Source organism: Chamaea fasciata, unplaced genomic scaffold (genome assembly GCF_029207755.1).
Source record: "Chamaea fasciata isolate MVZ Bird 193981 ecotype frontalis unplaced genomic scaffold, bChaFas1.0.hap1 SCAF_1, whole genome shotgun sequence".
NCBI classification, from domain to species: Eukaryota; Metazoa; Chordata; class Aves; order Passeriformes; family Sylviidae; genus Chamaea; species Chamaea fasciata.
In genome coordinates, this window is record NW_027094086.1 from 85,079,021 (window position 1) to 85,151,109 (window position 72,089).

A 72,089-nucleotide genomic window follows, 5' to 3' on the forward strand; every position below is an offset into this window, starting at 1 on the left:
CCACTCTCACATTGCCGGCTAATCCTAGGAAAGACTTCTGGATGTTACCTTATTCTGGAGAAAGGTGTTGCAGAATACTAACAACACATGCAGTTTGGTACACTGCAAACTTCATGGTTTCTTTTTTTCTCTTCTCAGAATCAGCAGGTCTCAGGGTTCTGCTACTAAGCTGCTGAACCAGTGCAGCCAAGCCATAGCCAAGATAGCCACTGGTCTTACATTAAATAGAAAATCCAAACGAAACAAAAACACACACAGTGGTTTAATTATATACAACCACATTCAAGTGGCACCACAACTGTTCAAACTAGAAACTAAACCTGAGGGGAAAAACCCATACACACTTTTCTTTCCTCCAGGAGTCAAGATTCACTTGGCCACACAGTATTACAAAGATATTACAAAGGCCACAAAGTATTACAAAGTAAAAGAAGTGGTCAGGAGGACTCAAACCAGCTGCCCTTCCTTATCAGCAAATCTTTTAAGTAATTGCAAAGGAATTTGTATAACAAAGGCTTTTGGAAAAGAAATCTAGAACAGAAAGTAAGCGATAACTATCATTGATCGGCCTTTGGACATCTCAAAACTTAATTATGTATTTTGGTTTATTCACACAGAAAGTAGCATATTTAAGATTTACTTCGAGAGTCATTTCTCTTAGGCCCTAAGAGAATATTAGATATTCAACCATTCTTAGAGTGCTGATGACACTGTCAAACACACAAATATTTTACCATCTACTCTGCCTGTATCTCTTAAAGATACTCCAGAAAATTAAAGCATCTTTGAGTTTCACACAGGAGCAAGAAGTGTCTAAGGCAACACAATAAAATGAAGATATTTCAGAACTTACTAGTTCAGAAAAACCAATTGAGGTACTTAATAGCATATTATATCGTAGGGAAGTCAGGAAGAGCCTTTGCTCAAACTGTAAAACGAGACTCACTTATCTAATTTTTGGCTTACTGTAGGGCAGTAGAGATTTTTAGGAAGCAGACTATAGCTAGGCCAGACATGTAGACACATTTGTATCAAGGAAAAGTAATTTCAAACTTGGTAGCGTGAGTAAGTGTATCTGAGGACCACTACTGTAATGCCAACAATCTGGATAATGCATTCTTCAAAATCAGCAGTAGACTAAAATGTTCTCCATTTGGAAACAGGGCGTGTTTCTGGATGTTCACCTTAGCTGCCTTCCATTAACATTTTCCTCCTAAACTGAGAGATTCCTTTCAATTTGTTTGATTAAGGATGTGTTTACTATCATAGATCCAACACAGTACCTGCATTAACTTCAGCCATATTTTATAGTAGATGACATTATTTCTCAGACTTCTGTTGGTCCGAGTATTTTGAACACACTGATTTAACAGAGGACTCTGGACTCAGAAATTCGCTGCTCATCATGCAAGAAACGAAGATCTCTTAATCAAATCTAATAAAAGTTTGCCTGCAGGTCAGTAGACCCCTGGAGAGGGCACAGCTTAAGTCTGCCCAGCAGCTACCTCAGCTTCTCTGCATCCATCAGGCTCTAAAACAGCAGGAAGGTCAGTCTACTGGCCAAATCTAAACTCTTTATAAACACCAAGTCTAAAGGCAGGCACCACAAGCACAGCATCCATCAGCGTGAGATCCAGCAGCAGGGGCTTTTCTCCCCAGCTGAGAGATCTGCCTGATCATGGACAACCACAATCAGCTGCCCAGTAAAGATTTAGCTGGAGAGGCATTACAAGGCATCAGATTTTCCCTCAGGATCACTTCTAACCTGTTTTCACCTGACTGCTCCTTCAGCCACTCTTGATCACTTGCAGTCAGCATTTTCACCTCCTCTTTAGAGCTCTTCCAGGAGCGAATGGTCTTCTTTCATTCCTGCCTTACACCTTCTTTCAGGAGAAAAGCCCCATGCTTGAGTGTCCTGTCTCTTCTCTCAACAGCTTCCTTCCTGAGCTGTGAACACATAGACCTCTGCCAAGGCTTTTAATAACCTTTTTCTTTTCTACCCAATAGATTTTTCTTCAGCCTATTCACAGACAGCACAGTCTGATCTGAGCCTGCTGCACACACAAAAGAGTATCAGCCTGGAATTTGCTCTTCTCCTTGGAAGTTTTGGGTTCGAGTCACAGGCAAAAGACAAAATAGCTCTTGAAATGGATGGTTGCTTATAAATACAGCCATAAAGCTCATAAAGATACATGGCACCACAAAAATAGTCCATCCCAGCTCCCAGCTTTCATTGTGCTTTTGTGTAACATTGCCACCCCCTGCAGAGAATGGAAGAAGTCTTGGGTGATCAGAAATTCTACCCTAATGGGAGAGCTCCAGAAAAGCCAGTAGAATCGTATCAGAATTAAGCCATTGCAGAATTTAAGTCAATGAACATTTCCATGTACCTTTCTTCTTTCCTTAACCTGGTGTTTCTAGAGATAGATGGCACTCCTTGGATTGTACCAAAAAAAAACCCCAAACAACCAAAATCCAGCCACCCCAACCCCCCCAAAAATTCCAACAACAAAAATAGCCAGCCAAACTGTCTGCAATTTCTGCTATGGGAAGCCTTTATATTAAGTTGAAGAGTTTAGTCTTCTTTATGTTAAATCAAAAATAAATAAATCTGAATTAAAATGATATGTACTCCCAAGAAGAGAGGACAAGATATGTCAGGGTAAGCAAAGTCATCTCAGCTAGCAAAGATGTGTCTCAGAAATGCCTGCTCTCCAGTGAAATACAACAATTCACTGCACAGGCAGATACATGTCAAAGTCTGCTGAGAGATTATAAAATCAGGCTAGAAATTAGTTCATCCTAAACATCTGTGTACAGATGAAAGACCTCTCACTCATCCTGAGGGAAAACCTGTATGCCCGCTTCTCATTCTAAGAGAATTAACCGTTCTGCTCTTGCAAGGTGACTCAGCTCACCTTGCCAGGCCACAGTCTGGGTAGGAAAAGGCATTGATCTGCTGTGGTTCCTCAAACTTCTCTGAAGCAGTTCCTGGGAAACTTGACAGGCTCATTTCCCAGGAATATCCACTAGGTATCTGCTTACCTTGGCACAGGGACAGAGAAACAGCAATATAAAATGTCAGATAGAGCTTGTCAGGGCTTGTCAACTTGGGAAGGATTTCACTATTTCTCTTGGGCACAAATGCTCTGCACCTCCAAGAGGCTAATTTTAATGGAGTGAGCATCACTTGGGAGAAGGGGAGATAAGACATTTGCCATTGTTATTTACTTAAGAAAACTCTTCAAATAGTTGACGCTTTTACAGCTTGGCTGTGGGGAAAATTAGGTTCCTTAACTTGGGAGGAGTCAAAAAGAAAAGCTGTGTTAGGAGGGAATGCACACAAAAAGGCAGGGAGACTCATGCATGTCTGGTGAACACCACCTTTCCAGGAATTGCTTGGCTCACTAAAGCAATCAGTGTCACCTCATGGCAGTCTAGTCTCCATTTGGTTCTGGTTGGGTAAGTTTCCATAACATCAAATGGCAGCTGGCATTATCTGGCACTTTGGCTGGTCAGAAAAGTGAATAAAAACATGAGGAGACAGGACAGGCTCCCCCCTTAGAAGTCCAGTCCACTGTATTTAACTTGATTCTGCACCTTAGACAATAGCTGACAAAAAAAATTCAGAGACCTGATTTTTAGTACGGCTTGTACTGAGATCATACGAAAGCTTAGCTTTTAGAAAGTCAGAGAGAAACATCACCGATATATCCACAAGGGATAGATTCTTTTTGCCAATTGTAAAGAAGGTAGCTAATTAGAAAATCAAGGAATTAAATCAACTATGAGTTTATTTTTTGAGATTACCAAAACAACAGATGGTACACAGCCAAAGCACAGTACTTCTTTTGAATATAGCCTTCAGTTTTGCATTTCTAAGATGTTACTCTATGAAGACTAAAGAGATTTGAAAATCAGGATTTAAAGTAGACTCTCAATTATGACCAGTCAAGACAAGATGTTGTATTGCACCAAGAGAAAATCAGAAAGAAGTATTTTAAGAAGAATTTATTGCGATGTTCAGGAATGCCAAGTAGGAGCCAGGGCTCCATCAAACACTGGCCTCTTGTCTCAAACATGGTCTCTGCATATTGTCAATATAGACCTCTTTTTCAGCTTTCAGACCACATCCTATATCACTTATTGCTAATTAATCCCTGAGGGGTTTAGGTATTTAATATTGCAACATGAGAAGACGTCTTAGAAGCAAAGAAACCTAAATCAAAGGCACCTAGGCTTTAGCCAAAGAATTAATCACAAAGGGCCAGACTGCCTCTGGAAGCAGAGCTCTGCTCTGTGCAGGAGAAAATGGGCATCACCTCCAGATACATTGGAAATCTCAAGTCCAAGTCTGGAATGAGCAGAAACAGCCCAGGAGGTGCTTTAATTTCTGACATTAGCCTGAACTCCTGCAAGGATACTGTGGGTGAAGGATCAACCAAACCCACAGCATTCACAAACTCACGGCAAGAAAACCAGTGGGAAATGGTTCCGGGATTTTGCCAAAAGCAGTTTTCAGGTTAGAAGAAGGTTTACAACCAATCACTTGTAACTGAAAACTAATCCATGGTCTCCATGACCTTTATGTTTGATAGAGGTATAAATGTGTCAGCAAATGCTTGCAAAAAAGATGCCACAACAGAATGATTTGACTGGTAGAACTTCCCTGTAAACGAAAAACAATGTGTAATTTTGCCTCTCTGCAAGGTGTTACTGCCCTGACAACAACCCTCTGTGTCTACGAAACAGCTTTAAAGGGGTGGGCAAGGCATTAGTGGGTAGCCCAAGTTTGCCTCCATGGAGAAAGGCATCATATTGCCTTTGGACTCCTGAACTGCCCCAGGAGCTCTGCTTGGGCTTCTTGAGCAGGGGTTGAGAGGATGCAAAGACATGTCCCTTATGCTCTGTGTGAGGAGGCAGCCTCCCTGCCTGGAGCTCTGACATGACGAAAAGCAGCTCCCACTATTCAGGGCAGCTACAGTGTTTGCATTCATAGTCCCAGATTCGTAGCTGGGGTACAGATGGCATTATCTACTCCTCTTTGGTTTCCTACAGAAGTAAGTACACATTTAAACAGCATGAGAATGAGGGCCTGTCATGCTATGGTTTGTTTGAAATTGTCATTATCTCTAAAGCACATGTCACAATGTCAAGATTGAAATAAATGTATCAGCACTTTACCCAGCTGACAGAACATGACACCATCTGAGGAGGTTGACAGAAAAAGGTAAGACTGAAAAGTGTTCCAGGATGGAGTAGGGGAAATGTAACAGCAGCACACAAAACCTTGGGAATGCTAGGTTTGCCTTGTGTTCCTATTCCCATGGGATGATGTGGAACAGCTCATTTGCAAGGTAAAGGGTACCCACACCTCTTGTCATTACTACTTGGGGGTACATTACTACAAGGTGCATGAGGCTCCCTTTGACTACAGTCGCTAGTAGTTATAGAGCATGACCAGATTTCTCTTAAGCACTACAGTGGTCTCTATCTAGGATCAGTTTCCATGGGTAAAGCCCGTGTCAGATGACATTCTAGATTTACAGCAGAGATCACCATTTGCCTTGCCAACTCTAAGAGCCTAATGACAAACTCTGAAGTTGGAAACTATTTTAATGGGAGCACACAAGCACAGGAAGTAGTAAAATTTTTCCAAAATATCCAGTGGGGCAGAGCTCTCTCTCGTGCCTGTGGATGCTAGCAAAAAATGACCACATTTTAGTTAATAATTACCAGGTGCACCAGGCCACCAGATCACTCTGACCTGGACAAAAACACAGGCTATTACCACAGTGTCAGGCAGCTGCTCCATCTGCTGGATTAAGCCTACAGCTGAAGAGGCTTAGCTCTACCCATGTCTTGTGTATGTGTTTGTCTGTGTCAGTCAGTCAGTGAATTGGAGCTATGAATAATTTTAGCAGCACCCAGGGAGGTCATGAGTGCTATGGAGGTCCTAGTGGTGTGGGTGAGTTGAGTCATTGGAGTAAGGAATAAAAATGGTAAGGCCATGGGCATGCTGGCCAGTCTCCAGTTATTCTCTGATGAGACAGGCTCTTGAAAGATAATTTGCAAAGTGATGTGACTGAAGTCAAACCATAAATGAAGTTTTCTAAAATATACAAACAGATAAGCATTGATGCTGCTGTTTCTGGGTTTCTAGGGTACACAGAATGTCAAGTGACTAATGATGCATCCAGAAAGCCTTGCAACAAAGGAGATCAGTATTTGCTGAAACAGAGCACATTATGGAGTTTCGCTTTTGACAGAACTGAATGCCAGTGTGTTCAATCTTCCACACTGATAGATCCAGTCAGCTCGGAGAAAAAAATTCTGCATCACTCGACACCGTGTATGGTCATTTTTGTCAGGGTGAAACAGGAGGATTTTTTAAAAATGTACTCACTTTGCGCAGCTTTAAATGCCTACACAGAGATGCACAATAAAAAGCATTAGCAGCAATTGAAAGCTAAAAAAAAAAATTAAAAAAAAAAAAGAAAAAAAAAAGAGGTTTAGGAAACGACAGGATACCTTTCATTAAAGTGACCATCTTTCTGGATACTGGATAGGATATTTCAGATTATTTGCACAGTGAAGATTTGGTTTAATTTGTGTCTTTTCTTCCCAAGGCAGATCACATTCATTCTTATACAACCTAAAAAAATCCCAAAGTGCAGTGAAAATGAAGGCTGGGACAAGTAATGAAAGTAATGAAAACTATGTTAGAGTACAGTGCACCTGTACAGAGTCTCAATCCTCCATCAATTGAGGCAAACTAATTTATAAAAAAAGCCAGCGTAGAAGACAGCTACTAATGCACTAAGATGTACAGCCATGTAATAGTTATGAAAATACTTGTTTTGGAGGAGGATCTTATTTTGGGAGCCAAGGACCAACAGATTGCTACTTTTTTCCCAGATGTGATGGAGAGATTTTGTGTGATACTGGCTTAGCTGTCATTTGCCCATCTCTGTGATGGTTATTGTAAGGAAAATCTCTGTATCACAGCAATGTCACTTTGATCCTGGAAATGTTTCAGCATAAACAGAAACATTCATTATTCTTAAATAAAATTATTTACAGAACCTGCAAACTAAACTATTGTCTGTATCTACCAGAAGTATTTTCGTACTCTGAGAGATGTCACTAAAAGAAATCTCAAGATATGGAAGAAGAAAGTGTGGTCTTCCTAAAAATTCCTGGGACAGGAACTACCTTTTGGATCCTGGATACCTGTGCAGCTGTTTCATCTGCTGCTTTCCCAGTTTGGTGGGATCTGCTGAGAACAATCATCTCCTGTCCTCATTTGTGTTCTTTGGGTTAGAAGCTGGAACAAAAGACTAATGGTAGGGCTGGATCTTTCCTCTCTGTTTTGATGGTTTGAAAACACAACCGCTCACTAGCCACAAGGGGCCTATACTGGCTGCCTCCACTTGCATCCTCATTCCTAAACCCTGAATCATGGTGGGAGCACCGAGATTAGCCAAAGGACTGCATGAGATGACTCATGCAGCATATATGCCTGCAGGGGTTCACAGCCATGCACCCCTTTCCCTCACCGTTCTTACCCTTATCCTTCTGCCCCAGTCCTCCCTCATGTTTTTAGTATTTCTTTGTCATATCTGGTCCAAGCAGACCACAAATGCTGATATTCTACATGTGTGTCTCTGGCCTGCAGCACATCACGTGATAATAGATAATTGTAAGAATCTCACTGTAGGATAGCCCTTTCTTGGCAAGGAAAAACCCTTCCAAACCTAACTAGTCAAGTGTAGTTTGGAGTACTACACAACCAGGAATACAAGTTAAATAAAAATACTCAGTATTGTGTTAAACGTCCTAGCATATTTTACTCCTACTGCTGCCATGCAATGACTGGCAGAGATGTCTATCAGAAGGTATTTGAGAGACAGCTACATCAAAACACAAGGGTGACACATGCACAGAGCCTTTTATGATATAAATAGAATGTCATTAAAATTCTTTGTTACATGCAATGATGAACACACTAGTTCAGATTATTAACTTTGCAGTACCACCAGTGGTACAGGAGAAAAACCCAGGGCATTTCCCCTAAAAATACCAGATGCTGACAGTGTTCTGTAGCCAGGGATTGTTTTGTACTTGTGTGTTTCACAGTTAAAATAAGAAGATGATAAAGGACTACCTTTTGAGGCTTGCAAGCTCATAATGAGCTTGGTTCTGTAGTGAGAGTTAGTGGAGCTTGATGTCTTCTTTGAACAAACAGTCTCTGTGCAATGTGTACACAGCTCAGGGAATCTACTGAGGGTGAACTGGGAGTACATCACACTGCTTCCCACCCCTGATTACTGACTCCTCAGAAACTGACACCCATCCCATCATACATTAATTTAGGAAGAAGGCCCAGGCCAACAGACTGGTAATATGGGCATGGTGTCTTTTACTTACTGTAGTGAAGTTAATCCTGCTCATTGAAATTGTTTAACTGTAAAAGACACCCAACCAACCACCAAAACAATGAAACCAAAAAAAGGCCAGAAGCCCCTAAACCCTTGCACCATAGACTGACTGAATGTGAGCTGTCCAGATTCTCACTTACTCCTTCCCTGACTCAACAGAAATTAATCTTTATGTTGAGTCCATCACAAAGCTCTCTGCCAAGAGGACTGTCAAAAGTGACAGATAGCACTGATCAGTATCTGATCTGTGTTCATGATCTAAAAGAGATTATGGCATTTTGTGCTAGCTGAGGCGATGGCAAACTCAGCTTCAGGTGCACAGACAGTGCTGTAGAGCCCAAGCCTGAGGTATGGAAGTCAGGCCCATGGAGCCACATTTTGGTTCCTCCCAAGCACAGGGCTAGGTGCAGGGTCAGAGCAAGTCTGGGTCTGGTACACAGGCCAGTCTCAGCTGGAGCCTGCCCTAGAAGCTTGTAGCTTGTGGGGTAGGTTGGGTTGCTCTTTGCAAACAGATGATTTTGTGCCCATTAAACCACACCTTGTTTACACCTGAACATGGAAGTGAACAGCTGTTCCCATTACCATCAATGTTCAAGATGAAATTTTGAATCCTACCCATTTGGATGCCTAAGGGGATGCTATCTGAGCCATAGTCTCCAAAGATGCTACAAATTGTAGCAAACTGTGTGATCTGTGCTCTCACTGCCACTACCTTAAAATATTTGCTGACATTTTCTGCCCATACGCAGCAGGAGCACTGAGGACATTTTTCTCTTCCACATCACTGACTCAAAGCTTTCTTTGAAATCCTGTTATCTTTCCAAGGAAACTATACCACACCACAGTATGTGTGTGACACAACCTACACAACCTCAGTCAGGGGACAAGTGGAATAATATAATGCATACCCTGGCTGCTATTTCTTAAGATAGGTTCTAAAAATCATTAATACTGATTCGTGCCCAGAGGAAGTCTGATAGAGAGTAGACATGCTCACAGAAACAAATTTCTGTCAGAAGGAGCTGGTGCACACAATGCAGAATTTATACACTTCACAGGATAACTAGATCCAGAAGCATCTTTCCAGATGGCAAAGATAAGTAATAATTGCTCTACCAGAGCCTGCTGAAAATTAGGTTCCACGTTGATATGTTTTTAGGAAACTGGAAGCAACATAATGTAACTACACTGTACTAGCAGTTTGTGTCACTTGGTTAGAAGCATTCTTGATTTGGTTTTAGGAAGATCTTTGTGCCTTTCCAACGATAGCAAAAGAAATTATGCTCTGCTGACACACACTGACCTTCTTGCAAAGCAGGTCTATGTGTGAAGCTCCAAACAGTTGTTGATGTTTCTCCTCAGGTGCTGCTGTGCAGCTCTTCACCTGATTCACTGTGAAACCTCCCAGCCCCAAGGGCTGGTTTACATAAAATAGTTCCAGCCAGTTTAACTACAGTCAGTTATTGAACTGGATCAGTCAATCCCTCAGAAGCTCCTTTGGGGACACAGTTGTAATAATTTATATCAGTTATGACTTAGAGCAAATTTACCTTTTGGTTGGTAAGATGTCCTATCAATTTAAAACTTTGTTTCGGGTTCATAAACTACCAAGCTAAAACATAATTGCTATCAGCCAAAACACTGTGTTTCCAAGTGTTGTTTTCTATCACTGATTACAGTTAAGTCAGTTCAACTATTTGTACAGATCAGCCCAAAGTCCCCTGATCCAATTACATGGGGTTTGGTTTCAAATGTTGGGCAATGCACAAGTGAATGATCTGTTTGTTACTGTGGTAAACAAAAGGGTAAGGCAACCAGTACCTGACCCTGTTTTTAAAACAACTTAACATGCAGAAAATGTGTAGAGGAATCAGAGTGAAATGGCAGCAGTAAAGAATTTGATGCACAGATTGCCTTGCAGTCCATCATCCCACAGCTCCTCAAAAACCCCCAGTGTTAAGTCCAGAGCATTTACCAAGTGTTGGGTTTCATGTACATATTTCTCTCCTGTGGTTGTCCCAGACACTAATTGTGCCTTGTCTGTGTGGTGTGGCTACTCTTATGATACACAAGGGAATAGGTTCATATTTCCAGAAGCTTGGAGCTGGCGTTGCTGAAAAGAAGTTGAGACAAAAGAAGTAGTTCAGTTAAATGCTAATGCTCCTGATAGGGTGATCATCCCACTAGTAAAACTAGTTTTACTTCTAACCACCAACTTCAGATTAATTAGCTAGAAAACCTAGTTAAATAAGACAATAGAATTAATTTTAATAAAATTAAATAACATTAAAGAAAAAAATATTTCCTCTAGGATGGGAGAGGAGCACCAGGGAAGACAGTCCCTATGCTCTTGCCTGATGGTTTTACCAGTGCAAAAACACGTGGTATCAAACCCTTTTGCTTATCTCTCTATCTATTGTTTAATCACACCATCATCAGCAGGAAGCAGCCTGGAATTCACTGTCAAACCAGTTTGGGGAGGAGGGTGCCCTTAGGTTGGGCTGGGGTGCATGGGACAGGCAAGCTTGTGCTGCCAGGGTGCCAGAGCAGAGCTGCTGGCACATCTCAGCTCCTGACCCTGCACAGCTGCTTGCCAGGGTCGGGGCAGAGAGCCAAAGAGATTTTCGAGCTGCTTTCCCTCACTGCTCTGTTCTTAGCTATCAGAGGGAGAAAGCAAGAAGGAGGGGGTTGAAGTAGTCTGAGTGAGGGCATGGTGCTGCACCGAGCAGGGGGCAGTCTGCAGTCTCAGGAGAGGCTGATGTTCGCAAGAGAGCAGAATAGCTTCTCAAGAGGTGAATAGCTCTGCTCACACTTTCTATCACGCTTAAATTGCATCTGCCCCAGGCCAGCACTGCTGTGCAAGGTGAATTGTCCTCCTGTTGTCCACTGCAACCTGCTCTGCATCACCCTATGAAGGTTCTTAGGCTTTTTCTACACCTCATGGGGCACTGGGCTGGGTTTGACAGCTTCTTGGAGGGAGTTTGTATACTGCACTTCTGTTGTATTTCAGCTCAGTGAACATGTAAATTCTTTCTCAATTTCATCACCAGTGGAGGATATTTTCCGTTTGATGGACAAAGGTTTTTAAAGTCCTCTACTATTTTGGGAGGGCACCAGCTGCCACAGCTACATGCCAGGCTATGTCAAATTATTTTGTTTCAGATATGTTTCTTCACAGAGTTGAAGTTAGCTTCAATTTTTCCTGGATTAACTTCTTTTTCTGGGTTCCCTTTGAACAGTCTATGCTGTCTAGGCAGAGAATTCAGTTTCATTGTTTTCTTTCTAGTGTATTAGTACTGCTTGGAACAATCATTTCACGAGTGCAACCGATGCAAATTCAACAAACTGGCTTTTGTTGTTCTTTAGCTTTTAGTATGCCACTTAGCAACAATAAGTGGTCTATAAAGTTTAAGAGTAAAACCATCCTCACTGTCTCTTACACAATGTCAGCCTGCACTGCTGGAGCCTGCATTGCATCTTACCTGATGCAAGGCAGTAAAGAAAGAGATGCTAAAGCTAAACCCACTCATTTCTCAGGGCATCTGCTCCTGCACTGCACATCTCCACACTCTTGTAGATGCACTGTAGAAGGCCTGATGGATGGTCCCATGCTCACCCACACTGGCCATCAAATGCCTTTCAAAAATCACTTCAGGCACAAACAAGGGGGGCCCTCATTTTGCATGCTCATTGTCATGTCCTCAGCAGGAACATGCAAGATGTCTCAGGGTTGAAGCCAGCCTTGTTTTAGCTTTGCAACCATTTCTTCTTCTGTCTGTGACTCTTGCCAAACCTTATTAACACTCAATCCCCAAGAATGAGCCTCCATGCTCTCTCACTCTCTAACTATACATGGCATGCCCTCTCACATCCAAACCCCACCATGTTGGTAAGCAAATGCACTGACACCCAGGCCAGTCTTATACAGCTTTGCAGAGACTTCCTGCACCCGTGCTGAGAGCAGCCTGCTTCTCCTCTGCAGCCCAAATCTGCTGGACGAAGAAGAACCCAGGTGTCAGATCTCTCTGATGTTAAGACTAGGCTGAGAATGGCCCTTTTATAGCAGGAGAATAAATAAGTTATACTTCAGGGGCAGGTGAAACACAGCCTCGCTGTTCCTGTCATGCCTTCTGCCCGCCCTGAAGGCAATTCCTATGAAAGCTGCCTTTGCCAGATTTGCACAGCTGTGCTAGCTCTTCTGAAACAGGGAGTCTTCCTAGAGCACTTCTGCAGCCCCTTTCTAACCACTGCACCCACATGAACAGCATTCCCTGAATGAACTGGGCAGGTAAGAACAGAAGAAAGAATAAAAAATAAATCTGTAAGTGACGCACTTGCAGGTAAATGTACAATAAAAATGACAAGTTCTATGTCAAAGTCCATGGTGTGGATTTACTTTGAGGCAGCACAAAGAGAGAAAGAATTATTTTTCTTCCAAAAGCCCAAATGCAAAGAAATCTTGGGCTTGTAGAAGGATTCTTTGAAAGGACAAGGTGCTCAAGAAACAGGAGGAAAGCCACCAAGCAAGGATAATAAAACTTATTCTATTTTGGAGACATAGACAGCAGTTCTTCCTGATACACCAATACAGCATTTAACCAGCACTGAACACTTCTTGCCACAGCTTTGTAGCCTATTTCATAAGTCTGCCATCATCCACAGGACGCTTTTCTTTACCTCTTGAACAGAAAAACAAGACCCAACTACTAAATGGTTCAGTATCCTGCTTTGCTTGGGACCCATTTGTTAGGTCCAAACACTACAAAGCACCAAGAAACAGACACCAGAGAGCTACCTCCCAGGGGACCAGCATAGAGATGGACAGTGGGAGATGCCACTGAAAGATTGTTCCACCCTGAGGGCAGCAGTGGTGGAGGATGTAGATAATGCCAGATGGCACAGGATAAAGTATAGCGTCTTCCCTTACAGCACAGTGCTTTGAATTGTGCCTTCAAGATAGTGCACACCCACAGCAGCCTGTTAGCAGCACTACAGGATTGCCAAAAGGCTATTTCAGGCCCAGTGGCTCTTTATACAATGGTTGGTTTCTGCCAGAGCCTGACACAGCTGGGGGAATGTGGCTATAGACAATATGATCCACTCTGCTTGTTTGGTTATCTGCCTCCCCAACAAATGCAGTTTTGAGACATGACTTCTCATGGCCTGGTTTTCAAACCAAGATTGCATTAGGAAACACATCAAATGAAAAATGGGTGGACTTCTGCTGACACAACTTTTGTTTATAAGTCTGTAAAATATTGTAAATGACTGGCAATCCAAACCCAGCAGGTTTGATGGGGTTTTTGATTCAAAAGATCTTGTTTTATTGTCTGTATTAAATAGGAGGTTCAAATAATGTAAACAAAAAGAAAATTGCCATCTTAGGTGGTCACAGCATCACACCCTTGCAGTAGACTTGGTTCTGGATCTGTTCTCTTCTAGCAAAAAGTCATTACATTCAACCCAAAGGAGAAAGCATTATTCCTCACCTAAGATCAGTCTCAGCTGCCACCCAGTGGAACTAGTAATCTCTGCATTATACCAGCGGCTCCTACTGCTGCCTCATCACTCTTGTCTACAAGATTTTAGTGGCCAACAATAAAATTGGATTTGTCTGCAGTGTTTTCCTACCCACAGATTCATGTCGCACTTCAGAGAAATATCACCATTTTCATTTCTCACAAGAGAAACTGAGGCACAAGAGCTAAATTATCTTCCTGGTCATGCTGCAGGCCAGTAACAAAGTTGGGGATAGACCATGCCTTTCATGATGATGTCCTAAACATGGCTAGCGGCTGATCCAAAGAAGATCCTGTGGGTTCATGATCTGAAGCAGAGGCAATAGTGCCAAGAAGGGGGAAGAGACAAAAACATGGTGGAAGCTGGAGGTGGGATTGAACCTGTCACTTTTAACTTGGACAGCCAATTTCCTTCTCTTTGTGGTCTTCTGTGTTTGCTTAAACTAAAATGAGCAGGCAGTGTGGTTTAAGAGATGTCTGCAGGGATTTTGCAAGCTGTCACGAGTTATCTTTCACTCTAGGAGAGCATGCCTCGGTTACTGCAACACAAACCTCGGCATATGGCAGGATGTAGAGGTGAAAGACAGAGCTGTCTGTACAGCTAGAGGTGCAGCTCCTGGAAACAAATGGTCAGCCAGAAAGCCAGAGGTACAGTGAACGAAGAGGATGTGCTACACAGAGGCAGGCACAGCCCTAACAGAAACACAGACAGAAATTGTACTTGTGTTGGACTATGACCACCTTACATGCAAGGGGAACACAACACCTATCACGTCTTGAGGGAGCCCTAGTGTCCAACAATTCCTCATCTGCCCGTCCAAGATTAACATCAGCTTTAAGCCTCCATGAGTTATTTCAGTGAAAGAAAATTAGGAATAGCTGGAATGTTTCTTCCCCAGCCTGGGCAGGGCACACAGCTCTGAGCTGCAGCTCTGTCATAGCAGGGACAAAAGCTGGTAAATGCCATACCCTGGGGTGTATGGAAATCCCCTAGGAATAGATAGTGGCAGAAAGAGGATATTTATTTCTAAAGACAAAGTGTATGCATGTATATACATACATATATATACTTTTCCATATATATGTGTGTGTATATACATATGTATGTTGCTTGAAAGATTACAAACGATGTCATATTTGCAAGAGACAGATTCTGAAAAAGCAACTGCAGCCCAACCTTCTATGACCTAAATTACAGTGTCAGGATAAACATACAAACAAGTTGTTTTTCAGGAGAGGAATGCTTTGTGCCTTCTGCTATGCCCCTGAAGAGCACTCAGCAGAAGATAGTCATCAGCAAAAAGAACTTTTCTATAAGCTTATATTTTTCTCCTTAAATAGCTGGGTTTGAAAAGCACATCTCCGAGGCATCCAGATCTAGGTAGCACATAGCACAAAGAAATGACCATTGGGACTTAAGGAATTAAGGGGAGACTGCTCAGCAGCCAGCAACTCAGGCTATTCCTAGTCAAATGAGAGGCTTACTTTTCAACTCATTTTCCAATTTGCTCTGCCTCTTTTACAAGGAAAGGTGAAGCAAACACAGAGCAGCAGGTGACCCCACAGGTTCAGCTGTTCCCCAAAGTCACTGAAGACCAACTGTAGTTTCACAATATTTTCACTTTGCTACTGAAAGCTCACATCACTGAAAGCCTACTTCAAACCAAGAGCCAACAGTGACCCAGTGCCACAGAGTAATCCCAAATTGCAGTAGCATTATCTCTATTTGACGGCATCATCTTGCAATGACAAAAACTCCCCTTGCTAGATTTATCAAGTGGATACTACTTCAGAAGATTTCATTTTCAAGCTTTATATCTTCAAGATAAAAGATGACCTACTTAACTTTTCATCATACCTCTGGAAGAAAAGATACTTCCTAGTGCTGTGTGAGAATTTTAAAACAGTTTCCATAAAATAGCAAATCCCTGAATGGAATGTGAGCAGCAACAAGCCTCCCTTGGTATTACCAACATAACCTCATGCACCACAGCATCAAAACCACAGCTGGGGCAAATCAGTGGCTGACTGACTTCAGTGATCAGAGACCAAATGATGTTGATGAGGAAGACGAAGGGAATGAGCTGTGGCCTGAAGCACATTCAGCCTCATGCAGGCAGATCTAGGTACAGACAAGTCCAAGCAGAGCAACTCTGTGAAAGTGCCAAGGTTCAGTGTATGGGGAAACAACCTGGGGGAAAAAGGAAATTGTGTAAATAGAAACCTTATTTACCCAACTATCTGTGTTATTTCATCTGTTGCTCTGGTTTCACTGTAAATTAAATCCAGAGAATGTATTCTGCCAGCCAATCATGTAATGCTGGACAGCATGTCCAGGCACACAAGCTGCTAAATTGCCATCAGCCTTCAATCTGGAGCCATATAAGACACACAGCTGGGCTGATGGGTTTGTCCTCTCTCTAAACAGGCCTTGACAGGTAAGATATCATCATGCCCTGACTAGACAGCTGGACATGTAGACAGCAGACTGCATGTATGTATTTCATTTGGCCCAAGAAATCCACAAGATCAAGCCTCTTCAGTATGAGGGGATACCTCCTGTTCAGCTTGGTGTATTGGAAAGACTTGCTGCAACACCTGCGGTGGCTGTTGTTAAAAATGCTTATTCCCAAACCAGAACTGAAGGATCAGGACACCTCAAGAAAACTACCCTTCTATCCTCTGGCCAGGACACTGGGCTTTGTTAGCAAAACCCACTTTGAGGGTGTTCCTTTTGGATCTGCAGGTCTGATCTGCTCCATGCAGCAAGAAGAACATGCTACTCGGGTCTCAGGGATACTCCCCACCCCTCAACCTATCTTCCCATTCACACCTGGATCCTGGTGAGCTCCTTACACTGGTGCTTGCTGAGGGTACTCCAAACACAGACAGTCCAAACTTAAAAATACAGGGTTAGTGAGCAGAAGGAGAATGAGGTTTCAAAATTGATTTTCTATAACAGCTTGAAGTTAGTTCAAATAAAGCTACTTCAAGTCTCAAGCAATTACAGTTCTCCCCAGACTGCTGTCAACCAGAAAGCTCACCTCTACAGCACTGCCACATCCTTATTTTCGTTCTGCGTCAACCACATTATAATGAATACTATAGGTGAAGGTCAAGCTCATTTTAGGAGCTTTTTCTTTACAAATACCCTTTTCTTCCCCTAAAATATTAATAACCTTTTCATCATACTCAGACCCTAGATATATGATCATTTTTTATAGCCATAAAAAGTTAGAAGCTTCTGTTTTCAAGACTTTTCTTCCTCACAGTCTAGAAACATGTTTGAAATGGCAAAAGACTATCCCAGTAAGTATGAGCATATGGCTCAGCTGTGTCTCTATGCACTGATCTTTGAACGAGAGCCATAGGTAACGTTGTTAAATATGTCAATGAAGCCTTTTCTAAGGCAACAAAGCAGTGAAACACAACTCACACAGAATAAATATATCTAAGTTTTAAAAAATAAGAAGATACCACAGACATCTAAACTTCTCCATAAAGATCAACCCAGTTCAAAACCACTGTAATTTTGAAGTATCTGCCTTCGGTCTTCTCCATCATCTTGCAAGACACCCAAAATTGGCAGTTTAACATACCCATCAGAAATGCAGCTTCATCATAATAAGAGAAGCGATCTATTGATTGAAAGGTGATTTTCAATTAACCTATGTCCAAAAGATCCAAGTGGCCTCAGGGACTACAGCAGCAGCCCTTCTGGACACAGTCTGTAGCTGTGGACATGATCTATGAGGATTTAAATTCTGAGCAGAGCATTGTTCAAAAGCACTCCCTGGACAATAGCCTATGACAATTTATCTATACTTTCTTCTATTGTTAACCTGCCATTTAGCAGGGAACAGCAAACAAGAACAGCTAAATTGGAAGGGACAGCTGAGAAAGTATTTAGAACATTCAGAAGTGGGTGTCAGGAAATGACAGTTTCAGTGTTTGTTTGTAGCATTTTGCTTAACACAAAAGAGTCATTCTGAGGATACAGAAAATGTCAGAGTTGTTCTTTGGAAACTCATATTCCAAAAGATACATCAGTATTTTGAAGTTTTTATGATGTCCTGGCCAAGAGGAAGGACTGACTTGTATTAGCTTTAGTACAATATGATGGTTTCTGCCTCCAAGAGGCTTAATGAGTCATTAAATTATTGAACAGACAGGCTACCAAGAAAACCAAAATAAACCCCACAACAACAAAAACCCAAACCACAGAGAAAGGGACTTATTTGGTTTTGCTTTTGAGAATCAGTGTAATAAATGAAAAATATCTTGTCAACATTAGTAGCAAATGCCAACTCTTTTGCCTGCATGAATTAAAATTGCTGGCAAGATTAAGGGAGAAAACTGTTTCTAAAGAGCTGTTCTGGCTTGATCCAATGGCTACAGGAGGGTGGCTTATCTCTGGAATCTACTGGGATTTCTTTGCATTTCTGGGGAAAGAGGATGGCATTTTCTTGTAGCGCTCCTATGCCTTCCCTATAAAGTGTTTGTCTGCTGAATGCAAACCAGAATACAAGATCACCATCCCTATGACCACCTTCAGGGCAGCTCCTTTGGGGGACAAGCAATTGGTCACAGACTCCAGTATACAGAGATTGCCACTGACTTTTCTGCCTGGAGAGCTGGAAGCAAACTTCCCAGGACACATCTCCTTTTTTGCTTACTTTTGCGTCATCCTGAGGCCATCTTGCTTACTGGAGGTTGTAAACACCTTTTCACCACTCAGTTTGACACTGATGTTCATTGTTGTTCAAATTACTTTCAACATGAAAGTTCTAGTCCTGCTCAGAGTAAAAAGGCATTTTCTGCAAGCATTTCCTCATGACCATAACCTGCCATCCCAAATCAGCTATTGCAGGGGCACACCAGAATTTGGAGTACACCAGTAATCAACATAGAAGTATGACCTACTGCAAAGCCTCTGACTGAATAATGCTCACAAAAATACCTGTGTCTGGTAGATGGTGGGGAGAATAATGTCACATTTGTCACTGAAACAGCTGGAAGGAATAGGATGATTTCATTGATTACTTCAATCAATGAGATGGTTGCTTTTCCTCCTACAACTCCCATTACATTCACAGCCTCCTAAAGCTATCACAAAGACCAATTCCTTTCATAATAACAACATTACCAATCTAAACCAATAAAGATCCATCAGCCAGCAGAAAACTACAGAAACAGGCTTGTTTCTAGATCAAAGGTTACAATTTATTCTCCAAATTTGTTTATTAAATTCCAGGCTAACTCCTGCGTGAAGTGCCCTAGTGCACACTGCTATCACTTCAAGTAAGATCACAAACAACCTCAGCAAAAGCAATACCTTTGAAAAATTCCATCAGGCCCATGCCTTGATATGCCTCATGTTTGAAAAAACATGTGAAGTTAATGAAAAGCAAGAAGCAGCCAAGAAACAAACAGGGACAGAGTTAACAAAATGAGCTGATTTTAGTCCTGGCCCAGAAATTGCATCCAAATTTTCAGAATCTTCATTTAAAGTGTAAAGCTTCTTCAGCATATGGAAACATTGGTGAATATTCAAATATACATGTATATATACACAAAAATATACACATACATGCATGTACATATATTTACTCAAATATTTATATGTGACTTTACAAGCATTTAATTTCTTTAATCACACTAGAAAAGGACAATCCTAAACAAAATTTCCCTAATAACAGCATTACACCACTAAGAATGACATGGTGGACTTTTTCCAGACTGCCATATTGTAATCGTGATGGTATAATCGCAAACAAGAACAACGTGTAATCACAATATTGAGTACATCACCTAAAATGTTCAAAACTATATTTCATAAATAGGTGAGATAATGTATTAGCTAGAAAAGGGGAACATCTAAGCAAGAGCCCTGGCTACTCTCTCAGCATGGGCACAGAAACAAAGTTGGAGAGCAAGCTAGAGTGGGGAATACAGTTACTGGAAAAATGGATACCTGCAGCAAGGAAGTGATGTTAGTGTTTATTTTATATTTATTTAATATGCTACTGTCCTGAAAAGCCATGTGTCAAATCAGATTCGGAATTTCCCACTCTCACATGTGATGAAAGAATGACCACTTAAAAGACCAGCTTTACATTTTTCCTACAAGGCAGCCACAGTAGGCTCAAAGACTCCAACCTAAGAAATGCAGACTGCAATTCTATTATTTAGTAGATTTTAATAAAAGGCTCTGTCTAGCATGAATGTGGAAGGCATTCATATTTATGCCCAGCTGAAAGAGGGCTGTTTGTCAGTTCATGCCATTCCTCTACTGAACACCTTAATTTCCCTAGTCACTTCAGCTCATATTTCTTTTCTTTAAATTTAGCTGCCTTTCTTGCTGTGACCTATTTTCTAGAGAACATATACTCAGCTAATGCTGGTAGATCAAATCAAAACTGTATCTCTGATTCCTTTGAACAGAGATACATCCTTTTCATTTGAAACATAACACATCAGGGCTTTTTCTGGCATTTATTTCTAATTGGAAATGCTAGATCTGTTTAGCCAGACTGGTTTAAGCCTACCTTAAACAGAGAATTAGTTATTCTTATAACAACACCAAAAGCTCATTATTTTCCTCAAAACAGGCTGGAGCATCTCCACTAGTAATTGAATTGGTCTCTCTTACACAATAGTCACATGATCCTGAATACTCAATAAAAGCCAGATGGGAATAGCTCTGCAGATCTGATTTTTGACACATATGAACCCCTGCTTTACCTCTGTGGATTTGCTTGCTGCTTCTGAAGCCTCACCAAATGTAGCAACTTAAATGATAAAGCTGAAGCCAGAGGGAGAAATGCCTTTGCGATTTTTCCAATCAGCTCAGCACCAGACAGGCTTAGCTCTGCTTCAGCACCTGCTTTCAGCTCAAAGTCTTTTGACCCTTTGACCTACTGCAATAGATTATTTGCCTTCATTGCCCAGCGGTGGCCTATAGCCTACACAAAATGTATCCATCTGTGTGAATCCTGGGATGACCAGGAGCTCTCCCCATCAGGCAGCCCCAGCAGAGCACTTTGAGGTGAGGCCCATGAGCTGTGCTCACTGCAGGAGAGCTGCTGAGCACCCATGGGAGCTCCAGGAGCAGGTTCCAACCATCCTGCACAGGGACAAGGTGCTGCTGCCTGGAGCAGGGGTGTGCAGAGGAGGCAGCCTGATCCACAGCAGCAGCAGGATCCTGGGAGAAGCTCACAGCCAGATGAGGTAACAGAATGTCTTCTTGCAGGGGTTCAGCAGCAGCTGGATCTTTCTTCCTGCTGAAGCCAACTTCTCTCAAGAAAGGCAATCTTGCCTCTCAGCTATGTCTTAGAGCTTGTCTTCTCTTCACAAGCTCCCTGTTAAGTGGTCTGATTCACACCTGTGGGGATCCCCAACTTCCAGAACACATGCATTCTCCCCAGCTCCCGTGGCCGGGAGGCTGTGCATCAGAAATGGAGTTCTGGGATGCATTTTGGCAGGGGAGTGGGGGCAAGTTTCTGTCTAGCAAAGTCAGACCTTCATATCTCCTGCTGTTGAGCTGCATCCTTGGCCATATGTTGCCACATGGTACAGATACTTAATGGCTCTAATGGAGCAGTCTTTTCTCATTAGTTAGTAACTGCTCCTTGAGCCTGTGTTCAACCTGCCTTTAGAAGGCCTGTCTCTACTACTTCTCCAAAAGACTGTTTTTTATGGGTTGTTCAGAAGTCTTGATCTCCACATACTTGTATTTATTTTAAAAACATCTCTTTCCTTTCCCCTGCAAAAGGGCATTGGTGTCAGACTGAACTGCACACATTAGAAGATGAAGTTATTTCACAGACAAAGAAATCAGAGCAAACCTAACTACTAAAAAAGGCTCCATTAAATCTTTTGTCATGGGCCATCTGAAGCTTTTCTCACATAAATGGGCATCTTTCCACTTGCTGCACTAAGAGCTAGATCAAGACCTTGGCTTTTGTCCAAGACCTGTGTTTCAGGGGAGAAAGCAAGCCAGAAGAAAGGAAGAAAAGTGAAAGGAATTCTTCACATCACCCCACTGATAACCAAACTCCCTACAGCAGAATTAACAGACTTAAGCAAGTCAACAGCTCCAGTGCAGTCAGGCCTGTGGCCCAGTTTAAAGAAGTAGCCACTGCTACTGCTGTTTGCATGACATTTCAGTCCAGTGAAATGCTTCTCCAAGCTGCTTTTGGAAAAGCAGATGTGAGCTCCTCACTCAGATATTGCTGGATTTCTACCCTGCTCATATTAATTAAAAGGAGAATAACTCTCATTACAGATCCTAATTAGCACTAGATTCAGAGAGGGTATCATACATGTGACGTTTAATGAGCATGTGGCAGATGTTACTCATCTCATTTAACACACAGCTGGCAGAACTTCTTCTTACAGAGTACTGTGGTGAAAAAGAATCGGCTACAATAAACTGCTTTGCAGAAGTGTTTCTGGCTTGCTGTGGTTTTTTTTGTTTGGTTTTTTTTGGGGTGGTTTTTTTTTTTTTTGCACCCTCCACCACCAATTCCTGAAGGTCCAGCTTAATTTTTGTGGAACTAGAAGAACCCCATATTTTTCCATAACTGCTGCATGATTATGAAAGAAGGCAAAGCTTCAAGAGGTTATTTTCATCAAGTAAAAGGGATAGAATACCACAGAGCCAGCCAAATGCTAGTTGACAGAGGCACACACACAGTTGCTACTGCATATCTCAAAATTCTCTCCAAATTCGGTGTGGCTACAGTTGTGCCCTATGACTGCCAGCAGCATTAAAAAGTGACACCATAGGCATATCTGTAAGGTGACTAGGAACACCAATAAGTATCAATCATAAATTCTCCCCATCAAGGGGCTGCTGCCCTGTCAGAAGAACCTTGTGTCTGGCACGTGGCTGTTGTGGCAGCCGAGCATCAGCAGCAGGCTCTGCCTGGCTGAAACCCATCCATCGTGGCAAGCAGTCCCTCAACTCTTCAGCACTGGCAGCAGTACAAGAGCATGCTATTAAATATGAATGTCTTACAGTGTTAAGCTGCCACTCTCTATAAATAGCAAGGCATTCATTTTAATCATTTTATTGGAATATGGAAGACTGGAAATATCTTGCTTTGGGATTTGAATATTTATTGCCATTTGCAATGTTCTACTCCTTGGTAAGCTCCCCTAAATGGTTAGCTGCTGCTTCTATCACAAACTCACTTTATTTTTCTCAAGTACTGCAGAAATCTACTGTAGAAGCTGCAAATAAAAAGACATCTGCAACTTGGGCTTTATAAGAAAAATACATTTTAAAAATGGGGTGGGTTTTTGTGTGTATTTAGCCAAAGGGCTCATTTTTTACTGTAGTTAACTGCAGGATTTGTAACAATTAATGAAAAAAAAAAACCAAATTAGAATAAATCCTTTGATAGTCCTGCCTGGAACATCAGTTAGTCCCCTGAGTATTTTTATCAGCATCTACAAGATGTGGCTGCACTCACCTTGAAAACTGTGTTGATGTTTGCTCAGATAAGCGATTCTGCATTAAAGTGGCAAAGAATTATGGTTAAAATCTGTGGAGGAAGAGAGCAAGAGAAGCCACCAAGTTTAATTTCTAATGCAGGATTTTGATTTCTTTGTTGCTTTTTCTCCCCCACTTCTCTTCTCTACAGTCAGGGTTTGCAGGAGACCCTTAACCAAAGTTACCTAATAGGCAATCACTACTCGAGTATAAAGTTTTTGTAGAGGGTGGCTCAGTTACGTCCTAGCTCCTCCCACCAGGCTACAAGTGTGTGCAGAGGCTCTGTACTGACCTTTCTAGAAAGACATGCTAATTCACCCTCTGCATTTGTGGTGAAGGCTTCCTCAAATTTTGTAGCAGCGAGTTCTTCAGAGACAGTCATGGGACAAGGCTGGCTTCAGGTTTACAACAAACTTTGTTTCAATGCAGCTACTTCATAAGAAGGTTTTTTGTGCATGCCCTGAAACCCTGTAGATGTGCCCAGCATTATTCTTCGGTTCAACCAAGTGCTCTGCAGAGCTGCTCGGAAGCACAAGTATTTGACAATGCTGCCAAAGAGTGCAAAGGCAAGGAGAGAGCCACTGCTCCTGTTTTTTCCTCCATTTTATCTGGAGGAAAGAAAAAATGGAAGTGTACAACTAAATAAGAAAGAAAAAAACCATTTTCCTTCTTACACAAGAAAATTGCACAACTTGGTTTAGTAGCGTATTTTGCAACACAGCCTGTTTCCTGCCCTTGAATGCTCAAGGGACCACAGAAAACAGAGTGCTTTCAGCCATCTAAGAAGACTTAATGGTAAAGGAGAACACTACACTTCACAGTAAGACAAGGGGTTTAAGAATAAAAATCTCTTTTTCCAATTACATATCGGCTTCTAACTGGAGCAGAATGACCATTATGGATACAAAGCACATTTACCCTATCCCAGATGCAATGGTTTTTCTATTTGCTCTCTGCAGATTTCCCACTCCAAGAGCAGCCCTATCCTTGTAACCATGGAAACCACTCATGGCAAATTCCCTCAAAATGCAAAAGCAGAAGGATGGAAAGGAACAAATATTTTAAGAAGGTTGCACATGAAGAGGAAGACAGGATCCTGTCTTCCTCTTGATAAAACCACAGTATCCTCTTGCTGGAGGGCTTGCCATTGGATTGGTGACCTTCCTCACTGGACATCTGGCATTAGACAAAGTGCTCTGTTTCACCTTTAGCATTGCTGTTGTACTCTGTGGAGACTTGCACAGTGTCAAAGCTTTTCTGAAGATCTGGCAGACCAAAGGACACAACAGTGAATTTTCATGGCAGTATATGATAACCTTGCATCACACCTAGGACAGATGCACTTCGAATTTAAAATAGTAACTTAGACTTTTGGCTTCAAAAATAAAAAATAAAGGTATGAGTAAAATCACAGGAAAGGTAGTTATATCTGAGGAGACCATGGTCCACCCAGCTCAGTTTTCTGCCTTCAACAGCGTCTGTAAAGGAGGCAAAAAACGAGCTCCACTCGGAAGGCACTTTCACACTAATACTCTGCCCAACCTTAAGGGACTCCCTGAGCCAGTTGTGGGTTATCTAGATAGTAAGACTCAAAGAAGCTCTATTCTAAATACTTTTCCAGTCTCCTTTCCAAACCATCCTTTGGCAGGCAGTACCACAAGCCTCATTCACTCCACAGGAACAGCCACCTCCTGTTTGCATTGAGCCTGCCTCCTACAAGTGTCACTTGATGGGCCACAGTTCTCATGCAAGAAGAAATAAGAAGTCAATCTCTATTCCCCTCTTCTGTGTCGCTCATGATTTTGTAGATCTCTATCACACCATCCATCCATCCTTAGAAAGGGAAAATGTAAATTTCAGCCTGCTTAACTGCTTCTTGAAAGAGATCATCTCATACCTTTGCTCAAATGAATTACCTTTCTTCAGACTTCCTCCAGCTGTGATACATTCAAGATTAGAGGACCAGAACTGCCTGTGGGGAGCAATCCTTGGAGTCAGACTTTTTTTTTATCCCTGTTCTCTTTCCACGAAGTAATATTATTTAATCTTTTATTCCATTGCTACTGAGTACTAGCTGATGGTTTCACGGAACTGTTACAGACCCACAGTTTCACTCTTACATAAGAATAACAAAGTGTTAGCTCAGAATATTATATGTGAAGTTAGGATTAATTTTACCCAGGAGGTACATTTACATGCACTGAATTTCACCTGCTACTTTACTATCCATCTCTCAAATTCAGGAGATAATTCTTCAGTCTACCCTTGAGCTCCTTCAGAACACTTGGGTGATTAGTACCAGCTCTGGCAATCTCCTAATTTTCATGTTGTTCATTTGTATCTCAACCTGTTCCAGAATCACTTCAAATTTTAGACTGAGCCTTTGCTGAATCACTGTTAAAAAGAATGGCATGGGGAATCTCCCCAGCTGCTTCTACAGTAAGCAGACACAAATAATTATCATCTCTGCAGCAGCCTTATCCGCATGGCTAACAGATGGCCCTACCAACCTTCTGGTGAAAGATTTGTTCTTGGTGTTAGGTCCTGAAGCCTCTCCTCCTCCTTCCAAGTGCTCAAGGCTGGCTCTGAGATGGTGCAACTGTGTGACCTGACTGCTGGGAGCAGCCTTGCTGAGGCTCTTGGCACCTTCCAGTGTATTAAGCTCAAGCCCTTGCTCTTGGTCCCTGCCCAAGTTATGGTGTAGATGGCCCTGAGCCCACCCTTGCCTGTCACAAACCCAAATCTGACCCAATAATTTCACTTCCCAACCCTACACCTCCTTGTCACAGCAGACTCGTGTGTCCAGCTGGACTCCTGGGTGCCCCTGGTCACCATCCCCCAGCTCACTCTGCTCTCTCTGCCTGGGACCCACTGTGAGGGCACTGTCCTACCCACTTGGCTTCACCTTCACTCCTGCCTCCCCATCCCCCATGCAGCAGCCTCAGCCCCATTACTGCTTGGCAGACGGGCTGGAAGGACAACCAAGTCGTTTTCCTATCTGATTCTCATATTTGTGTTATATTATCATCATAAAGTTCAAACCCATGATGACCAAAACTGAGGAATGGCTTTGGAAAATGTGGAGTGGAGGAACAAAAGGATGTCCAGTTTATTCTGGTGTGAGCAGAGGAGGCTCAGCTGCTGTATACACCACACACAATCCCTGTGCGTGACCCCGATCTGGTTCTTTAATTGCTCCCTGTCGGTTCCTCTTGCTCTTAAAAGGGATTAAACTTTTCTCCTGAGAACAAAAGAATGCTCCTTCCTTCCTCCCTCCGTGTAACAAATGTTAACAGCAACAGCCCTGACTAGAGCTAGGAAAACTTGGAAGGTTGCCATTAACTTTAGCAAGTCAAGAAGGAGGTTTCATTTACAGAGCAGGAACAAGATGAGCTTTTCTGTAGAAAATCTGCAGAAAAGATAGTGGTCCTACTCTGTGTTCAACATGCATAAACACATTAGCGTGTGGCTGGGCATCAGATATCCCTAAGCCTTGTCAAGATACACTGAAAAACTTGAAGAAAACAGCTTTTAATGCTGAAGCACCTAAAATTTACTCATGAATATAATACATTATATTGTGTCAATGTATCCAGCTTGTAGCCTCAGCTAGCACATCTTCCTTTTTTAAAAATCTGTATTTTGGCAACAATTTTACTATGTCAGTCTACAAAGGGGGTGGCATATAGTCTTCCACTGACTATGCTTAAGAAAATTCTCTTCTACAATACTAATTACTAAACAGCCTTCAAAAAGAATGCTAATGCAGTATTGATAACTCTGTGTTGACATACATAGAGAAGTACAAAAAGTTAAAAAATAAAAGTCAATATAAGCTCTATAGTCATGTCTCAGCAAGATATAAGTGAACAGCAAGGGGAGCAGAAGTAGGAAGAGCACCTCAAAGACAGGTTTTCAAAACACCAGGCTTAATTGGCATAAAACCCATCCATGAGATTAAAATATCACTTCTCCTGATTGTATTTAAGAAAACTAATGCAGTTTTATGGTGCTCTGCATTTTAAATTTTGTTTTTCTCCCTTCTAGCCTTCCTCTCTCTTTTGTTGCAGCCTTCTTGGTGGTAAAGTGACAAGAGAGGAGCAGGGAGAAAAATAGCGATACAAACATCAGGAGGATAGAAAAGAAATTTCAGAATATGTCTTCTTACAATGAAACTGTTCAGGATAAAATCTGCCCTAAAAAAAGCCTTGCCATAATGGCATGTATAGAAATATATGGAAAACCAGGCCTGGAGGCTGAAACAATATTTGTGGCTTGTTTTGTTTTAAAACAAATATGTTGGTAATAATTTTAGGAACACAATAAGTCTTATGAAGGAAGACTGTATCTAAAAGTTTCACCTTTTCTCCCTCCCATCCACATAATTTTCCATTAATATAACCTAACCCTCTACAACTTTTGGCTCTTAAAGTTGTCATGTCTACTGATGTGTAGCTCAGTTGACTAAAATATTTATCTTAAATCAGATGCCGGTGCCATCTCTAAGGTTAAACAGCACTGGTATTAACAGGGTAAAATGAAAATAAACATGGTAATTGTCTCATTTTCCGCTTTTAATGTTCATCCTACATTTGGATGTCCTGACTTGGCTTTTGAACAGGGAATTTTATACAGCATCAACCCAGAGGATGGGAAAGGTTATTGATAATAACAATTACAATGGATCACAAGAAACTCCTCAGCTTTGAATATTAAATGGAATAAAGACTTGGAGTCCTGGTCTAAAAGGTTCCCAGAAAGGGCTTCTTTCACGTAAATGCCTCAGATTACATAAACCTAGGACACTGGCCATAGTCAAAGGAAGAGGGCCTAAGGAGACAGTATTTTTCATTGCAAACTATCCTTTCTCCCAGGTCCTTGCCATTCAAAAGGTTTAAATTGTTGTGCTGGATCTAAAGAGAGAGATACAAAATCGTTACCTTAAATCTGCAGGCTAGGGTATGAAAGGTAATGCATTCACATTGGGTGAGTAGCAGATCCTGCCACAGCACTTGTGCTGACACTAATTTAGAGGTGAGTTATTTGGGAATAGCTTGGTGTATAAGTACCACACGGGACTGTGCAGAGCAGAGTCATCTCCAGTCCTAATCTAAACAGAAATCCAATTTTGCCACTTCTTGAAGTTTGGCAACAACCAGGTGGGAAGGTGCTTTTTCCCACCTGGGGAAATCACTCCTGTGCTCTAGACAGCTCACTGCAGGCTTTAATTGTACATTTAACTGTACGACTGTTAATTGTTTAACACTTCTTCCAGATGTGTGCTGCACACATCTGCTTTAACCAAGAATTCGACACCCACGAGTGCTGTAGGTGTCTGTGCGTCTCATTTGCAGCCATGCCCTCTGCTGCAGTTGGAAGCAGTGGGCAGCTATTTTTAGCACAGCAGTCCCATAGGATGTGTGTTAGGTTGGAGGCTGCTTCAGCGACTGGAATGATAACAGGACTGTACACAGGGAGCATAATTTCCCTCTTCAGGCTAATTAAGTGTGTTAGGGGAGGCTTCCAAGTGAGAGCATCTAACTGCATATAAAATGAAAGATACTCATCTTCCTTTGCAGCTATTAATGAATCACCATTTAAATGCCTAATAAACTTGCACATTAAATTCTAATAGCATCCTGCTTCCTTCATTAACCTGAACCACTCTATTGGTGAAAAAATCCTGTGCTTCTACCAGGCATTACAGTGCCTAATACTCCTTGATCAGGCTAAAACCCTGAGTCTGGATCTGCAGTCTCAGAGCTGCCTAAAGTGGTAATTCCAGCTTTTCTATTTATCACGTCCATGTTACTGCTCTGCACCTCTCCTCTGACTCAGTGAGATATACAATTCTCTGCCCTGCTGCATCTTCATAAAAATCCTGTCTGGCACTGTAGCCCTATGGAAAACAATGTCTGTTTTCCACTTAAATGCCTCAGATGTCTTAAGCTAAAGCCCTGTAGGTTCTCAATACATTGCCACAGTACCTGTTACTGTATCCCTTGACGGGCATTCTTACTCCTGTTGTGCTGGTATCTGCTTAAGCCCATTAGCAGCCAGCCTTTTTTCCCCTCAGTCATGCATTCAATCACCCATCCTCCACAGCTGGCCTGCCACCTTCATCATTCCTCAGGTTGTTAAGCACGAAGGAGACAAATTGAATTACAATTCTTCTCACAGCTCAGAAGCTGCAGTTCTGCACATTCCAGTACAGATTGGGGAAATGTCCCTGTTTGTCTCCTCATCTTGAGGAATAGAACTGCCAGACCTCTTAACCTGTCCACAACTAAATCCAAGGATGTTATGATATTAAGTAGAAAGGAGATAAAAACTGGTCATTCTGAGAAACTTACTGCTTGCCCGTTTAACATGCCCAGTACCAGGGATTGTGCAGGCTCCATGGTAATGCCACACCTATCAAACCCCTGACCTCTGTGAGTCTCCTGCAAGGGAACACCTCCACTCTTCCTCTGGCAATGATCATATTCGCTACCTAGAACCACAGGTTATATGACCAATATAGGTTCAAATTTGTAATTATTATAATGTCAGCTTGTTTATTAGATTAGATATCTACTAACTCAACAGAGAGAGGGTGCCAACAAGTCATTTCAAGTGAACTGCCCATCGCTTTCTCAAAATGGTTGGAATCAGAGAAGAAACTCAAGGAAATCCCCCAGCCACCAAAACCTATAACTTGATTATTTCTGGAAGTTACATGTGAGTAGATGTTATTTTATTCTAAAACCCAGGGCAACATTAATTTATCATAAATATCAAGGTCACATCAGTGTTTTCTAGCAGCTGAGTCACCAAGCAGTTATACTTTCCAGAACAAGGTAACTATACTCTTAAATCATGTGTAACACAAAGACTATATCCCCAGGCATGTAGTCTCTGTGCACATTTCTGGAAAGTATTTCTATAAAACAGGAAAAAATCACGCTAGCATCAGGAAACACTTGTCAAGATGAGGCTTACCATAAGAAGAAAACCAGGGGAACTCTCTGTCAATGAAGCAGGGTGATCATCAGTCCCCCAAGTGAGCATCAGGCATGACACAGCTCAAATCAGGAGGCAGCCCAGGGCATCCTCACAACAACCCAGGAGCAGGACTAGAGGCGGCCACTCTTGTGGTCCACCTTAAAAATGCTGAAGGTCCTGGGTGGAGCTGAAGAAGAGCCCCTGGCTGGAGGGTATGGGTGAGATCCCAGGTGAAGTGGATGGTCAGGGCAATCCCAGCTTGTGAGGGCCCTTATGGCCATCACCTGCAGCCATCTGCATTTTTAATCCTATACATATGAGCGTGAAGCATGCAGAGTAAGGTGCATGTGGGAATAACTGAAACAGAAGCTGAATCCCTAAACCATTGACATGAGCTGTGCAGTGTTTTAAAGTGGAAACCACAATCAATTTTGTTATCGCAAAATGTCTGTTTCCAGGAAGTTCAGTATATTCACTTTATACAAAGGCACCTGATCAGATCACAGACATCTCCTTCTTTTGACAAAATCAGTCCGGCTGGTAACATTCTTTGCAGGATACCAGATGAGGACCAATATGATTCAGCACCTGGACACTGCCAGACGAGAGCTCTCTGACAAAGATGAATTATTTCAGCTTCAAGACTGAAACTACCCCTGAAGATCTCCTCTGTTTGCATTACAATCCTTCGTTTATTTCTCATTCCCTCTCCTTCCAAGCCATCCCTGTGCCTCCTGCCCTCCCTTTGACATACACTCACTGCTTGTTTTCCTATCTGAAGGTCACTTGGAGATGGCTTGGATGCACCATGTGCTACCACTGTGCTCAACCACTGAAGCCAGCTCCCATAAGACAAAGGGAAACTTGGCAAAATTTGTGACATTTCTCTTCTGAAATGAGCCCATGCTCATTCAAAAGTCATGGAATCTGTTCAACTTAATTTTAATGGCTGCTAGGGAAAATAATGGGCAATGGGTGTTTTGCTGGTGGTGGTGCTCATGGTGGTATTTTTCCATTTTACATAACAAAGTTGGCTTCTGGTACATGCAATTATTTCTGTTTCCAGCCTGTCCAGTACAAGGTGATACAGCTAAAAAAGATTACTTGCAGATGGTTTCCAAACTGAACAGCAATGCTAAATGGAGCTAACTTACTAATGGAAATTATCAAAGCTGCTTGGAACCCTCAGAATGCTGGAGGAATTTTAACAGAGATTTGTAGTGAGGACCCGTGCCTCCAAGGAATTGAAAGCTTCCTGTGAGTTGCCAGGGGATCCAAAGTTAGCTCAGTATCTCACAGACCTTACAAACACACGTGCTGCAACTGTGGCCAAGTGTTGATTTTTGCTAGGTTCTGTCAGAAACAGTTGTGCCAGAGGGACATGCAAGGCCAACAGATGCTGTAAAACATTTTAGTGAAGAATCTTTTAGGTTTTGAAGTTCACTGGAAAATACACACACAGAGCTGGTGCCAGGATGCTTTTAATCAAGTTCCTTGTTCACATTTGGGTTTTCTTCTCACCAGTATATCAGCTGTCATTTCTATCTAAAAGTTTCTGAAAATTGTTTAGAAGAATTTCAGGATGAAAAGAAGGATGCTTAAAGGCATCTCCACAGCCCAGGCCAGGACTGGGCTCTAATCCAGTACTTTCTGGCAGAAGTGGCCACTTGTGTGGCTGAGAAATTATTTCCTACCAGCCAGTTCTTCAGTTCAGTCATGTAGGTAGCCTTACAGGACAACAGAAAATTAACTTTATTACTCTGAAAATTTAGACAAGGCATCTTCAGAAAATAAGGAGCTTTTCTCTAAATCCTTGCCTGATCAGGTTCCCTTAACAGCAGTCTGTGAAGAATGACATCCCAAACCTCTGCAGCAACTCCAATCCTGCAGTGCAAGGCATCTGCATGCTAGATGTCCTGCTAAGACAGAAACTAAACACTGCAAAATTCTGTCTCAGCCAACTCTTGGTTTCCATCTTCCCTTCTGTGATACCAAAGTTCAAGCTGTTCTTTCTCTCAGCAGAGCATGGTGGGGTTATATGCATTAACTGTGAGAAACAGAGGCAGGATAACAAGGTCTGAGAAAGCCCAGGGAAGTCTGAATTCATGCAGCTCAATTGTAAATGCATCCCACCAATTTTCACTGCTGCTTTTAGGTAAATAGGAATTCTCCATTTCTTAGATCTAGACATATTATGTTTATTACTTTGGTATTTTGCCCTTACCTAAATCCCCCAATGTATGTATTAATAACAGAGTTAATTAGAATGAGAATGGGTTTAGAGCAAGAAGAAATTATCTGACAGCACTGATAATGGGAATGGTCTGTGTGCTATAAAACTTGAGAACTGCACTTCAGGGTGTGAATATTTCCACAAGAAAGCAATTACATTGATGAAAGCTGATCAGTTAAATAGCCTAAATAATTTGTGTATGTATGGGGAAGGGAGTTTAGAGATAGCTGACTGGAGCATGAAATGATATTACAGGAAGCAATTAGAAAAAGTTCTTTTCCCCTTTTTTATTTTAGAGTTTGATACTGAGCTACAGATTATTGCTGCTACAAAGAATGGACTTGGAATCCAAGAGTGGATTTTAAAAAATTTGATGTAACCAAAAAAAAAAAAAGACTGATGGACAAAACATAGCCTAGTGGGATACACTTTGTCTTCCTTAACTCTCCTAAGATTTGGCAACACTATAATGTCAGCATATTTCACGACTCTAGAAATAAAACCCAAATGATTTTGTCATCGCTGCTCCTGCCAAGAGACACATACCTCCTGCTCCTTCCCTAGATACCAGCACACTTCAGCTCTATTCTGCTCAGGCAGCTCATTGCAAGGACTGGTACACATGATCCCCACGATGTGTGCCAAGAGCAGAAGCCAAAGTTGCAGAGAAAACACAGACCAGCTTTTCAAGGACAAGCCTTACATAGGAAGTCTCTTGGCACTGTGTGGAGAGGATTTTGGGGGTAAAATTCTTGTGCTACTCACTTCCTTTAGAATCATCAATAGGTTAAGTAAAGAATAATGATGCTAAATTTTTTACATTTCTGGAGGACCACACACAGCACCCATCTGGATTGGCAGCACTTTGCATCCCCTGAGACACTTCTCACAGGGCTCTGCAGACCTAGGCATGGGGGATTTTACCAGCTGTAGTGCGTGCACAAGGGAGAGGTCCAGTTAAGAAATCTAAACCATGGAATTTTATTTCAGCTGCATTTTCCTTAAATGATGATGAAAGACTGGTGTGCATTTTGTTTGTTTGTTTTTTCTTTTATACAATAATACAGCAAGAATTGAATTCTGCACCATTTCATGTCCCTAGAATACCAGGGTACCTGGCCAAAATAAATGTACTTCCAAAACATGCACAACAAAAAACCTGACCATCCAGCATCTGGGCCCCACTGGCACCCACAGGTCTGGCTGTCCCTACTGTCCCTTGGGTTTTTGCCACTTACTCAAGGCCCAGGATCCCATGTCAGTCCCCCCAACCCATCAGTGCCTGCCCCAGCAACAGCACAGCTGGGCTGCTCTCCTGTTCCCCAGAGCAGAGCCACATCCTGGCCTGCCCTTGGCACAACCTCATCTTTGGGGAGGTGCCTGATGCCACCCTGGTGCCTGGCATCCACCCCCTGGCAGAGTGATGGGACAGGCCCCATCTGCCCAGCTCTGCCCTGCCAGCCCCATGGAAGCCCCTACTCCACCGACCCTCACAGGGCCCTGATATTCAGCTTGAAAAGCTGGAAATGCACATGGCTTAGCTGGCTTTCGTTTGAGGAATGTGACTGTACATTTTAAAAATTAGCAATATATATCTATTTATTTTTAATTAATGCAATTTAAAGTGCTTTAAAAGATAAGTATTTACCATGTGGTCAATAATTCATAAGAAAATTCAAATGAATTAGGGGACAACATTGCATCAAAAGCCAATGACACTGCTTTCCAAAATATCAGTCAAGGAAAACTCAGTGATAGGGAGATGAAGCAGAATTATCCAAAGCAACATGGGAGGCTGACAGCAAGGTCAGGAATGGAAATAAAATATTCCAATATCCAATCCAACACACATGTCTACCAGATGCCATTTCTACTTCACCACACTTAAACTTCACCACGGTTAACTAAGAACACTAGGAGAAGAATTAAAACTAACGAGAGTAAAACAAATAAAATGGAAAATCTTCCCAATTCTAATTCAAGAGGCTGCTCAAAATGTCTTTGAGTGAGTGATAATACATTCCTTTCTACTACAGAAGTTTACCTTGTAAGAATCTGCTTCATCTTCAAAAACAATAATGGCCAAATTTGATTTCACTGATGAGAGTGAAAATACAGAAATCCTCCACTAAGCTCAGTGACATTAAACCACATACACCTAGACCCAAGATCAACAGCTAGGCAGAGGTTTCATGTGGACACATACCATGTCTACAGTATGAGTAACATGGAGCACAGAAATTGCTGTTACTCATCATGTTTCAAAAACTACGGGGAAAAGAAAAAGGACTTGACATGGGAAAGTGGGAAAGTGTACGCAAAACAAGACAAAAAAAAAAAAAAAAGAAGGCACTGTTTGAGGCTGCAGAAGTGTACTGAAGGTGAGTTATATTTATTTCATTAAAATATACTTTAAAAACATACTGTGTAAAAGAATTAGGATTCTCAATAATTTATTATTTACATTAACAAATTCTGTTTGACTGTTATTCTATAGATAGAAATGAAAAGTCTGCGGAAGTGAGTTGTATCAGCTTCTTCAGGACCAAGCAAGCCTCTTTTCCAAGAAACATGTCCAAAAATGCATTTCTTTCCATTTCAGTCCCTTCAAATTAATATTCGCAAACAGATGGCAAAAAGCTCAATGAGAGGTCACGTTGGTGAGTGTTGAACACTCGCAGTGAGAGCTTGGAATTCAGGGTGCTCTGCAAGGGAGAGACCCCGAGGAGACTTTAACATTGCACTACTCAATAGCAAAGAGGCTGCAGGATCCAATCCTACTCTTGCTCCCACTGTCCTATCTCTGCTGAAATCCATGGTATTACACAACAAGGAGGCCTGCACCTGACCCCTCCAGGCAGATCTCAGAAAGCTGGACAACTCCTTGAGACAGGGTGGCAGTGGAGAGACTGTTTCTCCTACCACTGTAGGCACACTGCAGCTTATCATTCTTTCTCAGTCCAAACACAACATAAATCTCAGTGTCTTCCTTCCCATCCTCTGGGAAGAAATATGCATAGGGAATTATCTCTCTGATGTAAACAAATGTAAGCACCATTCACATATGCTGCTCCACATGAAAAGAAAAAATATAATCAAAGTGCCTGCCATAGCCTGGACCCTTCTTGTGGAGCAGCTCAGCTTTCCCATCGACTTTCCAGACTTCTGAATTCATTCAGGTACCAAACATCATGCACAGTTCCTTGCAATGCTAGTTGCTGCCTGCTTTACTATTCCAGGAGAGAGAGGTCGCCCTTCCAGTGATTATACAAAAGCCCATGATTAAAAGAAGTAAAGCTGTCAGCTCATGTGTTCTGTTTCCTGGAGGCACTCAATGGTATTTCTGACATCTCGTGTAAGGCACCAATCATCTGGTAGCCGAGCAAAAAGCCACCCACGAGATCTCCATTAAGCAACTGCAGAGGGAACTGACAAAGTTCAGCTGGTTTTCTTGTCTTCTTGCTTACAAAGCATAAAAAGTGTGGTCACGCCATCTGAGGAAGTTTCTGGTGGTATCCTAAAAGGGGAACTCAACTTGCACCACAAGGAGCACGGGTGACTTGTGCCTGCTACAGCACAAGTTTCTGACAGCTGCGTCAGGGTGGCAATTCCCACAGACACAGAAATTTCCTTGGTCCCCAGGAAGCTTCTGCTACCTTGCTTTCACAGAAGGTGAGTTTGTTGCCAGCAGCAAAGCAGACACCTCCTTACAAGATGTCTCCATTACCACACAACAGAGGACCACACTTTTAAAACCAGCTTTGTGGTGCTCTTGCTGCAGCTTCCCTGCTGTTGGTCTTGTCTGCGCAGCCTTATTCACAGAGATGCAATGCCAGAGATAGCAGAACCTATGGATGAAGAGGTTGACTGGATGCTGGCTGACTGCTCTTCTGAGCAGCCTCAGTCCAGAATGTCAGTCTCAAATGGGACCAGGTGGTAGTATGTCAAATTGGTGACATAAGCTGTTGGATCATCACTGTCTTCCAGCTCTGAGGTAAAGTCACTAACACTTTCGAACCTAAGGAGAGATGAAAAAAAAAAAACACCAAAAGGCATTAAGTCATTTAGAAAATCAAAGGAATTGGAAAAAAAAGTACTAAGGGAGTGGGAGAAGCACTTGGAGCTGATTCCATCCACACCTCCCTCTCCTGTACTCATGTGATTATGACTAAACCACGGGCCAACGAGAACCACAGTGTATGCAAGAAAGTAATCTTGTCACCCTTGACTTTCAAAGCTACTAGTGAGGAAGGAAGGAAGGAAACAGCAAGTGAGTCTTGGAAGAGTGAATCACGCAGTTGAAGTCCACATCCTTTTATTTTGTTCCCACAGCATGCGTCAACAACACCAAATGCCTCAGTTCTCACATAAAAGTGAAAAAGAAACTGCCTTTGTTTCCCATCTGAACTTGGACTCTCAGCCTTTCACTTCACAGGCACCTTCTCTGGGTCTGGCTTTTGTAAGAGGCCAAGTGTCTAACATAGGTAGGAAAAGAATTACAACAGGGTCCTTCCTCCAGAGTCAAGCTGTCCTTCCCATGGTACAATATTTAGATTTTGACAATAAAAAAGAATCTCCAAATACAAAAAAGTTTCCCAAATTTAGTTTCACTTGTTTTGGTATTTTCCTCCCCACTTCCCAACACCTGTTTCACAACCTGAACTTTTGCAAGAATTACCTACTGTTTCATACCTACTCTCAACCAGAAGGCATCGAGCTGTTAAAACCCACACTTCTCTCAGTTACATACATTCCATTCCAAGAAGGCTTGAATTTCTGCGGTAAGAAACTTTATCTTCTTCCTGAATAGCCTAGCAGTTAAAGGCAGTCACTGCAGGCCAAGGACTAAATTTCACCTCCGTTCTAAAAGGAGTTTGAAGAACTGTAAAGTTTCTTTTTCTCAAACTCTCTCTTTAATATTTTGAAAGAAAATTCATTCACTATGACAAAGTGAGAAAGAAAAAGAAGTAGAAACTGAAAAATTGCACAAGATGGAAAAAGAAATTCTAACCTAGCTCTCACTTTTAGCATTTGTCTCTAACACCTTTATCAGCCTAGCTGGCCTACTGCAGCACTCTGAATGTCAGATAAACACATGAACTTTAAAATAATTAATATTTAAAACTGCATCTCATCTACACATGAACTAGTTAGACTCTAGATAAGTGAAACAACTGCAGACATCCCTCTAACCTCACCCTAGAGGATGACCTAAGAGTTAAGTCTTTCAGAGGACCTGAAGAAGAGTGGTAGGGTAGACAAACAGACAAGGCTCCCACTCCCATCTCTTCCCAAAACTTTATTTAGAAGTATCATGGGTTATTGGATAGCCTGGTCTATACCTCCTGCAATGTATGGCCACAGTTCTGTCTTTTCCATACTCCTTCCTGGTCCTTCTCATCTCTTCTTTTTAAACTACGAGAACCAAAATAGAGAACCTTTTTTTTTGAGCAGAAACTCATGGATTTTCTCCCACTGTACTGTTGCTCTTCACTTTAAATGAAAGAGCAGTGAGACTGAACTTTGAATGTTTATTACCCTCATTCCTCTAGTCCCTCCAGGCTGTTTACTTGCCTACATGTGTGGGAATGTCTGCACAAGGGAGTTGACTTGGTTTGTTGCTAACACTTCACAGGTCACGTTGTGCTGTCTTATGGACTGCAAGTGATCCAGAAACAACAGATTATGAAATACTAGTGGGGCAGATAGAGCGAAGAAAGCAGAAGAGGAGTCAAGAAGGCTATTCAGATTCTCTTCTTTCTCTTATCACCAAAAAGTGACATTATTACATCTGAAAGGCTACACAGATTTTGTCGTTCCCCAGTCCCACTGATAGGTTACTACAAGCAGAATGTGAGGTGCAAAGCAGTAGAAGTCAGATCCTGTGGTTAAGCAGAAAGCTTTCCTTGCCACCAAAAAGGAAGTGTGTGTGTACAGCAGTCTGCAAAGCACTGCTCCAGAGTGCTCACACAAAACCAAACTCAATAAACCAGGACAATTTACCACAGTCAGCAGCTGTGTATGACACTAGTAGCCAATGCTTTTGTGCTGTTACCAACAGGTCTTTCTCTCAAAATAAATTCTGCAACTCTACTGTGGACCTTCAGATTCCTAAATGCCTGAACTGCTGCCCTTAATTTTTTTTCCTCCAAGTACCTTGACAGACACACTGTCTTTTGACAGAGCCTACTTCTTGTGTTGCAAGACAAAATTCTTTATCATTTTAACCTCTGCTAACGCAATAGGTTTGCTAGTCAGATTCACCAGGAAGAAGAGGGAACAACATAGAAGCTTATGGTTTGGACAGGCTTGCTAGCTAAAAAACTGGTGGTTGGGCTCAAAGAGTGAGGGGTGGTGAATGGAGTCAAATCTATTTGGTAGCATTTCACAAGTAGTGTTTTCCTGGGCTCAGTTTTAGGCCCAGTCCTGTTGAATATCTTTCTTGATGGACTGAACGTGGGAATCAAGTGCAACCTCTGTCAGTTTGCAGATGACACCAAGCTGAGAGGGAGTGCCAATGTGCTGGAAGATAGAAAGGGATCTAGACAGGCTGGGAGGGATGTTTATTACCTTCAGAGGGATCTGGACAGACTGGATTGATTGGCTGAAGCCAATTTTATGAGCTTCAACAAGACCAGGTGCCGGGTCCTGCACTTGCGTCACAGGTGACTCCACGCAGAGCTACAGGCCAAGGGCAGAGTGGCTGTAAAACTGCCTGGCAAAAAAGGACTTAGGGGTGTTGGTCAGCAGTGGCTGAACAGGAGTCAGCATGTGCCCAGGTGGCCAAGAAGGCCAATGGCATACCGGCCTGTATCTGAAATAGTGACTAGCAGGACCAGGGCAAGGATTGTCCCCATGTATTCAGCACTGGTGAGGCCACACTTCAAATCCTGTGTCCAGTTCTGGGCCACTCACAGCAAGAAGGATATTGAGGTGCTGGAGCCTGTCTGGAGAAGGGCAACAGAGCTGGTGAGGGGTCTGGAGCACAAGTCTGATGAGGAGCAGCTGAGAGGGCTGAGGTTTTTAAGCCCTGAGAAAAGGAGGCTCAGGGGAGACCTTATCACTCCCTACAACTGCCTGAAAGGAGGGTAGCCAGGTGCAGGATTGGACTCTTCTCCAGCTAACAAGTGACAGCACAAGAAGTAAGGGCCTCAGGTTCTACTGGGGAAAGTTTAGATTAGATATTAGGAAAAATTTCTTGACTGAAAGGGTTATCACACATTGGAACAAGTTGCCCAGGGAAGTGGTAGAGTCACCACCACTGGAAGTACTTAAAAGATGTACGTGTCACAGAATCATAGAATGGTTTGGTTTGGAAGGGACCTTAAAGATCATCTAGTTCCAAACCCCCTGCCATGGGCAGGGACACCGTCCACTAGGTCAGTTTACTCAGAGCCCCATCCAGCCTGGCTCTGAATGCCTACAGGGATGGGGAATCCACAATCTGGGGAACTTGTTCCAGTATCTCACAATCCCTGTCTAAAAATTTTCTTCCTAATAGCTAATCTAAACCTACTCACCTTCAGCTTAAGGTCAACCCCCTTATCCTATCACATGCCCCCATGAAAATTCCCTCTACATCTCTTGCAGGCCTCCTTCAGGTACTGGAGTGAATTTGCCAAAAAAGCAGCTTATCTAATACCACAGACTCTACAGCTGGCCTAGAAGACAGAAGTGCAATCAGTCTTTGCAGAGAAAGATACCTCTGTAACAAAACCAAAGCATAAGTTCAAATGCATTTATTTACCACCTTATTCTTCCAAAAGGACTACAGACTACTCTCCAAAAACCACACACAAAAGGACTAGTTACACCACATGGATGCTAAGCACACTGGCTTCACCACAGTAGTGGTGTATGCCATAGCACGGTGTACTGCCAATTAAAATCAGAGAGAAAATGAAGGAAGCAGAAAAAACCTATTTCAGAACAACAGAGTAAGCAACTCCAACTTGGAAAAGTGCTGTAATTTCTTTTGCAACAAGAAGCTGATGGGCAGGTAACCCAGGCTACCCAGCTAACCAGTACAGGGAATGAGGAATTCCTGCTGAAGCTTCAAGCACTTCTTCCCAAAAAATACAGGTTTGCTCTGCAAAATGTCTCACTCAAGTCCATCAGCAGCCAAAACCCAGAGTCATAAAGTGTTTAATGCAGCTGAAAGGAAAAAATTCCCATCTGAGGATATCAAGTCCATGAGGAATTAGCTCTGATTTCAGGGTAGAACACACCATAAATCCAATTTGACTGAGACTGAAAGGGAACAGTATAGGATTTGAAAGATTTTAAAGTTTCCTTTCTGGGCTAATAACACACATTTAAACCAACAGTATAGAAAATCTCTGCTTTTGAAAAAGGTTCAATTTTTACAAAACAGCTGTGCTACACTGGTTCCATTATCTCCTGGCTATTATGTCTTGGCCATAAAATACAGCTGCAGGATGGGAAAATTCAGCACCGTATAAAACCCACATTCGAAATTTATTAACTTCTTGACTCTTGACTTCACATCCTTTGGAAAGTTAAACTAAGCCAGGCTGCAAAAAGTCAGGCTGTTACCCTAGATTCATTTCTTCCACCACAGTTTATGGGAAACTACACCTAGTTTTTATCACATTACTATTTTCTGACCTTAACAGTCTCTGATTTCAATGGGATGAGAGTTAGATGATTGTAGATTCTGATCCCAGGCTGGTAAGTTTTGCTTGAGCTGGAGCACAGTTTTAAAATCAAAACTAGCTATAAATATTTTTTAATGATTTTTTAAAAAATAATCAAAGTAAGGCAGGAAAAGACTTTCTTTGGTAATTTTCTCCTATATTTTGTCACTCTCAGTACAAAGAGTGATCCACTGTGAACTATAACAATTTTAATTTCCAGGTATTGGCCTTACAGAATCACCTCTCGTGTGCCATTTCAGCTTCATTATTACAAGCTTATGAGCTTAAATGTCGTTAGCAAGGTCAAGGTTTAAAACACTAAATGATAAGTTAATAAAAAGACTTCAAGAATTTACACTAGAGCCAGACACACTTTTCAGCCTGACAAAATGTTGCCAAGCTCTAAACCTTGTTACAGACTGGCATTTCAAATACAACAAGACAGATCACTGCATTCAAAGATAAAGGCTCTGTAAGTCTTCCAGTATTCTCTTTCCTTCATTTAACTGACTGGTCTAATGAAAAAGTAGGTCAACATTTCTCATCAGAAATATTTAAATGGTTCACTACCTGAAGCTCATTCAAATATCAATGACCTGGTATGACAGAAATCTGTAGGAACATATTTCCATCAATACCCATCTGTGAATACAGTCATTCACGTAAGGCCTACATGAATCATGGAATCACAGAATAGTTGGGGTTGGAATGGACCTCTGGAGATCATTCACTCCAACCCTCTGACAAGGCAGGGTCACCCAGAGCAGGTGACACAGGAACGTGTCCAGGTGGGTTTGGAATGCCTCCAGAGAGGGAAACTCCACAACCTCCCTGGGCAGCCTGTTCCAGTGCTCTGCCACCCTCAACATAAAGAAGTTCTTCCTCGTGTTGAGATGGAACTGCTTGTGCTTTAGTTTATGGCCATAGAAGCCCTCCTGGTTACAGGTTTCTGAACCCAGAATACCCACATGCATTAGGATGCAGAACTTTCCAATGAAACCAGTCCAACTTGCCTTTTCCCTAAGGATACACACATACTGCACCAAGTCCCAGCTGAGCAGCTGTTGACCTTTGTTCAATTACTTTCAGGGATGTGTTCCCCTTTGAGGACAGTGTTTTGCTTCCCAAACATTCTACTACCCTTTGTAGCAGGATAGGCCATTTGTTAGGCTGTTTGATTTTCCAAGTTTGGGCTCAAACCAGCTCTCATCACAGTCACAAGAGAAAGAAATAATTCTGTTCTCCATTCGCAGCATCTCTACGGCAACCTCAGTTCTTTTTTCATACACAGAGGATTGATCACTTTGGGGTCAATCATTCCCCAATTTTAGCCACATTAACAGGAAATTGCTGTGAAGTGTTAGCAATCGGGCCCAGTAACCTTTAACAAGTCAGCATGACAGTTGTATCAGTCTGGCTCTTAGACAGACAATAACATTCTGCTAGGGGGGTGGAAAAGCTCCAGTGAAGGTGACAGTGAAGGTGACAGCATTGCTCTTGCTCAAATTCCACTTACAAATGTTCTGCTGAATCTACATCCAGGTGCTTCTCTTTTCCATTAGGTATACTGTGGTCAATGACTATTGTTTCAGTGTTGGCTAAACAGAATCCATTTGATCGCATGATTTCTGTTGGGAGAAGAAAGACAAAATTTTTTAAAAAAGCTGGAAAACAACTGTGTGTCACATGTAATTGACATGGCTATCAACTGAGATGTGTGCATGACATTGAAAATCTGCACAGGAAAACAGGAATGAAGAGTTGGTTTCACAGTTTCTTGCATCTGCAAACTGACAGTGCTCAAGCAATTTTATTCACCTATTCAATTCATGACACAGAGCATCTGAAGCAACTACCACTAGCAAATCATAACTGTATTTTTCTTAGACAGTCTTAGGCTTAAGCAGAAATAAAAAAAGGCATTAAAAGGGAAATGAAAAGTGACCTGACAAGCTGATTCAACCACCAACTCCAAGCTGTGTAAAGAAATACCATGTTTTACACTGCCCTTGATACTGCTTTTTTTTTCCTAACTGTGTTAGAAGCCTCCAATACAGAATATCTAAAGTTTACAACTAATTCCACTGACTTGCTACCATGGGGAGAATTGATAACTAAAGAACAGTATTTGAGAAGTTAATCCACATCTATGCTCTTTGGAAAGTCAAACTAGGCAAGTCACAAGAATTTCCTCTGGTCACACAATTTTAGATGAAGCTAGGACTACACAAAATAAACACACATTTCAAAAGAAATCAGCACTGAGTTAAGTAGGATAATTTGATCTGCCTCAAGACACCATGACCCTGTGTTACAGTCTTGCATTATCAGCACAACAAAAAATATTAGTCTGTGTCAGAAAATACGGTAGGCAGAAGACACACCAACAAATTTCAGCTATATATACAGTTCAAGCAATGAACAGGAGATGAGACAGGAGAGAGGAGGTAATTTTTGTTAACATTACATGCTTCTGCATTAAGGTAAAGCCAAAACTCCCTTCCATATTTTACTTGAGAGTCATCTTCGACTTTCATTCTGTATTTTACTGAAACTCATTTTAGCAGAATACATTTGGGGGCTGCAAAAACACTGAACCCCAGCAGAATCACAGTTCATATGACTCACTTTGAGGCAGCATTGTATGATTGTAAAGTAAGATTTACACCATGAATTCAAATTCAGCTTTTGAATCAGAGGGTGGCCCTTTCTCTTTTCTCCATCACCTACCACACTGAGCAGGACCATGCAGGGGACAGTTTGTTTTTTAAGAGAGAACAAAACATTTTTGCCTGCTTTTCCAAGACTGTGAACCAGGTAGAAAGCTACACTCTGACTAAAACAGGACTGTCAGTATTTTCCTTGTGTCCTTGACTTGACCTAAGAGTTACAGCATTTCACTGCTGCACGAACTGCTTTACCCATTATCATTTACTGCCATCTACTGACAGCACTGCCAGACACTGAACCATTTCCATTGTGCAACATCCAGATGAGGCAAATATCAATTAACATCAAATTTCCACCTATGTTCTTAGTAATAATGACAGCAATCACTTGAATGATAAAATCTAATTACCACAAGATGCTTTTGGATAGCTGCATAGGTAGGAGAATCTTCCTTCAGTTAATGAAGTATGATTAGGTATGATTGTCACTACCAACAATAATTTAGAATTAAAACATGCTATTATTCAGCTGAGATAGTTTTGTTTGTACCAAAGAAAATTGATACCAGTTCCTTGCCAGAAACTATAAACTTTGGAGGACTATGTAGTATTTCATTTCAATTAACTGTAAATAAGCTCCTCTGGTGACACAAAACCAGGAGATGCCATTAGCCTCAAACAAAGTGTTCCAGTATAGAAATACAAAACCAGGCACACCAGAAGCTCACAGATCTTTTGACAACGGTCACTAGCAGATGAAGAGAGGAAAGGCTAAAAGAATAGGCCAGGACAGGCTCTCCACTTTACCCACTAGCAATCTGTGGTTTAGGGACTTCTTTTGTCTTCACCTGTGACAGGTTTCAATGTACTTTTCCTCCACTTCCCTGTCTAACTCCCGTTTGAAGTCACTTCTGCTTTCAGTTTCACCATATCCTATGACAGTGAGTTCCACTCCTTAACTATGCTTTGTATGGAATCAAAACAATATTATAACCTTTCTTTTGTTTGTTTAAAGCCTGTTGTCTCTCAATGATATTGGATAACCTATAGCTCTTGTTTCATAAGAAGTACAGGGTAATTTACCTCCTTCTATTCACAGCTTTGTAGACTTCCTCATACCAGTCTGTCATCTCTTCTCCCAGGTGAAGTTTCCTTCTTTAATTAACCCCCTACTTAGAGAAGCTGTTGAACAACTTGACTCCTAACCCTTTATTTGCATAATTTTAAATTCTATTATATCATGAGATGAAGAAATCAAAATTCTGCATATTGTATTCAAGATGAGGTTATGCTCCTCTTCTCCATTTCTCCCTCCTTTCCTAATAATACCTAATCTACTAATAATAATATCTTGTAATATAATATATTAATAATTTATAATATTCTCACTGATATATAATATATCTCACATAATATTCTCACTGATATATAATATATCTCACTGCCAAGCCCATTGCTTGGCACCAAGCTTACATTTTAACTGTACTGTATCAATAGCCTGAAAATATCTTCTGCATTTTCCTCACATTCACTGCTTTGCATTTGTCAGCCTCCCATTTCACCTGCCACTTTATTGCCTGAATGCACGCTGCACAGTACATCAAGGAAGATTATATGTTCTATATCACAAAGCATTACTGAGAAGTACATTTTGAATTGTTGATAGAGAAATAATAATGGGAACAACAAATGAAGTAATTTTCATTCTTCAATTTTTGTGTCAACTGCAGGAAGTTAACAATTCTTACCTGATATTTTAACTGGACTTTGAAAGCTTGGCTGAATTTTATGGACATTGTCATTTTTTAGAACTTGGTCCAAAGGAGATCTCTCAAAGAATGTGAGGACAACTTCAGACCTTGAATACTTAAAAAGAGAGAAAGAAAAACAGACATCCATTTTTAACCAGTAGTTTGATTTGTCCCTCTTCTCCATTTCCACCCTTTCATAGTATGACAGAAAGACTTATTACAAGTGACAGCTTGGAGGCATCATTACACAGTTCTGGCATCAGCATTTCTCCAAGTTACTCAATAAATTGCTGCTTCTTTCAGAGTTTGGCAAAGTCCATCACATTCTAATCTGCATGAGAGTGCATGTCACCATGAAGGAGGAGTCAAGCTGGACTAAATTGGAACTTGGCTTACTCACCTTCCAGGGCATGTTTATAATAGTCTTCAGAAGCTTTTCCACTTCATTAAGTCTGGCTTCTATATCATGGGCTTCTTTTATTGTGATGAGCCCTAGAAACAAAGTAAACACATCATAAGCATAAACAAAAGCACACTTACACACACTTTAGCAGCCAGAAGCAGCCCTTCAGGAAGATGTGGAGCAACCTCAAACATGCCTTCCAGAAATGTATTTTAAACCAACTGATGATAAAGCGTGCACCCCAGACTGAGGTGGGTGTAGTTTACAAGCAGAGTTGCAAGCCTGACACAAACTCAGCTGTTTATGACCATATGTAGGAATTGCAAGACAAGCAGAAGTAGAACCACCTACTCCCTCACCCACAGTTTCACTACACAGCATTCCCAGCAGTGATAGTTAAATAGACCACTTTCTGCTTCCAAGAACCATTATTCATCCTTTTTATTCCTGTAAATAAAAAGCAAAAGAAAACCCAAGAAAACCAAAAGACACGTCCTACAGATGAGCAGGGAAAAAAACAAACACAAGCCAAACAAAAGGCATTGAGAGCAGTTTTGTTTTTTCTCTGACTGTAAGCCTCAGTGAGTGGTCCAAAGAAAATTTCTCAGTATCATGTTTTTCAAGTGCAAGATAATTGTTGGGATTTTTTTGCATCTATTCAGTCACCGAATTATCACAGTGCTGCAGAAGGGATTAAGACAGAATTTTTACTGCCCAATATCCAGAAGGATGCATTAAAATGCAATATTGAATTGCTCGGTATGGTGATCTTAAAAACTGATACCATATTTTGTATGTTTAACCTGCGGGACATCTGTAAATTTCCCCTCCTCTAGCAGACTGAAGGAAATACAGCACAGGTTAGATGCATGTACAAGGCATATGAAGAAGTAAACCCCAAAATCTCAAATCTCTCTAGTGGGTCATTTATTGCTGATACTTGCAACCTACTTTATCTAATCAAATCATCATTTAACTTCTGCATTTGTGCATCTTTTCCAAGGAGCAGGATACACTCACAAAAAAGAAATACCTAAGAGAAATTATTAAATATAACAAGCCACAATAAACAAACAAATGAAAAACCAAACAAAAACTGGAACAGGAAAAGACACAATAAATCAGAAACATCAAAACTAAAAATCTGCACAGCAGTCTGTGAGAAAGCACTTCAATACACTACAATTCTGTTAAAGTAAGTGTGTCTCCATCTTCCTATTTAAAAGACAAACGTAGAGCCATCAAACATGCAGAGTGTGGGAACAGTATCCACAAACAGTTTCAGTCTGCACCAGTCCTTCTTGTTTGCTACCAATGAGATACAATCCCACAGAAACTTTCCAGACAAAAGTGTGACTTGGAAACTGTCAGCTCTCCTCCAGTTACAGCTCTAAATAAAACAGAGATTGTCTCCAAAGCAACCGGGTTTACTTGACAGCTGTCCCACAAAAGTCCCCTGCTTGTCTAAGCCTTTCTCTTGCTCAACACTCTTTCATTTGGCCTGTTTGTTCAGCATGGTACACCCCAGTACAACTTGCCCGCTCTCCTGATAGCAGAGCCATGCATACCAGCAGGCACATAAGGGAGGTGGTGTGTGTCTTGCTTTGGCTGCTGTACACTACAGTCAGGTAGCTTTGCTTGGAAGTTCTCTGAAAGGCTGTAAATGTGAATAAACTCATCTGCATGGTCCACAGATTGCATACTAGCTGGGCTGTGCTTGGCATTACAGACCTGAATTGCAGACCAGCATCCTTCATCGTCCTAACTACGGGGTGCAGGCCTGGGTGGATCTGCTTCGCCCCTCCACAAATATTTTCCCATCCCACATTTGGATCAAGTTCAAATTTTTCAATGAAAGGGCTTTCATCTTCCCTAAAAGAAAGAAAAAGCTGCCAATGGCCCTACAGTTCAGACATCCATCCGTGATGTTAGAAACACGCTGCTGGGCCTGCTGCACATCCGAGAAAACAGAGCCAGCCACCCTGGTGCCAGCTGCCATGGGGTGCCTCCACTTCTCCTGCTGGTCTTGATCCACTCTGCATAAACACTGATACAGGCAGAGCAGAGACTGCCCAGCTGCGGCTCCCACCTCCTTGCTGATCCACCAGGGATTCAGCATTCAAATGCACACTCTCTAATCTGCCCTTGATCTCAAACCTGGCTCCTTCCCAGATAAGCATGGAACAAGTATTTTACCACGAAGATGGATGCTTTCAAACAAATGAAGATATTCAGAATAGGAGGGGGAGAAAAAACCAAAAAAACCAAAACCACCTCGGCAACAACCCTGAGCATTCATCCCATAAAGAAAACCAGCCAAGCGATCAGGATTTCTCTCATTAGTAATCAGGGAAAGCATCTGCAGCTCCACATGGCCTTTTTATGCTTCACCAAGAAGTCAGACAAGGCTGTCAGCCTGTTGCACTGTCACAGATCGCCCTGTGGGAGGTTTTACAGCTTCTTGCATTCACAAGGAATTTCCAGCCCTGGTATATTATCTTCTTCCACCTCTTGGAAAGACACCAGCCATGCAAACCCACACTCCAACTTGGAAACTGGCACAGAAGACTTGTAACATCTCACACCATAGAAACTGTTTCTTACTGAAGTTTTCAGTAATATCAAAACCAAAAAGCAGACAGTGTAGGAAGGAGAGTGCTACATCTGCTTGGACGGCTTCCTATATATGTGCTTAATGATTGCAGATGCGCAGCTTTGGGGCTTAAGGCTGCTGACCTTAAATGAATTCCCCATACAGGGAGTTCAATTTGGCCAGGCTAAAGCCTTTCCTTTCATACATCTGCAACCCAAACAAACAGAAACCACTTGACTGGCCTTAATATATACATGTATTTAAACCTGTAATTTCTTCTGCAATTGTCATGAAGTTTGTAAAGCCTTCATTCATCTTAATTCTACAAGTCTCTGTTTTTAAAAGTTAACAGATGCTCTTGTGGTTTTCAGTTAGTCATAGATCATGATCCCACAACCTGAGAGACTGCTCCCAACCCTAAAGCCATGTTAACCAGAGTGAGGCACTGCCTGCCCAAGCAGCCAGGAGGAGTGGACGTCCTGGTCCTTCCTTTCCACCCCTTTCAGCACTCTCTAACTGGCTGCTGGCATCAACCACAGCACCTATGTGCATGAGGAACTCTGGGGTTTCGCAAGGTAAAGTCTCTGGTGTCAACATCACCTTAAGGTGCTCCCACCCTCCCCTGCACCTCACTTCCTCTCCCACACCACAACACAGAGCTGCTTCTGCTTTGCCAGCACAATTAGGTGAGCAGCAGGGAATACCTCAAACCACTCCTGTCAAAGGCTTCACCTCAGGAAACCCCAGACTCCACTGAAGAAGCAAGAGACTGCAGGCGAGGATGCCCCATCCAAGCTCCTTTCTCACCCATGCACTATATCAGGTTTGAGCAGGAATGAGAATTTGTGCAAAGAAGGGTCACAGAAGCGCACCCAAGTTCCCAGACCTATTTTTCACTTTGTGGGGCTTTCTCTTTTGCTTGTCTTCTTTCTCCTGTTCATAAGATTTGTTGAGGTAGAAAGAAAGAAAAAAAAACCAAAAAAAAAGCCAGAGACTGATGTAAGATCTCCAGATGCTGGAAACGCCTGAACAAACAGACACAGAGACATGCCAGCTGACACTGCAGACAGAGCCCAGAATCCCCACCATACATTAATCCTGATACAAATGAACCAAAATGTGGATGCATCTGGAATGTGTGGAACCCCCTGGTCACATATGAAGCATCCATACAGCAGTTACATGTCCTGGGGCTGTTCTCTCTGCCCATGGGCCATAAATACGTGTCTAGCCTATGTTTCTATCTGAGGCTTTTACTACCCAAGAACCCTTACTCTGTTTGTTATAAAATAAAAATGAGACACCAGTAAAGCAACCAGTATCCTGGAACCAGTTGTGCTTTCTTCACTTTTTCAGTCATGCAACAGAGCTGAACTCAGAGCTGGGAAATTTGTTAGTGAGGTCATGGTGAAAAGCTGTTCTTATGCCTTTTTCTCAGCTCTGGCCCTTGTCTGGACTGCTAATGGAAAACATGCACAAACTCTTCCCAGGAAAACTTTGCTCTCTGTCTCGTTACCTGTACTGTACTTGGATAACTGGCTATTATTTCAAGTGATTTAAATGCTAAATAAACACCTATGTTTATAGGGTTTGAGGTGTAGTCCCGCTGTCTCCTTTTTCTTTGCCACAAACACCGCTGTCAAATACCACAAACTTCTAAGACCCCTTCACCCTGCACACAGGGAAGCCAACAGGCTGGGTGACAGGAGGGATGACACTGCCTAACTCAGCGTGGCACTCACCTGTGCCTGGGAGATTGCTTTATTTTTATTACACAGTCAGTGACCTCACTCAATCCTTTTGACATTTTCTCTGCCCCTTTCCAGACCGAGAGCCCCAGGCAGAGCCCTTAAGACTGAAAAGCTTTCAGTCTGAGAGCAAGCGTAGGTAGGAACTCCACGCAGAGCAGCATGTGTCTGGAAAAGTGTGGCACAAGCAGCACCAGAAGCCTGCAGCCTTCTTCCTGCCCTGGGTCCCTGGTGCCGGGGCAGCTGCAGGAGGCTGGGAGAGCAAGCCAGCAGCTGTGTACCTGGCACGCTGGCTCACAGCGTGGGAGAGGGGCCCAGAGCTGCACACAGGCAGGAAACGAGCTCAGCAGCAGAGAAGAACGATCTGAGAGCCAATTCCTGATGTAAACACATAAGCCTCGGTAGGGCTGTCCCATCACTGCTATGTGAGCCACCAAATCTGCAACTAATGACATTCTGAAAACCACAGATAATGCACCCCATGTTTCCCCCACAGGAAGCAGGACAGGAATTGCAGCATGTGCTTCATGGCTCATAATGAAATCACAGAGCATTCCTGACAGTCAAGAGTACACAATAAGCATTGTCTCAAAAAACCTCTAGTGCTTTCAAAGGAAGAATAAGTTCATGCCCAAGTCAAGTATGTATCTGTAATATCATGTCAATGATGACACACAGAAGCCTGTTTTTCTGGAGTTGTGTTGCTATGTACAAGTCACTATGTATATACATGATACTAGACTGTGGGCAAACCCTGTCTCTCCAATCTGAAGGACTACACTTCATGTTTGTGGTCAGGACAGAAGGAAAGAATGTCCAAGACATACCCTATTTTCTCAAAATCAGTGCTATACATACAGGAAGCTGAGCAAGAGCAGAAGCCAAGGTGTAAATACATGCAAGATGGAATGCCAATTGTCCTAAATGCTGTGTGTTTCAGTATGCACATGAAGATTAAAGTTGTATTGAGCCCCTCTCATCTAATTCTCTCTCCGTTCCCTACAGGTAGACTGTGGAGTAGATATCAAAGGGAAAAAAACAAGCAACAAATAAATCCAGAGAGAAATCCTACTGTGTTCTGCAAATCTACACTGCAAGAAAGATTTGAGGCTAACAGATTTAAATCATGAGTCCATCCCTCTCTCTTTGCATAAGATCCCAAGCAGCAGTTAGGGATTTCATATCTTTAGGGAAGACATATAAGTTGCCTTGTTTGGGAGACTGCTATTTTTCTCCCTCTCCTGACCAGACTTCAGTGGGAGATGTGCCCCTTTCCCCAGTTACAGTCTTCATTACTACTGCAGTGCTAAAACTTTTTGATCCTTTTCCCTCATTCCTCCTTTCTCTCAAATATGTTCTAAGCCCTGTGCACACACACAACCCAGGATGTCGATGGAGCAATAGAAGGAAGGTCCTAGTCATTAGAAAATATTGTTAAATAAAAGAGTCCAATTTGATTCATCCAAAGAAGGGCCAGGTCCAAAGTCAGCTCAGGCTGCTAGGGACCATATCCAGTTGACTTCTAAATGGATCCACAGACAGATATTCCACAGAAACATGCAGAAACTGATCAGGGCTGAAAGATGACAGACAACTCAGCCCCATTTTTTCTGCTGCTTTGCTCCTTTGCACTGCTTCCTACTTCCTCCCTGTGCTGGACTGGGTCTTCTCAATACCATTGCAGCTGTCATTTTCCCCTGCTTCGTGGCTACCACACCTCACTACTCCTAGCAGCTGCCCAGGTAGGACCCCTCCTCACGACAAACATATATTCGCACAACCTTGCCACCTGGGAACTACGGCATTAGCCACCTCAGACTGGATTCTGAAAAGGCCAAACCAGCTCCCATTAACAGCTGCCTCCTCTCTGATGAAGGAGAGGAGGATAAAAGATTGCTAGAAGGGCAAATGAATACTCAGGGGTATGTAAAGGCAGAAAATGAGAAAAAACCCAGCAAGAGGGGAAAGCTCGTTACACACACCTTTTCTTCAATAACTGCAGAAAAAAACACCACAGGGATCCCTTAAGCCCAAAGACTTGATAAGATCCAGAGGAGGGCAGATAATTACAGGCAATCAGGGATGTCAGATCTTCAATTACTAGAGACCAGGACTGTCACTTTTCTGTTCTCTGCCTGTTATTTATGCTGTCTTCTGAAGCATCTGGTTCTCATCACCAGAGACAGGGTCCTACAGCACTGGTCTGACTTAAGTCTGGCAGCTCTAGCAACTTATCTTTGATGCCTCTTGCCTAATTCTACAACCCCTCTCTCAGAGCAGACACACTTGCCTGTTCCCCTTGCGGAAAAGTTCATCCACCTCATGTGAGAAAAGTCACTACAGCCTTTACAAAGGATTTGCTATTGATGCAATATCACTGACAAGATCCATCTTGGTGGCATTACTGAGGGAGCAACTAAAAGGACACAGCAGAGCTGAAAAGAGGGGTGGGTGTAGAGAGGTGGACTTTTGACATTTATCACATTGTGCTGCCCTTCTTAAACTTGATGATGAGGACCAAAAAATTTTTAAAAAGGTATCAGTACACAAAATGCATGTGAGTTACTCCATATTTTCAAAAGTTCCACTAGGTAGTAGCAAACATATTGAAGATACTGAGATAAATCTGTTTGAGGGAGAAAGCTTTCGAAACCCTGTCCACACCTTTCTTCTTTTGCAGTTCATTTGAAGCAGATGCAGGATGGGGAGAAGTCTGTCCAAACAATTGTCTGACTGAAATCCCCAGAGCAAAATTGACTGTGACCCTGGCACACTCGAACACCCACGCAAAGAAAAGGCAAATTAAAGAAGAGGCAAATTAAAAGCTGAGAAACCCAGACCCTCAAGATGATGGGTTTTCCACATATTGTATTATTAGTTATGGGATCTCCCAGGATCTCTGGAATGGACAAGACACTTTTTGGTGGCAGAACACAGCAGACAGGCTTTCCCCATGGAGTTGCCTGTCTTGATGCCTGATGAACCACAAGAAAGGACAGAATGTCAAAGAAGCATGAGACAGGAGTGAACAACGCAGTCAAAACCTGATGAAAAATGCAAGCTCCTACAACCCTAAGTGCTGATTTCTTATCAGGTGAGAGCTGTCATGAAAAACACACCTCATTTCCATTCCTTTCCACCAAAAACTTCCCTGACACATTGCCTTGGTTCACCACAAAAATGTAACTTGTGTCTAGCTTAGTAACAACACAGTCAGCTTCATTTATCTCCATCATTACAAATGAACCATGAAATTCAGCTGATAAAAAAACAAACCCAGAAGCCACAAACTTAATTTTGGTTATACAGTTCTGCTAGAGTCTGATAACCAAGAGCTGCATCTTTTGTCTGCCAGACATAAGCTCTGAGCAAGCTCCACTAATGAACTGTTGACAATGTCAACAATGAAAAGAGCACAATAGATGCAGTGTATTTATCTGTATTGTCACAGCACCGAGAAACAGCTGCTGTCTGTGGAAACCACTATGCTGCTCCTGTAGAGCTCCCTCTTCTCATAAATCACACCCCCAGATGGTCTTGTAAACAACAACAGCAACGCTCTACTGCAGCACACAGAAAACTAAGTTATGAATGCGGCATTTACAAGCAAACATTCCTGGGCTGGCTCTTTGGGAACTGCCTTCTGTGTTGTGCACTTCCAATGGCAGCCCTGGTGGAGCTTCCCACTGCACAGCCACTTGGACAAGGATCACCTGCTTCCTGCAGGAGGATGCCACCCCAGGGGCAGGCACAATGCTTGGAGCTGGAGCTCAGCCTAGTCCCTGTGAGGGACCGCTTAGGTCTGCTGCAGGTGAAGTGACTGCTTCTATGCTATGAGGCAAAATAAAGGTGCAAGGTTTCTATAGGAAATCTCCACCAGTACAAGAAAACTTCTATGGATGGACAGAGGTTGAGCACCTGCAAGGTGGAAGGGAACAGAGAAGTTCTGCAGAGCCATAACCATGGGTGGCAGCACACTGGTGAGAGAAACCTGGAGGCAAAGAAAAGGAACAGAAAGCAGCTCATGGAAAGCAACTTGGAGAAGCAGAGAGGAAATAACAGAAAGGAGAGCAAGGGGAAAAAAGACCACAACAAAGCAGAATGAGTCAGATGAGGCACAGAAAGGAGGAAAATGAGAACTTTGGGAAGAGGGGCCCATCTAGCAATAAAATTAATCTGTCAGAGAGTTTCTGATTTGGCAGAGTATCAGAGCAGGATCAGGCACTACACATACCTACAATATGAACAGTTACTCTGGAAGAGCACCTGAGCCTCTGTTCTGACAGCAAAGGTAACAAACAAGTGCAGAGGAGGATTACCAGAAACCACCCTACGACTCCAAAGGCACAACAAATCCCTGTTTTGAAAGGCTGCTAATGTGCTCTTTTGGCTTCCTTAAGGGGCTGATTCTGCCCGCACTGCAGTCAGAGGCTAGGGAGGTGTGTGACTGCTGACTGCATTGAGCCTGGCTTAGGTTCTAGAATAAATCTTAGATGAGACCTCCTCACAAGTGGTATTTAGAGAAAATGGGGGGGGGGGGGGGGGGGGGGGGGGGGGGGGGGGGCGGGGGTGGGAAGGGAGAGTTCTTTTCCAGATTTATACCTCAGTTTTGGTGTCTATTTGGTCTGTTGCAACCATTTCTATTTCCATCAATTTTAAGTCAGCTTCGAAGTCCATAGCTCTGCCTTTCTCAGGAAAACTGATTAAATTCAAAAGTAGACTTTGTACAGAGAAACAGACAGTTTAGTAACATTCAGCTGTGCTCCTTGCAGGAGTGAATGAACCTGTGTTTTCCTGTGATCCTCTTTTGTACATTTGCCTAGAGCAAGGGACAGGGAGATTTCAAAGACAAATAAAACACTAGCAAGTTACTAGTAATATCAGAGTTAATGATACTTAGTCACTCTGCAGGTATGCACATATCTAACCTTGTTTACCAGCTTCCTAGTCAAGATGCCTTGTGTTGCTGAATGTCCTTGGCCTTTAGCATCATTGTACGCTCCAGATGCAGAGAGTGCACTCTGCCACGTGTTCTTGTTAGTTACCAAAGACAAGACCAAACCGTGGGAATGCCCTACTCCCCGCTGGGATCTCCCCATCTCTCATATCAAAGAAAGGGTAAGATGAACAGCCACTGCAGACAGCTACACCTCCCATCCTCTCCTCTGCAATCTCAAAGCACTCAGCAACTCCTACAAATAAGGAAGGGAGAGCATTGTGGAAGTCAGTCCGTGAGGATGAGGGGTCAAGAAAGGAATTGAGAGGATGGTTTCCTTGTGCTGAGCAAGAAAAGGAGCACACTCCTGCACAGCATGAACTCTCTGCTGAAGCCAGCAATAAAGGTAACAACCAACTCTTTCAAAAGTTGCTGACGTTTTTAAAATAACCACAAGCTTCATTCAAAAAGTTAATAACATCAAAAGCTCAAGCTTCCACTCTCAGTTGTACCCCTTAAATGTAACACGTTGCAGCTTGACGGAGCTGTAGGATAATGCCAGTCCTTTTAATGCTCCTTAGGCAAATCTGTGGGGACTTTGGAGTCCTTTAATGCAATGCAAATTTGGTTTGCAACACTTTATCACTTCCTCCAGATAAAAGGCACAGCTGATATTCACCTTCTTTAAGGAAGCCCAAGATAAACACACACACACATACAAATTCACATACATATGCAAATACATTTGTACATATTTGTATATATATACACAAATGTATATGAGTAAATGCTAACACACACAAGAATGGGCTTTTGTCAGGTGTTTTTATTGGGTTAAGTACACTGAGCTTCACTGTAGACAGCAGGATGTCTGCTTTTAAACAGGGCATTAAGAAACCATGCTTATCCCATGAATTTTGTAAAGACTGGACATGCCTCATGCAATCTCACATACAAAGCTTTGCATCACTGTCACTTAGTTAAATGAGATTTTTATGTTTCAACTTTGTCAAGTTATCAGAGGCTGTGGCCAGCCAATTTAAAATGTTGGTATGATGAAGTGTTCTTTAGGCAGAGAAGCATACTCTGCAAAGTAATTTTCTTTAGAGCAGGAGCAGCATAATTTTAAACAGAGAGTTGCTGAAATTGTGACGCACGCTGTAATTGCTTAGAAACTACTCCTGATTTTTATTTTGTCTCTGTCACAAAGTTAACCCCCACCCCCTCAACAAGCTAAACAGATCATAATCTACTCATATTAGGTTTCGATTTTTCAAATCCTGAATTGATGCTTTGCTCATTCCCCATTCTACTGAAGTCTGTGTGCCTGTTCCTGAGATAAAGGTAAGTCAAGGTTGCTGGCTCTAGGTTTTAGGCAGAGATTGAGCAACACAGGCTGAGGATACTTAATCTTTCCCAGTTGCTCATGCATGAATGGTGTATCTAGCTGGGACTGTCAAGTAAAGTCAGTGCAAGGGACTATAATTCCATCTGGCTCAAAACGCACAAATAATGCTTTGGAGAGAAGTGAAAAGAGTCGAATACTTTGCAAAGTACTACATCAGAATACTTCTGCTGGCAGGCCTTGAAACAGGAGAGGAACCATGCTCGCTTGAGACAGGCGCTGAGGAATGAGAGGGGCTTTACGAGAAGCAGCAGCTCCTGTATGTAACCAATGGGGAAGAGCACTGGGAGGGGCGGGAGGCCAAGGATCGAGTCCATTTGCAGCCAGACACAGCACACACCCCAGTCCAGCTGCCAAGCTACTCTTCAGAGCCCAATAAAGCCAACAAGAAAGACTACCGCCACCCTGGGACGTCAATTTTTAGTCACAGCGACTCTGGCAGGTGCTCTGCCTGCAGACCACAGGCAGGCTCGCTCTAAACCTACCAGCACCCTCAAAAGCCGTGGCTCAGGTGCCACATACACTTGAAGGCCAAGTTACAGGGAATTTATTGCCACTCAGCAGTAGTAAAAATCACACCCGCAGTTCTTTGGGTAGGACACACACGGTGAGTAACAAGCTTTTGCAGTACTTCACATCCCTACTCAGCCACAGAAATGCGTGAGGCGCTGTTTGTGCCGGCACACACCAGGGCTCAGAGGTGGGCGCTGGAACAGCCCCATTCCCAGCCTGCACCCAAGCTGGAGGAGACAGCCCCCTCCGGCACCCAGCCCTGCGAACATCCCCGCTCGCCCCCCGGAGGGAAAAGGGGCTGCGGGGCTGCGGCGGCCCCGGCTCCGTGCGCCCATCCCCGCCGTCTGCAGAGGGCACTCGGGGCCCGCCGGTGCGGCTGAGCTCCCGGGGCCGCCGGGGCCGAGCTGCCACCTCCCGGCGGCGGGCACGGGAAAGCCCAGCGGACACAGGCCAGGGAGAGGGCTGCGGCTCCCGCGGCACAAGGAAGCTTGGTGAGGGAAAGGTACGAGCGTTTTAATGTGAGGCACAGAGAAAACCCAAACCTAGCCCACCACCAGAGGTTAGGGATCTGGCAGGACCGTGGAAAAAGACCAGTCTCGCTATAAACACCTATCAGAAAACAACCTTGAAGAGGCAGCCCGGGAGAGATCGCCATTGGCAGGGCACAGAGCTCGCTGTCACACAGGGACAGCCCAGGAGTGAAGTCCGGTGAGTTTACACCTGTATGAGCGGTGGAGACCGAGTTCCGAGAACAGCAAAAGGCAGACACTCTGCAAGGGGTCCCGCTAGCAAGGCGAGAGGCTAAGTGAGAGCTGGGGAAAACTTTCCAATCCTCTCACAGATAAAATCATGCACAGAATATCGGTTTCCCCCGTTCCTGTTCAATGAAATCATTTACGTTGTAACTCAAACAAGTGGGGAGACTGGAAGTACTAGGCATACACCCATTTTCAGATGACTGGATTCTCCTCACCACTCAACATACTTGAAATACGTCGGAGTAGAACACGTAACTCCATCTAATACCCCAAATATTAAACAAACTAAACCCAACCCACAAGACAGCTTGGGTACATCCTGCTTCTGCACAGCAAGGCCTGAGCACGGACAATTTCCCTCGAGTTTGGTTAATCCACTTCAGAAACTGGAAGAGAACAGACGTCTGTCTCCACTGACCGCTGCTGCAATTCCCGTTTCTCAGAAGTTATGCGAGGAATTATGCCAGCTCCCAGAGTTACTCCGTCCCTTGGCAAGTGCCGCAGCCCTTTTTTCTTATGCCCTCTCGTTGTGGCAAACAACATACCAACACGCGGAGTTTTTTTCAGCTACACCCTTTTTCCTGCCAACCACCCCCCCCAGTCCTTCCTCGGGGAGCCCGGAGGCACCGGAGAGGGGCAGCACTAACGGGGATCCCTCTGTTTCCCCAGCCCAGCCTAGCCCAGAGCCGCGCAGCTGGAGACAGCAGCAGCGATATTGGTGCGGGGAGCCCCGGCTCCAAACGTAAAAAAAAAAAAGAGAGAGAGAGAGAGAGAGAGAGAGAGAGAGAGAGAGAGAGAGAAACACAAATCAGCACCCCGGGAGGAGTTTCCGACCGCAAAGCGCCCCCGCAGTTTTTCTGCCCCCCCCCGCCCCGTCCGGTTCTCAGCGGCTGCAGCTCCTCAGCCCCTTCCTTCCCTCCGCCGAGAGGGACCGCTCGCCCGCCCGTCCTCCCCGGCCACCGCCACCCCCGGGGCAGCGGCGGCCGAAACCCGCCCGCCCGCCGGGCAGAGAGCGCCAGCGCCGCGGAGGCTGCTCAAACCTTGGAGCAAGGGGGAGCGGGACAGCTCGGGCCGGTCCTCGGGGAAGGAGTCGAGGAGCCGCTTGAAGAGGCGGCCGAGGTCGGAGTAGCTGCGGTGCAGGTAGAGGATGTTGCGGTCCGACCACTCGGTGCGGATCTCGTAGAACTCCTCCTCGTCGCCCCGCCGGCTGATGATGAGCCGCCGGATGCCGTTCACCCAGCAGCCCCGCACGTACATGTTCACCAGCGAGGTGCCCTCAAACACGGCCGAAGCCATCCCGCCGCCGCCCGCACATCCCCCGCCGCCGGCGCAGGGCGAAGCGCACCGCCCCGCGCCGCCGTGGCCAACTTAAGAGGAGGAGGAGGAGGAAGGAGAGGAGGAGGAGGAAGAGAGAAGGGGGGTGCCACCCGCCGCACGGCCCCCCCGGCCTGGCCCTGCCCGCCGGGGCTGTGTCGCCTCCCGGCACTGGAGGGAGGCTCGCTACTGCCTCATAGACGGCGGCCGCGGCGAGGGGACGGCCCGGGCACCCTGCCCCGCCGAGCCCCCGGCGCCGAGCAGGACGGCTGTAACCCCCTCCGGGGCGGGGAGCAGGGTGGCTCGGCCCCTTCTTCTCGGCTCCGCAGGAAGGCAGAGCCCCTCCCGTCCAAAGGGGGGGGAACGCCCCGGCCCCGGCCCCGCAGCCAGCGCCCCCCCCCCCCCCCGCTGAACCCTGCGGTCCCCGAGGGGCGGGATCCTCCTCTTCCTTCTCGGGACGTTTTCGTAGACACCGCAGACATGACGAGCACTTTTTTTTTTTTTTCTCCTCCCAGTGATCCCAGAAGGTTTTTTTGTTGTTGTTGTTTTTTGGTTTTTTTTAAGCCTCCGTCCTGGCCAGCTGAGGGAGGAAGCGGGAGCCTGCCGGGCTGTCAGCCGCCGGCAGCGCCCAGGGCGGACCAGCGCCCCCGCTGTGCCCAGGGAAACCTCGGTGGAGCCCCCGGCAACCGAGCCTGCACCTCCTGCGGGAAGGGGGGCCAACACTGAGAGGGAAAAACAGGAGGAAGGGAGGACACAGCTGGTGCCTGAGACTCCTTCGGCCTTTTAATAATAGTCTGGCGGGGCGGCATCCCTGAAGGAGCCTCCAGCAGCAACGCTTACGGGAGGGAGATGGGGATGTGTTGCAAATACAGTCCCTCCTTCCCACCGGGACCCCATACCCTGCAGTGCCCGAACGCCCAGAGAGCGGGGAGAGATGGCGGGGGCCGCAGCATTGTCCAGTGGGCATCTGGCAAAATGAAGCAGCACCGTAGAGCAAGGAAGGGTGTGGGAGATGACTGGATGCCTGCAAATGCCTTGGAGCTGCGGGGCTAAGATATACACACTGCAGGTGAAGCAAATGACAGTGCAGTGATGTAGGATGCATCATCCAGAAAGGGATTCTGCTGGAAGGCAGTGGCCTCTGGCATCAGGCTTTCTGAGGCAGAAAGGCTTGGCAGGGCCAAGGGAGGGCGGTGAGTGACTTCCCTGGGTCATGCCATGGCCCGGGGCAGGAGAGACCCTTCCTGTTTGTATAATTTGGGGAGGTCAGAGGTCGTTACACTATGTATTATAAAATTTAAGCCAATTTCTGCCAGAGTGACATCTGTGGCTCAGGAGGCCAGGATTCACATGGTATAAACTCAGGTGCTGTTTAACCTCTGAGAAAAACCAGCAGAGCCCACAGGCAAGACCACTGTTACAAGGATCAGCCAAAAAGTCATGCTTGGAAAGCATCACGGCTGGATCAGCTTGGGGTAGCACAAATAAGCATGATGGGGTGGCACAAAGGTGAAAGATAATAGTTTTTTGTAAAATGCACAATTAAATAGTTAAACCATACCCTTTTCAATAGATTTCACTGCAAGTAGCTGCCTAAATCATTCAGGTTCCACATGCCTGTATGTTAAAGCAATTCAAACAACTGCAAGGATGTCCCAATTGTGTATTTTCTCTATTTTGCTTCTATGTAATAAAACTGAGTTTAGCTCTCTCTGAAGCACAGTCACATATAAAGAATGCAAACAAACAACTGAGCCTCATCTCTACAAACAGAAAGGCACATGACAGTTTCCTGCAGCCTTGCTCTGTAGCACCTGCAGACATTTATTTAGAGAAATCCGTGGTTTTGAGAACAGGTGGGTGATACCCAAGATGACAGAGCAGGTCCTATTCCTGCTAAACCAAGTTCACAAAGAACAGTGCCAGGCCCAGAGCTGTGATACAAAACCAGAAAAAGCAAACAACCTGAAGGCACTCGCTTCCCATAAAGAGGCTTTCTGTGTGGCCTTTCACGGAGTAAAGCATGTGCCAGAGGATCACCTTGGATCACCACAAAAAGAGATTTCACATCACTGTTGGGCTAGACATGTCCCAAGTACCACATATTAGATGTTTGGAGAGTTCAGTGTGGCTTCACAGGAAAGGCATTATTGTGAACCTTTGCACTGTAGAAAGATCTCCCCACAGAACTCCACAAAAGAGCTCCTTTTGTACAGAGTAGGTGTTTGTAATTCCTCCTCTTGTTCCAGTACATGGTGGTCTTGCCCATTCTTCAATATAAAAAAACCCCAAGCAACTAAAAGGCCTTCTCTTCTGGGACTTGCTGTGCTAACCTGAAATAACCACACACCCTAAAGGAAGTGAAACTTCTAGGAAGAGAACCGCGAGAGTAACCCCCCTTTTTTTTAAAGATGTCAGCCTTGCACTGCTTCTGTTTAAGCAATGAAAGCACTTGACTTCTGCTCATTCTGACTGGTATTTTCTGCCTGTGCAATAGAATGATTCTTGCTGTTGTTGGCCTTCCCATAATCTGTGTGTCACTAAATAAACTTCTGAGGCTCCCAGCACCAAGCAGGAGCTCTGGCTTCTGCTGAATACTGCAAGGTCTTGGCTGGGGGATTCTCAGTTTGGGCTCAATTTGGTATGTGCCATCCTGTAGGTTTAAGCAATAAGTATTTGTTTCTATTTTCCTCTTTAAGTCTGACTGTCTGGTGCCATGCTTCCAACTTACTTAAAATATTCAAATCACACAAACCCCTGTATGCCTGTCACTGCATGCTCATGGGAAATGAGCCTAAGCTGAAAATTCTATACCTAAAGGGCTTGAAACTGTCATCCTGTTGCCAGATCCTGCTGAATTTTACGAGTGTGAAAGGTAGAAGTACTTCTATGGCTAATGCTGATCATACAGGGTCATTTTGTTATTCCCCCCGTGAATACGACCCTGTTTCAGAAAAACCTTAATCCAGTAAGTCCAGAAGTACAACATCCCCTTTTTGGAGTGAAAAGTAAAACTATGCACAGCTTTAATCCTGCCACTGAGCACTTCTGGCACTCATTGTCTGGGGCCAAGTTGGTAGCCCACCACAATCTAATCTCATTCTCAGTTCAGGTGGCAGGACATGCATATACATATATATATATATATATATATATATATATGTCTTCTCTCCCCCTGGGTCAGGAGAGCCCCTTTTACAGCAGTGTAATGTTGACCAGACATTAAATATGGGCACAAGGGCTATTCATGAAAGTTGGGATAGTAATAAATGTCTATGACTGTGTGGCTCCAGAAAGGTTTTCCTGGAAAATGCTTACACACAGAAAAGAAAAGTTTGCTTTAGACAAGTGGTGTGCTGAGAAGGATAGTGGAATTCACAAGTTTATCTGCTTCATGAAATGTAAAATGGATGTTCAGGAAGGCCAGATAGTCCCAAAGGACACAGACATCTTCCAGATGAAAGTGTCTTTTATTATTATCTCTTTTTATTGTCAGAGTAAAACTTGTATCTCTCATGAGCTTTTAAAAATACTGAGAGGCTGGCTTTACATTTGACAGGTTTTTCACATGCATGGGCAGAGGCACTGTGCCACTGTTGCTCTTCAGCAGAAAATGGGAAAATGTGTTTGACTTTATTTAAAGTAGAAATATGTGCTTTATTAAAATACATTTTATTCCTTCTTGTGTGACATGCAGTTTTACTATTTTCCATATTTAAGTTTCGAGACAAAAGCCATTACTGGCAATTGCACTTCAGAGAATAAAGATGCCAACAGCCTATGTTTTATCCACTTGCATTTTTGTGATCTTACTGTCTCCCTGGAGTCATAAAATGTTATGGGAATGAATGCATTTGCTTGGCCATTTATTAGATTGATTTTAACCTATCAATTTTATGGTCTTGCATTTTACTTTCACAAACTTGTAACGGATTTCATTCATTTAAAATACATACAGGGTACCTACCACATACTGTTAATAACCTTACTGAAAGAACTCAGGCCCTGTAAAGGTTTTTCTGGCCAAACCAATGCAAACACAATCAAAGGGATGCAGCAAAATTTCCTGAATTTGAAAAGAGGCCAGGACCATATCATGGTGCTTAAGAAGCTCAAGGGCAGGTAAGTCTTGGCTCTTATATTTGAGATATGAACTGTGGCTAGAAACACAAATTAAGTCAAATGAGCTTGTAGCTCTAACCTTGTGCTGTGACATGTCAACCCTGCTTTTTCAAGTTTCTTCATCAGTGTAGTGGAAATTATAGGGATACTTGCCTTCTGTCATATAAAAGTAGACTATGAAGACTTCTAAAGGCTATTTCTGTAGTATCTACGTTTTTCCTCACATGTCCTACAGCCTACAGCCCACTGCAGCACTTTCTTCTACCCTGACCAGTTATGGTCCCCAACAATTACTGTCTCCCAGACTGCATCTACTTTCAGGAGGAACTTCATCTAAATATCTAAGAAGATCTCTCCCTGTCATTGTTTCAAAGTCATTTTAGGACTCCTTTTACCATTGTGACTTCAACACCCTTAGCACAGAGGCATGATGATTCACCGTCTTTTTGTCCATATCCGTGAACTATATACTTCTTGGGGGAGGAAGAGGCTTTCCTACTATTTTCATAATTAAAGTCCTCATTTTTTGGCAGTAGGCTTTATATTAAGTAATAAGAGTGTGGACCACTGCAACAAAGGATAAAGGAAGTTTCCAACATAAGGAGTAAATGAGCTGTATCTTCTGTGAGCATGACCTGACTGATGAAACTGGCAGGTTTCACTACTTCAGTTTAGATCATTAACCCCTTTAAAGGAAACAGATTATTGTAACAGTAGCAGCCACTAACCAGCCAACATGCATTTCCACCTGAAACCAAGGTAAGTGTCTCAGGGACAGGGACACCTAAAGGTGAGGCTTCTCGCGGAAAAGCCGAGTTGGAACTCAAGGATGGAGGCAGACTGTGAACTACAGGCAGCCTGGCTTTGGCAGCACTGTCAACAGTTATGTTTTCTGCACCACAGTGATTACCCCTGCCAGTTGATCAGGCTTAAAACCACATTACTGAGGTACAGAGCAGGAATAACCAGACAGGGGCAGACAAGGGAGTATTTCCCTTAGCTGATAGTGCCACCAAAACTCAAAGGTTGGAAAATGCTGATCCTAAAAATTCAGTCTAAATAGCTTTGGTGCATCACCCTGGAAAGAATCCAGGAGGGGCAGGAGGATGACAATGCCTGCCGTGGGCTAAGAGGCTCTCTTGTTGTGCAAGGCTTCCTTTGCACAAGGAAGCAAAATTGTATCCAAGGCGCCTGGCTTCATTAATGATTGCTCCTTACTATTCGATACCTGAAGTCATTTAAGTCAAAAGGCCACCACAAGTCCCAGATCTGGAGTCATCTGTCAGCTCTTGTCTGGTGCCTTTTTAGAATCTATCTATCATGAGAACATGGATGGCCTGGACACTCCAGTGAAGAACAGGGTAACATTTCCATCCTCAGCTATCAGATTTGGAAACACAGGAGGCCGGAGTCTTTGCAAAGAAGCACAGGTAGCTCATTTGGCTCTGTTGCCAGTGCAGTGTTGCAGTGACGAAAATCTTCATGAATTGTTCAACAAAATGATTTTTAAAGCAAGGGGGATTGAAACTTTATACACTTACTCAAGCAGTGGAAAGAAATAATGGGCTTTAAAAAGCAACCCTCTCCTCTGCAATATCTGCAAACAATATGGGGTGGGCATGGGGTTTTTTTTCAGTTCTCCCCCAGTACGCACTATTCTGCTAAAAGGATTTTTTTTGATGTACAAGCCAAAGTCAAAGCAGCCTCTCCTGTTTTAGCCTCTAGTTCACATGACAAGATCCATTCCTTCTGAACACCTCTGTTGAGGGGGAGCCCTTGATTAAAGGAGCTACAGACTGAAACATCCTTTCATGCTCCTGTGGGGAGTTTTGACTGCAAAAGGTTTGCACGCATAGCCAGAGCACTGCTGGGACTGTGTATTCTCACTTTGTTCTCCTTCCCTCTCCCTCAGGCGGATTCTGTGAAGTACTGAGCCCTCCCGGAGCCAACGGGAGTTTAAAAAGTCCTCAACATCTTTCCAGTTTTGGCTACGTCATAATGTAGGCATTAATGTATGCTGAGCCTATTTTTAGAATCTCTAACATGCTTTCTGGATAAAAAAATGCTTGAAAGACCCCTTCTTCTCCCTCAGAGTTGACATTGAATTGGATTTAATAGAAGAGCCTGAAATTCCTTCCATTGAAAAGTGTATTATAAATGCTCAAGGAGCTGTAACTGCAGTTGAAAGCTAGGTATATCCCTGCCAAAGGGTAAACTAACTTCATCTAATAGGAGAATATTTCTAGTGGGACAACTTACCCTTTATGAGCCTTTTTACCATAGACAGCATAGGAAGTATATCTTTACTATGTTTCTAGCAGAGCAAAATAAAGTAAATATACCTGCAAGTTGCTAAGAAAACCATTGGCATAAAAATATGCAAGACAAAATTTACTTGTGTTTTCAGACTCTTAGCCTAGTGCAATCAGCCATCAGGGCAATAAAAAGGTCCCCAGTGCTGGCCTTCAGTATGGTTTGTAATGATCCTTTGAATGGCCTAACACTGCAAATTTGTATTGCATTTGAAATAGGAAGCCCTAAAGTGTTAAAATAGATGAGCATTATTATTCTGTGTCTGCAGAAGGGGAGACTGAGACAGAGCAGAGAATGCAGATTGCTTAGGACTGCAGAAAGAGGTCATCCTAAAGTTTGAAGTATTTGTAGCATTTGGCATGTGAACTTGTATACAACCCTTAGAGAACATAGTGTTTTGCAGGGGAAAGAAACCAATCACATTGCATATGACCACTAGAAGTGTAAATGTCCAACAGAGCCATTTGCACATACTAACAAATCCTTTTTCGTTGTGTATGTTTTTTTTTTTTTTTTTTTTTTTTTGTTTAAGGACAAACTGTTCTAATGTTCTTCCATTTTTTTCCTCATTCCTGTGAAGAAAAATCACTTACTTTAAAAATGGTAGGCAATGGTAGGCAAAGGTGTTTTTTTTGCTGCTATTGTTAGTAATTGAAATGAGTTCTTCCTTTGCTCTTGCTACACTACTCCAGGAGAAGAAATTGCCCTTGTTTTAGATGAAAACTCTGTATCTTAACCAGTGGTAACTCTCCTGTAAAACATTTGAGCAGTCCTGCTGACCTGCAATAAGCTATTCATGCTCTTAAAATTAAGGGCACACAAAGTGCTCAGCTATGTGAATAAGGAGCCCTTCAACATCTGCTTAAGGCAAGGAGAAGTTCTCAATGAAAGTACATAAGGGAGTCACAGCAACAGGAATTTTGAGTATGACAGACATGCAGGATTGTACCCTGAGCCTGATGAACAAGTATTGCTGAACTGCATTCATTCACACAGCAGCATCCGTAAGATGCAGCTCATCGGTGTTTGCTGCTTCAAATGCTTCAAGTCAAAACAAGTGTGAGTGATTTGGTGTGTCTACACAGCATAATTAGAGATGTAAACAATAACTGCCACTGCAGAAACTAGAGCAATATGCTAAGTAATTGCCTGAGTTATTTTGGCCTGGCTATGTTCTGCATCATTAGTATAATTACAGGAATTAAATTCAAGCCCATCACACCTTTGATAGTTCAGTTTGTGCACAACAACCTCAACCTCAATTTTTATGATGTTTCCTTGATCGCCAAGGGTGGCCCATGCTCTCTCTCGTTTTTTGTCATCTGAGCCACAAAGGAAAGACCCATTAATGAAAACAAGGTTAATTATGCTTTCATCAGAATGGCTTCAGAAGAGATTTCTTCTGAGAAAGAGCAGAATGGGGAGTCCATTTGTTCTATTCCCTTCCTCCTTAAAAAATAAAGTAAAACCACACAATGAATGTCTCTATTTACATTTCAGAGTTCTTTTCATGCTTAATATGCCTGTGTGAATGTACCAAACACAAGTGAAGCATGAATAATATGTGACTATTTTTCCTTTTTTCCCTATATTGCTTAAGACTCTATTTTTTTAACTCTTCCCAAGAGCAAGAAGGTAACCATTTCCCTGCCCCCTTCCTCTTTGTTTCTTTTTCTCGTTATTCAGGACAGGGCTTGTAGTGAATGTGTTAGGACTATTGTGCTATATTCATCAGTTCTACTTGCTGCAGCTCATGTGTGAATCGAGGCTTTTTATGTCTATGAGAAAAGATATTTCCCTTTATAGCATTCTAAGTCAATTACTGTGTTGGGCTTATGGGATTTTTCCCCTTCCAAGCAGGCACATGAAAAATATTTTCCCTAAAGTCCTTATTATTATTATTTGTCACTTTATAGAGGCCAGAGACCTTAAACATTCATGTGGTTTGGATTCATGTACACTTAACACACACTGAAAAAAGTCACGAAAGGTGGCAGAGAGCCTTTTCCTTGCCTTATAAAGGCAAGATCTGATGGACAACTCTTGTCACTTTCAATATAATGAGGTTAATAAAAAAATCTACAAAATTTTTGTGTTTGCATAGGACAGTGATAGTTTTTCTTCAACATCAACTAAGGACTCTCAACTGAACCCACTGTGAAGCCTCAGATAAATGTGGAGAATGAAGCAAAAGACATACAGTGGTTGTAGTGTAAATTGCTGGAAAAACAACCTCTACCCATGTTAAAAAGACTCTGGACTTGACTGCATAGATGCTTCAGGTACAAAAACCTATCAGGTTCAGCATTAATGGTGTGTTGTTTCTTTTATTTGAGAGAAGATGGGATACAAAGCCAGTGCCTGTTCTTGTTTCCATACCATGCAGGTAAAAGCTCTTTGTATTCCAGTGCTAATCCCCCTGGACACCAACTTAATTTTCAAGTGCAGTGGGCTCCAAATTAGACCAGCAAAGAAAAAAAAAAAATTCTACAGAAACCTCCAGTTTTCAGTACACAATGCTGGCATATCCCATGGGTCAGAGCCAACAAACAATGCAACATGGGACACCAGCCCAACTCATCTTGTGAGAGAGGAAGGGTCTTTACTGTCAATGTCAAAAGTACAAATCCTCAATTTCTGCTGAAAGCGAAGGCTATGCAGCAGGAATTGCTGAAATATCCTATCACAGGATTATTGTAAATGCAATGCATGTTTGCTTTAGGCCTTCCCAGCAAAGATTTACCCCTTGTCATCACTATATGGTCCCAGCACAGTCCTTAGTCCAAGACCATCTCTTCTGCTGTTTCAGTGAAACTTCTGCAAATAGAGATTAGTTGTATTAGAAGTTTGCGGCTGTACACACAATCTGTGATCCCAGAAAACAAGTGGACATTAAGAGAGTTCAAAGAGCCTTTCTGGAGGAGAACTAGGTTTTAATGGGAGTAGTTGAAAACAATTTAACCTAAATAAATTAAAGATTCAATGCAATGAGTAAGCAGCAAATGATGAAATACAGACTTCTGATGGAAAATGCTTATTGTCTGACTTGTAGAAAAAATTAATAAAGAAAAAATCTTAAGAATCTAAATAGAAAAGAAAAAGGTTTCTGAAGAAGTTTAGTAGGGAATTTACCAATGAGGGTGCAAAACCTTACTTTACTTCAATTCAGGGCCTAATTATCAAAGACATTTTAACAAACTCTGCAGATGGGAACCTCTGCATGAACAAGGGGTTCTTTGTGGTGGGAACACCATCTTGGTGCCAAACTCTTCTTTTATTCCAGACCTAACAGTGCCATCACTAACATCCAATGATTTAATTATGTAAGGCAAAGAGATAGGATAATACAACCTTATCTTAAACATATGGTAAAATATGTGTCTGTGGGATAGCCTGTTGATCAAGCTGCTTCTCTTCAGTTGTTGTCTGCCAAATATTAAGGCTTGATTTTCCACTCTGACCTCTTAGATTTCTCAGATTTTTTTATTTCCTATTACCCTAACTCAGGATGAGGTGACAAAAAGTGCCTAAAATGGTTACTTGTAGTTGCTAAACTGGTACTATCTTTTTTCCCCCCTTTAATCTTTATTGAACTAATAGGAGAACTTCCTATGTTATGGGGATCTTATCCATCCCATCAAAAAGGTCTGGACCTAAATCCCCATCCTATCTCATCTTGTGGTAACTACTGCAGCTAGAGCTACTAAAAATAAATTCAGATTAAATGAGAAGTATGCGCAGTTAGCTAAATACCACGATTATGTGCTATTTTCTTTGACTTGTATTTGCTTTTGGAAACTCGTTTGCCAATGTATATTGCCAGTGCATCTTCTGTTTATTAAAAAATAAAACAGGTAATGGTTTTGTGAAGATCTGTTTTGGAGATTTTTATGCTTTTAAATTGCTTTCTTTCACATTTGTAACCAAAACTTCATAATGCTGCTTGTGCAGTGAACCAAAATATCTGTAATTAAAGGCACTATTAATATTATAAGGATACTGTCTGTTGACAGGGTCCCAAATGTGAAGCAAGATTTGTTGGTTGCTCCAAGAAATTTCCAATAGTTCAGCTTGGGGGGCTGGATGGGAGTAGAGGGGTAACGGTCTTCATGAGGACTAAGGACAAGAGGGGACACCTTCTCACTCATCCCTGAAGATATTCCCCGTGAACTTGAAGGTTTTTCTGAAAATTTTGGAGTGATGTAGCTCAACAAGCACAGATTTACTTGTCTGAATCACCAGGGAACTCTGATCACTCCCATGTACAACTGTGTCAGCACAGTTAAACACAGATGCCAATGAAACCCTTGCAGAATTAGGCACAGTATTGGAGTTCTATAGCAAAATGTTTCAATGGGACCAGAATTTCAGCTTTCTATTCCTCCCTAAAAAGAATCACCAGGAAGGATCTAGTGAAAACAGAGGCATCTGCAGAGATGGAAAAAAGATGAGAGACCTTGAGAAGACCTACAGAGAATAAGAAAACTGACGGTCTAAGCCCTCAAAAGCACAGCAGCTTTCATGTCTTTTTAGCTACCCAGAAAAATCAATACTAGGGCCTTGTATCCTCCAATCCTGAAAGGAAGCAAAGAGCACAAAGGCTAAACAGCGTATGTATAAGCCATCTGCTTGTGGGGAGCTGCCAGTCCTGTGGTTTCCTATAGGTGATGGACAGATACAAGCCTGTCCTGGCAGGTGGGGCAACAGCAAGCTTTTGTTCCTGCCTTGCCACAGCTCACAAATGTCACCTTCTTTTGAGGGAGAAGTTGAGCAACTCCTCCCTTTAGAGTGGCTTGATACCACCCCATGCCAGAAAAAGCCCTGTCTACAAAGCAGTTCATAACATATATATGTTATATATAGCCAGGCCCTTGCACTGCACCTAAGTAAAACAAGGGAAACTTCTTTGACTTCCTCTTCTCAACAGTTTTCAGTTTTAAAAAGTGTATATGTGGAGAGGAAGAGATACAATGCCTCTTAACTGTTCCCCGGCTTCCTGTCAAAAAGGTCTGGGCCTAAAATCCCAGGAAACTTCTCACTCCCTGTCTTAGGCAGGATTCAGGAGAACAATAGCTGGCTACAATCAATGGTGCTGCAGCAGAGACTTGTTAAAATACGTGTTTGCATTACTGTCTTCTACTGAGAAGTGCCAGTATGTAACAGCCACACATAACAGTTACAGCAGAGAAGTATTAGTAAGGCTAAGTGCTGAAAATCACACACTTATTTGTCTTTTAGCTTCTCTGACAACTGCTAGCAGGATTTATCTTCCTTTAAAAAGCAAACCAGATGGATAGAAGGTCTGCAAAGAATTTTACCACAGTACAACTCAAGAACAGAAGAGCTCATTTTTCTCCAACAGTGCATTTTTTCATCCTTCTTAGTTCCAAGGGCTGGTGATGCCTTAACACCCAAGAGGACACAACTGGCTGGCCCTAGAGTAATGATTCTTGACATTCCTCTCAATGGTATATCACAACCTTCAAAACTGAAAAGCAGTTTCTTCCAGTGCAAGCCCAAAAGTTATCTATCCCACAGTAGTTTTCCAAGGCCATATTCAGTAGTCAAATGAGTTGGCTTAATTTTCCCAGAAAAACCAGCCCCTCTTTGCCTACAGGAGCAATGATAAAGTTGTCCAGCATGAAAGACTGAGTCTGAGTAGCTACCCTTGCACTTGGTTGCCTCTACCAGACAAGAGACCCCAGCACATTACTGAAGGAAATAAACATCAGTATACATAAACATGTAAAGTTGCCATTGCCTCCAGCTTACTTTCCATCATTGTCAGTATAAAACTATTAAAAATACATAATGCTTTCCAGATTGCTCCTTTTCGTGTGATCCTAACTTCCCTATAAAGGTTTTCCTCTTCAAATCATGCTCAATTTCCTCAGATGCCAAGGGACATTAAAAAAATTTAGTAGATTTGAGGCAAGATTTTCCAGCAAGAAAGTGTGAAGCACAGATGTGATGTGCTTGTGCAAGCATCAGCTGCTTACTTGGGGACATCCAGTCAGACAACAGCACATCAGATAAATTGGGAGGCCAAGAAGAGCACATCAATCGAGAGGGTTTGATGATCAAACTCTCTCAAAATCAGGTTGCTTACTGGAAGTATCCCTGCATATGCATGTCTGGTGCCCACCCACAGGCACTCAAGCTTGACCAAGTCTTACAGACTAAAAATGTCAAGATCACCAAGGAAATTCTGTGAAAAAACAGGAATAAAAC

General features: G+C 42.9%; 1 protein-coding gene and 1 long non-coding RNA gene across 2 annotated transcripts; both read right to left on the bottom strand.

The window, feature by feature from the left end:
- Positions 1-23,529: 23,529 nt before the first annotated feature.
- On the bottom strand, positions 23,530-30,640 carry LOC136292146 (uncharacterized). Its single transcript, XR_010721839.1, has 3 exons — positions 30,441-30,640; positions 25,376-25,431; positions 23,530-25,292 (listed from the first exon to the last, which is right to left on the bottom strand). It is a non-coding gene; the product is annotated as an uncharacterized lncRNA (long non-coding RNA).
- Positions 30,641-35,047: 4,407 nt separating this feature from the next.
- PXDC1 (PX domain containing 1) lies at positions 35,048-59,690 on the bottom strand. Its single transcript, XM_066187478.1, has 5 exons — positions 59,150-59,690; positions 46,154-46,245; positions 45,751-45,868; positions 42,850-42,961; positions 35,048-36,694 (listed from the first exon to the last, which is right to left on the bottom strand). Exons 1-5 carry the CDS (start codon positions 59,403-59,405, stop codon positions 36,577-36,579), a joined length of 696 nt encoding a protein of 231 aa, XP_066043575.1. The 5' UTR covers positions 59,406-59,690; the 3' UTR covers positions 35,048-36,576.
- Positions 59,691-72,089: the final 12,399 nt, after the last annotated feature.

Bases quoted from the DNA above. Each gene is read 5' to 3' on its own strand.
- PXDC1 (XM_066187478.1), bottom strand. From the start codon at position 59,405: ATGGCTTCGGCCGTGTTTGAGGGCACCTCGCTGGTGAACATGTACGTG. The intron at 45,869-46,153 runs GTGAGTAAGCCA...TCTCTTTTTAAG, and splicing joins TTATAAACATGCCCTGGAAG to TATTCAAGGTCTGAAGTTGT. The intron at 42,962-45,750 runs GTAAGAATTGTT...TTCTCCCAACAG, and splicing joins AAGTCCAGTTAAAATATCAG to AAATCATGCGATCAAATGGA.